Source organism: Helianthus annuus, chromosome 6 (genome assembly GCF_002127325.2).
Source record: "Helianthus annuus cultivar XRQ/B chromosome 6, HanXRQr2.0-SUNRISE, whole genome shotgun sequence".
Lineage (NCBI taxonomy): Eukaryota > Viridiplantae > Streptophyta > Magnoliopsida > Asterales > Asteraceae > Helianthus > Helianthus annuus.
The window spans coordinates 121,840,209-121,912,297 of NC_035438.2; the positions used below are offsets into that span (position 1 = coordinate 121,840,209).

The window sequence follows — 72,089 nt, forward strand, 5'->3', positions numbered from 1 at the left end:
TCGGTCCAGGTTAGCGCGTAGGAAGCAGCTTCACCAAGTGTCTGTACTTGCAAATTCCACCAAGATAGGGCTCCATCCAAGAATAGCCCAGAGATATAGGTGACTTGCTGATCTAGTGCGCATTTGCTCATGCGAAGAACAGATTCAGTTTTCTCAGCCCAACGAACAAAGGCGACAGCACCTCCTGTGCCATCAAAGTTGACCGGCTTGCAGTCTAGAAACTGCTTGTAGGTGCACCCTGCACGTACAGTTTAACATGTGAACGGCATTAGCACCTTTGCTATAGATATCCAATTAGGTCATGGTATGTCTAAATGACTTAGGGGCTGTTTGGCTAAGCTTATTTTAGTGACTTATTTACTTATTTACTTTTTGAAAAGTTAAAAGGTGTTTGGGTTAGCTTATTATGTGAGAGGAATAAGTAAATAAGTCATTCCATTATGACTTATTTGCTTTTCAAATAAGCAAATAAGTTATTCCAATAAGCTTAGCCAAACAGCCCCTTAGTATTACCATGAGGTGGGTTGTTGTTGTTGCCAGTGTTGCCAGAGTTGCTTCCACTAATCCCTCCTTGAGAGGCGGAGTATTGTGCGATGGCAGCACCAATGATCTGCTGGAGTTCTGCCTGATTGGTAGGCATTTGCGGTTCTTGTCGTCTCGACGGCATCTTCTAAAGATGTGTTTATGTCGGTCAGGCCATAATAAAACGCGTGTATATAATAATAGTAATAGTACATAACATCTCATGTTATCAGTATATCATTCACACAACATCCCATGTCATCAAAACATAAATAATCAATCAAGCTTCAGATATGATGAGAATACTGCGATTGCCATATATCGAGACCACATAGTAAGTGTATCAGTACATCACAGTGTCATACAACATCAATCAACTAGGGGCTACATCACCCCTGTCCAAAAACTATATCAAATCAGCGTCACTACATCCCATGTACAAAATCAACATAAGTCATAATCAAAAAGTAGTCTCAAAAAATGTTGTGCAATCAAAAGCAATCGCGGTCTTCTCACCAACGTCTGCCCAAACGGTACTGATGAGCTCTATACGGATGGCGGTGGAGGAGGGGGAAAATGAGTGTAAAACAAACGACGCAACTGGAGCCAGTCCTCCTCCATGGCTCTCTGAGTACGAATGAAAGAAGCAACCTGCTGCTCTAGTGCAAATAGGCGTGCAACATAATCTGGGGGTACAGGTCGAGAAGGCTGTAGAGGAGAGTGGGTCTGACCCTGGCACTGACACGGCGACGGCTGAGCTCTCTCCAGCTCCTGAATGCACTGTGTGTGTGCCTCGTGCTGAAAAACAAAAGACATCAAAACGTCCTCAATAGTGTGCCCCACATGGAAGGGATGGTAGGGGTCAGTCGGTGGCATAACGGGTGGTGTCGACCAAAGAAACGGCTCACTGGTGGGATCAAAAGGTGCCACACGAAATGGAGAAACAGGGGGGTAAAACAGGTGGAAACTGTGGCATGAAAGGAACAGACGTCGGCACATGCCCAAAGGGATGGGCCGAGGAACCCTCTCCAGGTCGCGCTGGAGGTGTAAACTGAGGAAATGGAAAAGAGAAATCAACGTGACGTGCATCAGGGATATGAGGGGGAATAGGTGGAACATCATCATCAGCAGGAATCCACCCGTGCTCTGCGTGCTCATCTGGTGGATCCATGTGTGTCGCGAACAGTGCATGCTCGGGCTCTAATGGAACGGGATCAGGTGGGGGAGCAACAAAAGGGTGAACGGGTGCATCAGCAATAAGTGGGTGATCAACATGATCAACAGCAATGACATGATCGCCCTCCAACAACGGAGCATCCACAGGGTGATCATCTATAGGTGGGTCAGCAAACACAGGCTCAATAGGCATGCCAACATGAACGGGGTCATGCTCAAGCACTGGGTGTAGAGCGGCTGCCTGCTCAGGGGCGATGGCAGGCTCGGGATCATCAAAAGCCATCTCAAAGTCAAACTCGGGGTCGATGGGATCCACTGGGTCAGCTGGGTCGACTGGATCCTCCATAGGCTGATCCATCGGTATAAACTCTATATCCTGATCCGGGTCGAATCCCGAGGGAAAGATTGTCACACCCCAACCGATGGCGGAATCATCGGGGCGCGGCACTGAGCGAAACAGATTGTTCAGAAGTTTCCACAACAACTATCATACAATTCAGTTATATAACACGTCCCATACCGTGTCCCAAATAATAACAAGTTATCATAGAAATCAACTAAACAATATGGGAACTGTTCCGACAACTCAAATTCTTAATTATTACAGACTGAATTAAATATTGTTTTAAGACTTCTAGACGGCTAACTGTAGATCTTACTGACTGCAGGTGCCAGTACAAGATCTACAGAGAATTATGGCCCTGGAGCAGGTATGTGGACACTGTCCTAAGGTCACAGGTTCCTAGAAGCTTATTATTGCCTCGCTTCCCTAGCACGCTAGTAGCTTAAACACCTGTCACATACGTTAAAATAAAAGTCAATACATATAATGTAAAGGTGAGTACACAAGTTTGATATAGCATATAAAGTTCGAAAAGTTTACGCATAACCAAGCACGTACACAAGGGCAAACGATGCATGTAAATTATCAACATGGGACCATCGATACCAATGACTTCGAGTTGACTGTCCGAGACAGTTCGCAATACATGATTACCACCGTAATCCATGCAAGTAATTGTCCTTAGCAACCCCCGTGTGAACGGGTGCTGAGTCCAAACTATAGTACTACGTTGCTAAAGCAGGCAGATAGCACTCCACGTGTAAACATAATAAACAGCAATCATTTAGACAAGTAATACATGCAAGTAGGTTAGCGTTCAAATAGTTTGTGTTGTTTGTGAATTTGATAGATTACGTATGTAACACCCAAAAGTGCGGAAAGCAAAAAGGGATCGAGTATACTCACAGTGATTGATTGTGGATTGAAGGGAGCACTGAGAATAGGTTAGCCTGAATAGTTCGATAACACAACGATGAGTAACGCGGAAAAAGTAAACAAAGGGAAACTGGATCGGATAGGCCAATCGATCGGACAGCAGTTCGATCGAGTGGGCTGTTCGATTGGTTTGAAAGTCCGTTCGAATATCCATTCGATCGGCTGGCTGGCTCGATCGGCTGGTTCCTTCAAGTGGATTGTTTCTTCCTTTGATGTGAAGGATGTGTTTGTGTATGATGGTTTGTACTACCTTTCAAGTTGGTCGATCGAACTGCTGTTCGACCGGTTACCCCAACCGATCGGTTAGCACTTTGCTGCTTTCAAGTATGTCACTCGATCGGTTGGTATGTTCGATCGGGTGATATTCCAATGCTTTGAAAAGTCTAAGTGTTTTTAAAGTATAGTATCTCATGATCCGAGCAGTAATGATTACAATCGAATGGCGTAGCCGATCGAACAGTACCTCGTCAATACTACACTTTGTGAGTTGGTGAGTCTAAGTGCTGGTCGATCGGTTAGCCTAGTCGATCGGCTGGCATAGTCGTTCGGTTGGGCTGTTCGATCGAACAGCCTAGCCGTTCGGCCAGCTTCTCGATTTGGTTAACTTATCACCTAACACTTGGTTATTCCCGTTGTTTGTTGGTGTTTTAGAGATATTTTGACTACGAGTTGAATCACAAAACTGAAGTCCCTATTTAGCCTACTGACTTGAGCAGGAATCACCCAGACTCGGTCAGAGACGGTTTGGAACCCAAGTTTAAGTTTAACCCGGAATCGGTATATCTCTTGGTAGAACTCGAATCTTGAACCATGTGTTTGTTTAGGTTGATTTGTAAATCGGTTCAAGCCTCGTTTTCACCTTATTGAGTGTAAAAGAGTTGAAAGATAGATGAAAACCCATCTTCCAATCCTTTTCCACCGTGAAATGTTAAGATCTATGGAAGATTTTAGGTTATTGATGTAGAAATCGGTCAGATCTAGCTTATTCATGGTTGAATGAAGTCAAGAACATGAAGTTCTTGATGAACACCAAGAACACCATGATGACATCACTCAAGAACACCTAGATCTTGGTGATTTCGTGGATGAAAATCGGATTTTGAAAGATAGAAAGATGGAGAATCGATTAATGAACAAAAACGTACAGAGATTGGAGTGAAATACTTACCGGTTTGAGAGAAATCTTGGATTTAGTGAGAAGAAGTGGCTGGTCGGTCAGAGCTTTTCCAAAAGTGGAAAGCTTGACAAGGACAGCCCTATTTATAGGCTTCCAAAAGAGGAAAGGTCAGCTGATCGAGCAGCATTCCTGATCGAGCAGCTGTCCGATCGAACAGTCCTGTTCGATCGGCTAGCCTGTTCGATCAGGTTGCCCTGTTCGATCGGCTAGCCTGTTCGATCAGGTTGCCCTGTTCGAACGGCTTGCCTGATTTTGGAGTGTTTCGCGACGATTTTCGATATTTCGAGTTCGATGAACGATAATTTGAGAATGATAGAATTCCTAATCAAATTACTTTTAGTCCTAACTACTATATCTAACATACAAGCATCCTTACAACTTGTTTCCAAAGTCGGTCTCGATTGAGTTTGATTCACCTTCGAGTCTTGATTGATTTGATTGATTCACCACACACTTTAACATAAAAGTAAACATGCACAAATAACACATAAGGCACACATACACACGTATAAAAAGTACTAAAATCCCCACACTTGAGTTTGATGATTGATTTGATTAGCTTGATTATTGATTGACTAGCTTTATTGCGTTGTTACTTCCTATCACACACAATCGGTCGTTGATTCACAGTTCGATTATCGGTCGATTTGGTTTAATTATACAACACTTACTCCAAATAATACGAAAAATCAAAATGAAACTAAAATGAAATTAATCTTTATTAATCTTTAATTCCAATAACAGTCAACACTTGATCTTGACTTTGACTTTGGAAAACACGGGGTGTTACAGTCTCCCCTCCTTTAGGGAATTTCGTCCCGAAATTAGGCCGAGAACCGTACATCGCCGTGTGATTTTACCTATTTGATGCTTCATATCTACCTGAATAACTGCGGTCGAAAACAAAGCTAGGAATAGGGGCAACAGAGGATGCCTGGTCAGGATCTGAACCATGTGAAAAGTGTTGTGCGCTCAGAGTGTGGGAAGGTGCGGAGGCCACAGACTCGAAGGAGTCTGGAGCAGGTGAGTGTGCAGGTGACTCCGCAGCTGGAGCATCTGCAAGCAGTAAAAGTCCTCCATCGGCTATGAGGGCCTCGCCCTCCTCATCGTCCTCTAGGAGATCATCGTCAAACAGATCAATATCGCCATCAGCCTCGGCGTCAAGAAGTAAATCGTAGGCAGGGTAAACAGCTAAGGGTATGGGAGTAGGAATCTCCACTAACGGTAGGTACTCAACAAGAGGGCCATCGGCGAGCTCATCAGCCCCGTCAGGTAGCGCGAAGGGCTGGAAGTCGTCCTCGTCAGTGCTAGAAACGTCCGACGTGTGCACCTCGTGCTATGAAGATGCTAGGTCATCAGATACTATAGGTCTGGGTCCTGTGGTGTCTGAGTCGCCTGTACCGGGCGAGTCCATGAGTCTGTAACATAAACACAAATATGCACAAGCAATCAGTCATACAATCACGCAAAACACTTTAGTCACCAAGTAAGAAATCACATAATTTTCCTAGTTCCACTAGCCTCCCAGTCTCCTAGACTGACACTCCTAGTCCCACTAGCCAAATTCCTCCCAGTCTCTAAGACTGCTCTGTCATCCACCTCGACCTCTTAGATCGAGCCTCGGCCTCCAAGACCGAGCCTCAGCCTCCAAGACTGAGCCTACTCTCCCTAGTCTCACTAGCCATCTACCTCGATCTCTTAGATCGAGCCTCGGTCTCCAAGACCGAGCCTCAGCCTCCAAGACTGAGCCTACTCTTCCTAGTCTCACTAGCTATCTACCTCGATCTCCTAGATCGAGCCTCGGCCTCCAAGACCGAGCCTCAGCCTCCAAGACTGAGCCTAAAAATAATATATAAAATGTGCTCAACATTTGTTTGTAAAAACGTTTTGGATCTGGACTTAAGTGGTATGCAGTAAAAATGTTTTCGTGAGAGCCCTAGTGATCATAGTCTAGACTCGAGAAGGAATCCTAGTTCGCTATGATCAGAGCTCTGATACCAAGCTGTCACACCCTGGCTTTGCGGAAGCGTGGTTAATTTTGGTGTGACTTCTTAATACCGTAGCTTAACCATAACAAAGCTATATGAATAAAAACCATGCAAGATCATCCATTCAATTTAGTTTTAAAATCCAAAAAAAACAACAACATTGTTTCAACGGGAACACACCCTAACGACATAAACATTGTTCAACAAACACAAACATCAACATAACACAAACACTGTTTAAGGACTGTGACTTGTCCAGGAAAGAGTCACATTCCCTAAACTCCAATGACCTCGTAGTAGTGCAGCGGGAAAACGTGCCATACCGTGCCAGATCCTTTAATTCTCTGATTTACATGTAAGTTGAAAAATCAACAATAATGTTGAGCGAGTTCATGTGTAAGTGAGTAAATAAACCTTTGTTTGTATAAAAATCCTGGTATGTAGCAAATAAGGAAAAAGAGATCACCAATGGTTTGCAAGGCCATTGATATGTGTGAAATGCAAGTAGGAAGGCTCAAACCTAGCAGATTTATGCGCCGGGTATAAAGTCATCCCGAGGTCCGTTATGCTGGGCCTGGGACTGGGCTCGCTACACCGAAATAGATCTATCGCTCCTGCCCCTCGGTCCTACCCTGAGGATTAATGACCTCAAGTTTCCGCCTACCTATTCACATGATCTAAGTAACAAACCTCCTTACGCTAACCATACCATGTATAAAGTATTCGTAATCATAGTAACATGTATTTCACCCCCGCAGTTTAGAAAACTGAAAACAGTTAAGAGAAAAGGGGGACATGAACTCACAGCGGTGCGTCTCTACCAAGTATGTCTCTAAGTCAAGCAGCTGTGCAACGACCTACATGTACTAACTCTGTTAGACGGACGGCCGTGCCTTAGCTTTATAGTTTAAGTTTTGGGAAATAGTTAGACAACTATTTCGTGTTTACATTCTGTGCATACTTGGTAACTATTTTCCTTCCCATGGTTGGGGGATTTAATACATGTGTGTTCGAAATATATTATTAAGTCTCACTTAATACATATTTATTTCCAATCCCAAAATATAAATATTTTTCTCAAAAATATTATATTTTTACTTTACAAAATTTTCCCAAAATAATACTTTGTCAAATATACGCGTGCATAAATATTCCCGTAAATTGCGTAAGTTACGTTTTAACGATCGAGTGGTAATAGTAATTACCGGTGTAACTTATATGATTATCGTGAAAGTGTTCGTATTATTTTGGATTCGTTAACATTCGATAATATTATTTTTACTCTAAAAATAATATTCATGTATCTTCACAAAATAATCATAAACACGCATCAAGTGATTTATCAAAAATATATATATTAAATATATATTTACTAAGTTTTATTTTGTGAAATCCCACCTCCGATATTTTGTAAATAAAGTCGTGGCGAAACTTATATATTGTGTAAACATGTCAAAAAGTGTGTCTAACACTTATAGTGAAAATAATTCTAAGTGTTAGGTTTTTGGAAAAATTTCGCCAGAGTTTTCTCTGTAACTGGAGGTGGCCACGCTTTCAAGCGTATCATTTTTTTTTACAAATCAATTCAACCAATTTATTATTCAATCAAAACAATATTCAACACAACAAACTAGTTAATAAATATGTAAATCGCAAAGATTTCATGAACTTGTGATTTACTCAAAAATACGAAGTAAATCTCATTACTTTTAGCGGATCTTAATATAAATTAGCCCGGTTTCGTAAAAACCTTGCTTTTAAAGAAATTCTATTTTCACAACTTCTCGTCATCTTTTACAAAAATTGTTATTTTGTCGAAACTTTGCGTTACACAAGTGTTTACACACTTGTGTGTTCTAAAAATCATACTTATTAGTGTAAGATCCATTTTTTTGAAAACATGATTTTCTTGACACTCGGTCCTTTGAAAATACCACTTGTAGATACGTAGATCTACTAGTTTTAAACACTATTTTACAAGTAAAAATGCTTTTACACAAGTTCATAATTCGTTTGTGGTAGAGTTTCACCCTTTAACCCTTGCTTTATTCAAACAACCTTATGTCATGATTCATGATCATGACCAACCCGGGTTAAATGATGATCCGAGCTACCACAACATAGATCGGGTCCGAATCACCACACAATTTAATTACTACAACATTTACACATCATATGAGCTTTTAACCATCTTTTAAGTGCTTTTAGTAGACTTTTAAAGCATCAACTTGTAAGATTTCGAGTTTTAACCGTTACACATCGTATTAACCACTTCAAAATAGTTCGAGTAAGTGATTTAAGCAACATACCACTAGATCGAGGCTAGGGAAGAATCTAAGCGCAAAATGAGAGGATAAAAGCAAGAAAATGAGGTCCTTCGAGCTCCGAGTGCACCAAGACTCCTTATACTTGATCCTTGACACTTGTATGTTGTTGGAATGTGATGAACAAAATCGAAAAATGGTTGTATGTATGTAGGGGATCTCGGCCGAAAGCTTTTGAGGGAGGGAGAGGTGTTCTTGTGTGGTGTTGTGATGTGAATGATCTTATGTGTTATCACAAGTTATTTATAGACAAAAGTTGGATTATAAACCAATGGTTCCCATGTCTTAAAGATTTTAAACAACTTGATTAAATTAATAATATAGAGGACATGGTATGCCCCCCTAGTTGGGGACGGTTTCTAAAAGGGGGGGGGGGGGGTAGTTTGGTTGGATTTCAACTATCCATTAGTTATTAGTTAGGTTAAATAGGTTAGTTAAGTGCTTAACCCGGTTAGTGGTGCGTTGTGTTTTATGGCGGGTGTTAGGGTATTCGGGGACCCTAACTGGCTCAGAAAAAGACAGATAATGTTTATGGCAATATTATCATGTTCCGGGTATAGTCCGGTTGTTCGGTTGGATAGTAATCCGTTAAAGCGCTTAACAAAGCTTTAGAGTGTCGTTAATACCATTTTTAGTGACACAACTTATTCCCGACACTTTGGAAAGTGTCTAGTAATATTTTTTCTCATGTTTTGGCACTTTATTAGTTAGCTAAAAGCTGAATTGTTGATTAAAGTGCTGAGTTTTGTGCTTAGTGTATGTCCTAGGCACATCCTGTCATTGTATCTTATTCCTAGAGACGCAGTTCTACAACCCTTGTATCCCTACACTCACTATGGGTGTAGTGAAATATTTCTGGCTCATACAGGCCTTAGAGGCAATATCTGCCTGATGCTGGCTTTATTAGCATGTTCAATAGGTTATCCGTTCATAGTGCTACTGTGCTTTTGTGCATAATGTTTGTCACTAGAGTTCAGTATGTAAATAATGTAGTGACGGTATGTAAAGTATGATGCAGGAATATACAAGTATCAGAAGTCAAGTAGCAGTTCATCAGGAATTTTCAAGCAAGCACAGTAATTAACAGTAATTAATTATTAATTAAACCGTACGGATACCTGATTTAGTGAGGGTTGTCACAGACGGATCGATCAGCAAGCTGTATACTCATTTTTGTAGGACTCGTTTTTCCTAGGCCGAGTCTCTTGAACATTGATGAGGGCATGAGGTTGATGCTAGCCCCAAGGTCGGCTAGTGCATTACGAACGGGGGAGTCACCGATTGAGCAAGGAATTGTGAAGCTTCCGGGATCGATTTTCTTTTGGGGGAGTTTGTTGAGGACGAGAGCAGAGCATTCTTCGCCTAAGTTAACTAATTGCAATGTTTCAATTTTCCTTTTATGAGTGAGGAAGTCCCTCATGAACGTAGAGTATTTAGGCATTTGGGTTAGGACATCAATGAAAGGAATATTGACATGCAACTGTTTTAGTAAACTTTCGAATTTTGCGAATTGCTCATCGATCTTTTATCGGATTAACCTACCGGGGTACGGAACTTGAGGGGCCTTGGTAGGTTCTGATGAAGGGGGGGGGAACCTTTCTCTTGTAAGGGTGGTGCTACGGTCTCCTCGGTGGGCGGCGGGCTTTCCGTAGGACCCACGGTGTGGTTCTGTAGTGTTATGAGATGGACTTGCGCCTTTGGGTTTGTTTCGGTATTGCTTGGTAACGCGCCTTGTGGTCTCTCGGAGAAATTTTGTGCTAGTTGACTGATTTGTTTTTCGATGTTTTGAATACTAGCTTGTTGATTTCTAAAATTTGGTTCTAATTGTAGAAATCTATCCGAGTTTTTCTTTTCAGTGTCGGAGATGAGGCGAGATATAGTATCTTCAAGCCTTTCTCGTCCACTTTGTTGTTGAGGGAAATTTTGTGACTCATTTCTTGGTTGTTGAAAGTAATTTGTTCGTTGGTTTACGTTTTGTTGGTTACTACCATTGCCGGGTTCTCTCCAACCAAGGTTAGGGTGATTTCGCCATCCTTGGTTGTAGGTGCCCGTTGGAGGACCCGACGGCCTAGGTCTATTATCAATGTAGTTTACCGATTCTTGTTGATCGTTTGTTTCTTTCATACAACTCCAATTTTCATGTGGCTCACCACACCCTTCACAAGCCATAACCGAGACCGTTTTTGTCATTTACAATTTTTTTTTATTTTTGAAGAAAGGGCCTCGATTTGGGCTTGTAAAGAAGTGCTTTCATCAACCTTATGGGCGCCCGGGGCAATGGATTTATTGCCTCGGAGAGTGTGCCACTGAAAATTGGTTTGAGCAATTTCCTCAATTTGATTATATATTTCATGTGGGCGACAATTACCTAAAAGTCCCCCGAAGCTAAAGTCCAGTGTTTGCCTTGTGTGTGGCAACAGCCCATTATAGAAAGTGGACACTTGTTGCCATATCGCAAGGCTGTGATGTGGACACTTTCGCAATAGCTCCTTGAACCTTTCCCAAGTTTCATATAAGGATTCCCCGTCCTCTTGTGAGTATGTATTAATTTCAGTCATTAATTTAGCCGTTTTAGCGGGAGGGAAATACTTATATAGAAATTTTTGGGCTAGTTCATCCCAGGTGTTTACCGATCCAGCCGGGAGGGCGTTAAGCCAAGCTTTTGCTCGGTCTTTTAGTGAAAAAGGAAACATTCGGAGGCGGATGGCGTCGTTTGATGCTCCATTGATCCGAAAGGTATCACATATTTCTAAGAAATTAGTAATATGTAGATGGGGATCCTCGTCCGCAAGCCCATGGAAGGTTGCGGAGTTCTGAAGCATCTGTATCAAATGCGGATGAAGTTCGAAGTTATTGGCTTCAACATTCGGTGCATTGATAGCGGCGCCGAGGTTACCTACGGTGGGTCGTAGATAATCCATGAGGGTACGTTGGTCCGCCATTGGAAGTGGGGTCCCCGAAACTTTCTCTTGGTTTTTGGCTTTTAGTCTTTTTCTGAGAAAGCGTTCGGGTTCTTGTAGAGGTTCTTTTATGTCCTTATTAGAACTGGAGCTCATACACTACGTAGGTGTTGGGATTGAACCCTATCAGAGGAACAGATAATTAAAGCCAAAACTGGATCAGAGTAGTGGATTCTGAATAAGCAGATGCTGATATACAAATCTCTCCCCTTGAAAGTGATTACAACTGCTGATGACCTCCTATCTGCTGATCTTGCTAAACTGCTGACCCATAACTGCTGCTCAACTAAAGATCTGATGGAAGACTAAAGTCCTGCTGATTCAATCTATTGCCTTGAGTCAAGCACTGCTGATCCGGACAAGTGCTGCTGGGTTCACAGCAGTAGAAGGTTGCAGCAGCTGTTCTAAAGTCTGTTTTATAATAGAATGTATTAGCAGTAGTTAACACAAGCAGTGTTTGTATATATCAGAGGTTAGAGTTTGTTAGGAGGTTAGATGTCACTTTCATGGTGACGTCAGCAAAGTTGCTCAGTAGTTTGCAAGTGCCTATAAATAGTTCAGTACTTGGTACTGTTCTATTAGCTCTTTGCATCATTCGTCTTCTTTGCACGAACAAACTACTGAGCGCTGGCTGAGGGGGAGTTTGCATTCTTACAACAATCATTGTAATCGTAATTGAAATAAATTCAATCTTTCGGTTCTCTGTGTAAAGATGTTTGATAAAAGTATTACTCTCGTTTGATTGTATGCAAAGTTTGTTTTCATTATAATTTCCGCTGCACACTCATCCATCTTCATCTTATTTTTCAAACATAAAATACAATCAAAATCAAATTCAGATCCAACAATTGGTATCAGAGCTTGGACAGTCAAATTTGATTTAACAATCATTTTGACGTAAATAGTTCAGCTCAAAACAGTTGATACTGATCGTTTGTTCGTCGTTGAAAAACAGAGTAAGGATTAATCACCATTAAAGTTGATTTCTCAGTACCTGTAAAACAACAAGAATGACGTCACAATCTCAGGACGATAAAAACAACATTGGTTCTCTTTTTAAACCACCTATGCTAAAAAGAAATTAGTACAACATCTGGCAGAGGAGGATGGGTCACATCCTCGCTCAACAAAGCACAGGTTGTTGGAAGTCTGTCATCTTTGGTCCTCATGTTCCTACAGTGCCAAGCGCTGAAGATGCTAAGAAACAAGTTCCAAAACCTGTTGAAAATTATACTGAAACGGATTATCAAAAATTTGAACTAGATGCTAAAGCATTTAGTATCATAGCATCAGCGCTGCCCAACGAAATATATGCTGGATTGTTACATTGTGACAATGCCAAAAAGTTGTGGGACGCGCTTAAGGAACAGTTTGGAGGTACCGAAGAAGTCATAGAAAACAATAGGGAAATCCTGAACCAACAGTATGAAACATTTTGTCATGTTAAAGGTGAATCACTGACGCAACAATTTGAGCGTTTCAGTTGTCTCATCAGTGAACTGAGGCTTGTTAAAACCACTTTTACAAACTCAACTCAAACAGCAGGTTCCTCAGGTCACTGCCAGACAAATGGGACACAATAGCTTTTGTTACCCGAAATTCACCTGAGTTCAAGGATCTGACCTTGACCCAACTCCATGGTCGACTCCTGACCTACGAAAGGGAGTTGAGCCAGAAAAGGAAGTTACAAGAGTCAGGGAAAACCGTTGATGATTATTCATTCGGTAACACTGCTCTTCTGGGTCAAGAAGAATCTGGTGGTAGTGGTAAGGATCAGGGTTATGATCACTTCATTGACATAACTGCTGGTGCAAATTTTAACAACCCTGATCCTCACTCTACAGGTTATGCATTTACTGCTAATGAAAACCATATGTCAGACAATTTGAGCTTTGAACTCAATGATCTACAACATTTCGACCCCACTGATCTAGAGGAAATGGACATCTTGCACCAACTGGCCTTGCTAAGTGTTAGAACTAGCAAGTTTTATAAAAGAACAGGGCGAAAATTCCCAGGGTTGCATGGGAATCTAAGGGTTGGATTGGATAAATCGAAAATCAAGTGTTATAAGTGTAACAGGTTAGGACATTTTGCAAGAGAGAGTAGGAGTCAAACAACTGGTCCCATAATCACTCACCCTAGTTCAAATCCTAGACCTCAAAATCAAAACACTATGCACTATGCCCCAGCAACACATGTGAACACTGCTCATTATGCTGTTGCTCCTGTGCCAGTGCATTATGTCCAAACAGCTGCTTCACAGATCCAATATGTTCAAACCCCTGCTCCCCAGGCACAAGTGCAACCTGCACCACAAACCACTGCTCCAGTAGCAAAACAACCAGATCAACAAAGTTTCTTTACTCAAGACTTTGTTGACTGGAGCAGTATGCCTGAAGACCTCAGTGATGAGAATTTTGCACTCTATGCTTCTAATGTTTCTTCTCATGATGAATTTTGTTTAATGGCATTAGAGTCAATACAGGAGGGGGTTGAATCTGAAGAGGGACAGCTGGCCTCTGAAACAGTGGATGAGGCGATTGAAGAAGTGGTCACTGCTGTGGCAAATGAAGTACTGTTGGAAGAAAGTTCAGGCACCCTGATTGAACCACTGACAGATCCATGGTCCGAAGAAGAAAAGACAGGTGAGATAGAAGAGAGAGCTGAAGATGAGGAAAATCCTAAATGTGATTGCGCAATGATGGCTGCTGCGAAGGTATCACCTCAAGTTCTTGAAAAACTGTGTTCTGACAATTGCATTATTGCTTTTGCTAACATCAAAGAGGTGAATGAAAACCTTCGTGATAAAATCTTATCTGATGAAGTCATATTTGAAAGGTCTCTAAAAGAACTTAAAAACAAATTGGCTGAAAAAGAGAAAGAGATTTGCAGCATGAAAGAAGAGCAAAGCATAACCAAAACCCAACTCCAAACCTGGATAGAAAAATACCAAGGTTGCAAAAAGGAGTTAGAGTCCACCCAGATCACATGTGAGAGATGGGTGGAATCATGCAAAGGGTATGAGGTTATGCTTAAGAAACAGATAAAAAGCAATGTGAAATTTGGGGTTGGTTATAGAAAACATGATGATGAAAACACTGCTTTTGAAAAATCTGTTTCAACCACTGATGTAACTACTGAGTTCATCCCCACAAACAAGAATGGCCAAGAAGTGAAAATCACTGACAAACTTGGTAACAAAATCACACTTGACAGACCAATGGGTCCCTCCGCTTTTGAGGAGACTGAAAATCATCAATTTAAACCAAAATGGTCTGATGAGTGTGATATTCTTGAAAATTTCAAGCCAATGGACTTTACATCAACTGATGGTGTTAAAGCTCCAAAAGCTAAAGTCATTCCTCTTAAGGACATCCCAGCAGTGGTTAAAACCTCTGCTGCAAAGGAGTGTGAAAAGAGGAAGAAGAAAGAAAAAATTGATAACTTATTCTGTGAATTCTGTGAGAAAAGGAACCATCTAACAAAAGATTGTTTCCACTTAAAAGCTTATGATATAAACAAAACAAGTGTCATAGTTTCAGCTGAAAGCTGCATTGTTTGTGGTAAAACAAACCACAAAACTCAAGCATGTGTGTATCTCAAAAACTTTGATATCAAAAAGAATGAGTACCTTGCTAAAACATCCTTGAGTCCATCAGCATCACCATCGGTCAAATTCACAAAGAAACAACCACTGTTTGTGCCAGTTCAAACAGCTGTCACAAAACAGCTGAACCAAACATCTGTCAAAAGAGATGTTCAGGTTACTGATGCACCTCCTGCCAATCAGTTCAGAAAAGGCAAGGAAAAACAGTCTTACAAAAGGATTCCACACGTTTATGAGGTCTACAAAAAGCCCTCTAAACCCAGAGTGAATAGGCATCCTTTTGGGTATCAGCAGGTGATTGGGCAAGACCCTCAACAGTGGTTAGCAAGAAACAGTACTAAAACTGTCCAAATCCCTAACTTAACCACTGCTCATCACACTGCATCCATACTAGACACTGCTGAATCCCCATCCAAAGCCCTGTTGGCTTTGGAGTCCTTAATGAACTAATCCTTTTACTTCATGTGCAGGGAGCTTCTACATGCTTTGATAGTTTGTGGTATGTAGATAGTGGAGGCTCCAGGCACATGACAGGATGTAAAGCCCTCCTCAAAGACTTTAAAATCCATGGAGGGGGTGATATATCCTTTGGAAATAATAGTAAAGGGAAAGTTCTGGGGTCTGGAACAGTGCAATCTGGAAATGTAAAATTTGAAAATGTCAATCTAATAGACAATCTGAAATTCAACCTTCTGAGTGTATCACAAATGAGTGACAAAGGGTTTGGGTCATTCTTCACAAAAGATTGTTGTAGGATTGTTGGACCAGAAATGTTCAAAAAGATTGAAGCAATAATCAAAAATGGTCAAACTAAACTTGTTGCTCAAAGAAGTGGCAATGTTTATGTTGTTGACATGTCAAAAGAGTGTCCCAGAGCTGATGCCTGTCTGTTCTCAGCTGCCTCTAACAAAGAGACAGAACTTTGGCACAGAAGACTGGGGCACACAAATCTTAAGACAATAACAAAAATTTCAAAAAGTGGTTTGGTGAGAGGCCTACCACAAAAATTGTTTTCATGTCCTGAACATTGCATTTCCTGTTTAAAAGGAAAACAGCATAAAAGTTCTTACAAGTCCATTGAAGAGTCCAAAACACCCAGTGTTTGCAAATGCTACACATGGATTTGTTTGCCCGTTCAAGTCATGAGCCTTAAAAAGAAAAGATATTGTTTGGTTATAATTGATGACTTTTCTAGGTTTACATGGACTTTCTTTTTGCACTCTAAAGATGAAACTGCAGGCATTTTGCAAGACTTTGTGACACAGGTTGAAAATCAATTTGACCTTCCAGTGAAAAGCTTTAGAAGTGACAATGACACAGAATTTAAAAATAAGGAGTTGGATGCCTTCTGTGTGAAGAAAGGGATTGTAAGGCAGTACAGCATCCCTAGAACACCAGAGCAAAATGGGTTGTTGAAAGAAAAAACAGAACTTTGATTGAGGCTGCCAGAACCATGCTTGCAGATTCAGGTTTGCCACTAACTTTCTGGGCAGAGGCAGTAAACACTGCTTGCTATGTCCAGAACAGAGTCTTGATAAACCCCAGGCACAAAAAGACTGCCTATGAAATTCTGTATAAAATCAAACCACTGATCTCATACTTCAAGGTGTTTGGCTGCCCATGCTTTATTTTGAACTTAAAAGATTCCATTTCAAAATTTCCAGCCAAAATTGATTGTGGTTATTTTCTGGGATACTCAACCACTGCCAAGGCCTACAAAGTGTTCAATGCACGGACCAAGGTAGTGGAGGAGACTTTGGATGTAAAGTTCAATGAAGTTTCATCAATGAAAATCCCAGCAAATCCTGCTGATCTGTTTGATCTTGAAAAATTCACTTTTGAAAATACTGCTGTCAAGACTAACAGTGCAGGTCCAACAGAGGATACAACACCAGACTATGGGTATGAAATCATCATCCCTCAAAGGTCTGCCACAAATGGAAAAGCATCAGTTGTTCAAAACAGCTGTCAAAGCTCAACCACTGCTACCTCAACAGTTGTTGATCAAAGTAGCCCATCTACCACTGCTTCCACATCCTCAAACACTGCTGACAAAAGTCCTCAAACAGTGGATAAAAGTCAGCAGTGGTCCACTCCATTACCACCCATTCCACCACCTTTTGAAGCCACTGCTGGGTCATCAAAGTCTCCAGCAGTGGTTAGCTCAGATGATACACATTTGCAGCATTCACCAACAAATGCCATCATACCATACCAAGGAGATTTAATCTTCTTGAGATCTCATCCACCTGATCAAATCATTGGCAACATCAATGAAGGGGTGCTCACAAGAAGCCAAACCCAAAACATTTGTCTTTTTGTCTGATTTCTATCACTCCATCAACCAGTCAAGTACCAAGAGGCACTAAAAGACAACAGCTGGGTAGAAGCCATGCAAGAGGAGCTCCAACAGTTTAAGAGACAACAAGTATGGGAGCTTGTACCACTGCCAAAAGAGGTTAGTCCCATTGGCACAAAGTGGGTCTTCAAGAACAAAACAGATGAAAGGGGCATTGTTGTCAAGAACAAAGCCAGGCTTGTGGTTCAAGGTTAAAGACAGGAAGAGGGGATTGATTATGATGAAACATTCTCCCCTGTTGCAAGATTGGAAGCTATCAGACTGTTCCTGGCCTTTGCTGTCAACCATAACATGAAGGTGTTTCCAATGGATATCAAAAGTGCTTTCCTCTATGGTACATTGCAAGAAGAGGTGTATGTATGTCAACCTCCAGGCTTTGAGGATCCATTTTATCCTGATCATGTCTACAGGCTAAACAAAGCCTTGTATGGCCTGAAACAAGCACCAAGAGCCTGGTATGAAACTCTTTCCAACTTTCTACTCTCAAATGGTTTCAAAAGAGGTACCATTGATAAAACATTGTTTCTTAAATGGAGAGGGAAAGATTTAATGATTGTCCAAATTTATGTGGATGACATTATTTTTGGAAGCACATGTACCAAAATGTGTGAAGAGTTTAGAGAACTCATGACAGCTGAGTTTGAAATGAGTGCAATGGGTGAGCTGCAATGCTTTCTTGGTCTCCAGGTACAGCAATTGCAAAATGGAACCTTCATTCATCAAAGCAAATATGCTAAAGAACTTTTAACCAAATTTGATATGAATGATTGTAAACCATGCAGCACACCCATGGCCACAAATAAGCTGGTCATGTCTGATGAAAAGGATGAGCTGATTGACCAAACACTTTACAGAAGCATGATTGGGTCCTTATTGTACCTAACTGCATCTAGACCAGACATCATGTTTGCAACATGTGTCTGTGCAAGAAGTCAATCAGCTCCCAGAAAATCAAATCTCATTGCTGTAAAAAGGATTCTCAGATACATAAAAGGTGCTCCCACACTTGGTATCTGGTATCCAGCTAATGAGAATATCAAGCTTTCAGGTTTTTCAGACAGTGACTTTGCTGGATGTCACACCACAAGGAAGTCCACTTCAGGAGGGTGCCAGTTTCTAGGTGATTGCTTAGTCTCTTGGCAAAGCAAAAAGCAAGCAGCAGTTTCAACATCCACTGTTGAGGCTGAATACATTGCTGCTGCGAGCTGTACAGCCCAACTCCTGTGGCTTCAAAATCAGTTGCTGGATTTTGGTATCACTGCCTTAAAGATACCACTCATGTTGGACAGCCAGGCAGCAGAAAATATCATAAAAAATCCAGTTTCCCACTCTACCACAAAGCACATCGACATCAGACATCACTTTGTGAGGGATTGCTATGAAAAAGGTTTGATTTCTCTGCATCATGTCCCAACTAAAGACCAGCTGGCAGATGTGCTCACAAAAGCACTTGATACAGCCACTTTTGAAAGCTTGGTCTCTAGGATTGGGATGCTAAACATGGAATAACAAGCAACATCTTGTTTTTCTATGAATAAAAGCAACAAAATGTTTTCAGAAAATCAAAAATCCATCCTTAAAAATGAAAATTTCATTAAAATCCTTAAAAGGCAACCTCTGTTCTCTCAATTCTTGATAACCTCTGTTGTTCAAAAGCAGTGTCTTATCCACTGATATGCTATCCACTGATAGTGAAAATCATCCACTACCCCCTTTCCACTGCTTTCATCAGTTGCTTTCACCAAAAGTACTGTCCTTCATTTTCACCAGTGGTTGTCACGTGGGCAGTACATAGCAGTCAGACCTTTTGTAACGGCTGCCACATCAGCATTCATTCTCTTTCCTATAAAATTCCCCACTCACCACCAAAACAGGGTTTTACTGTCGAATTGAATTCTTAAAAATTCTCTTCTCAAAGCAGTTTTTCTTCTCATCTCTCACAAAACTCCTTCGATCGTTCGTTTCAAAAATGACAAAATCGAAGTCATCTGCAAAACCCACATCAAAATCATCGAAAACAGCCTCTCAAAAGGCAACCTCCACTGAAATTCCATTCAAAAAATCTCACAATCTCCTGGGTCTTCTCACAAAACCAGGAACCACAGATGTTTTCGATTCCATTATTACCATCATGGCAAAGTCAAAGTACAAAACTTTGCTCACCGCCGATGCACCAATCTATTTGGCGACCCAAAGGGAGTTTTGGAAAAATGCAACCCTTGAAAAACAAGGAGACATTGCAACTACCATTCACTCTTCTATAAAGGGTAAAACTGTCCAAATCACGCCACAATCCATCTCCGAAGTCTTTCAACTCGATGACCAGGCAGGTAAAACTTCCTTCACTAAAAACGAGTTGCACATTGACTTCATTGAAAGAGGGTATGAAGCCACCATGATGAAGAAACTGACCTTATAAAAAGGTTATTTTCCTCCTGCACCCAGATTCCTATTTCATACCCTCCTACTATGTGTTTCAAACAAAACCACTTCTTTTAATGAGATCCCTATAAAGATTCAAAATCTGGGATATGCAATTCTTCAAGAAGAAAATTATAACTATTCTCGGGAAATCTTTAAAGATTTAGTTAATAATGTTGAAACCAAATCATTCTTACTGTTTCAAAGGTTTTTAAGTTACTATTTTGAAAAGAAATTCAGTAAGGATGATTTAGCTTTACTAAACCAAGGTGAAATAACTGTAATAAACTGCCTAACATCTGAAACTTTTTCACGAATGTTAGCACCTTGCAAAACACAAGCAGGGGTACCTGAGCAGAATTTAGCAGCTACCACTGCTCCTCAGGTATCTGCTGCTGAGCCTACTGCTCTAGGTGATCAAAGCAGCAGACCAACTGTTTTGAAACCCACACCTACAAAACCCAAAAAGTTTTACAAAAAGAAAAATCAAAAACCCCCCAACCCAATCAAAACGGCAACTCTGGAGGATGAGATACCAGAGTTAATGCCTGTGACAACACAAATGTCACAAGAAATCACTGCTGCTTCTTCCTCACAGCAGTTGGTACAAATATCTCAACTCATAACCATAACTCCTCCTGCTTCTTCACAAAAAGACCAGGTTGTACACAAAGGGCCACCACATTATGATGCTCTGGATACACTCGTTTCCATTATCCACAGCTCAATGCCCAGAGCAAATCCACTTTCTACACCCACCATCACATCCTCAATTCCACCAAAAACACAATTACTGTTGGATGCAATTGATTTGAACCAGGCATTACTCAGTCCTTCTCAATCACCTGTCAATGAGAATATACCTCAACAAATGACTGAGCCTGCTGTATCATTCTTTGCTAACCCACCAACACAACCTGAGGAGGTTACACCCATTGAGTTACAAGTAACTCTTTGTGGTAATCCAAGTGAAGCAGCCACTACAACTGTTGAACCCACTGGGTTACAGTTGGACAGTGGTTACATCAATAAGACTTCCTTGGAGGCAATTCCTTTTATAGCACCTCTGCCAACCACCAGTGGATTTATTTATCCTACTGGCAACATCAAAAGGTTGTCAAGTGTTGAAGGAAGAAGACCCCAGTACCAAGAAAAAGGGGCATCAGTGGTTAATGTTTGGAGTAAACTCCCTACTTCAACCACTGATATAACCACTGTTAGTGGGAAATCAGATGATCCCATTAAATTGGGTGATGATTTAAAGTACCAGAAATTGACGGCTCGTGTTGAAAAACTTGATAACTCTGTTGCTGAGCTCAAAGATATGCTCCAACAGTTGTTACAAGTACAAAAGGTACAATCCACTGCTGTTCCACCTCAAGCACCTGCTCTCCAACAGGCACCTGCTACAAATGAGCTCTGGAATCTTTTTCAACCTTTTCTCCATCATCAAGCACAAGTCTCAGATCAGCAACTTGAAAAACATGTTCAAGAGCTGAGAAATGCTATAGAGTCTAGGTTCAAAGACACTCAGGCTGATCTAAAGGCTCTCAAAACTCAGATCCTGCACAACTCTGGCACTGCTCCTCCACCAGTATTCTTCATTAATCAACTCCCCGAAGATAATGCCAAAACGGGGGAGAAAATTCAGGAGTGGAGGAGGAAAGGAATAACAGATGGTCTCTACCTTGCACCAGAAAATTCAAATATGACCAAAAAGATTCCTTTGCCAGATGGGAGTAAGAAAATTGATGTGACCACAAATGCACTTGCAGAAGCACTTGCATGTGTGAAAAGGGATAGAGAGGCCAAAAAGAAAGCCAGGGTGGATTATCTGGATCAGGGTACTTCAGGGTCAAGAGATGATGAAAATCTTATTGATGAAAAGAAGAAGCCTACTAGAAAAGTAAGGCTACCCAAATCCATTCCGGTCAGACGTTCAAAGTCTGCTCAAAAACCACCACCTAAAACAGCTGTTGTAACTCCTGGTGTATCAGCTGCTTTTGGTACTTCAGTAGTTTCATCATCTGCTCCCACTTCAACACACACCATCTCAACACACACTACATCCACTGCTTTACCACCATCACCACCAGAATCAAAATCACCTCCTGTCAAAAGGCAGAAGACAGCAGTTGTTATAACTTCTGCTGTAAAGACAACAGTGGTTGGAACACCAGTTGTTTCAACAACTGTTAGTCTATCACAAACCACTGCCACTACAACCACCTTTCCATCCAAAACATCATCAGCCCCTCCTCAAATAAAAAGGAGAAGGCTAATTCCTAAAGATGGTGTCACTGCACCATCCCAAACATCTTCAAAACCTTTAGCTCTTGTCAAAATACCAAAACCAGTTCCACTCTCTTCTGTTCCAATGCACAAGCCCTTACCTCCTGCAGGTGTTCAATTTCCTCTTGAACTAGAAGCTGTTAGAGAAGAAATAAAATCTTTCTATACTGAGGATGACCCTGCCAAAAGGAGTTTGCCTTCAATCAAAGGATATCCCTGGCCCAAAAATATTGAAGAATATTTGAAGATAAAGGCCAAGCAAGCAGAGGATATTTCGAATAGAAACACACAAGGGAAATCTGACAAAGAAGTATCAAGATACTACCAATATCTGCTCACACAAGTCAGTTCCCTAGAACGTTTTGCAAAGAATGTCAGTCAACAAATTTCAGAAAGAGCAGCTGAAACTTTGAAGAAAGACTACATTGAAAGCATTATGTTTCACAAAAGATACAAAGGAGAGAGACACATGTACAAAGAGTGGACTGTTCCTGAACTTGAAGTTGAAGCTGCAAGAATTCAAGACATGATAAAAAGGAAAGTCACTCACACTCCTCCTGATTGGGCAAAGTTCAGAAAGAATGTACCTGATAAGCAAATGGAGCTAAAGAGAATGAAAGAAGAACTGGTTGTTGCTGATTTTGGTACAAAAAGACAAATTGCTAGATGGAAAGAAGATGTGGTCAGGTCAACCTACAAAAGGTTGGAGGAATTAAGAAAGAAAGATCCAAAAATTCCTCAAAAACCTGACTACCCTGAAGCAGCGGTTTCAAAAGGACCATCAAAGCTGCAAATCAGGAGAGCCACCAGCTGGTAATGCCATCTACAAAAGAAGGAAACAAAGCCAGTTAGGAGCTGAAACTGTTCAAGAAATTCTTACTGGAAATGCTGTTGTAAAAGAAGGCTTGTTAAGAACGTTAAAAGAAGAACTTGAACAGGAAAACTCTGCTACCACTGCTCAGCCAGTGATGAACAGGCCAGCCTCACCAAATACTTCTACAAATAAGAATCTCCCAAGAAACCCATCAGGCTCAAAAATACAAAAGTGGGCAACTGACAAACAGACCTGCGTATTGACTTTGCTCAGGTCTGGTGGAGAAGTGGAGAAAATATCAAGGGAACAAGCTCTTGGCCTGAGTCTTGAAGATTTGCAGGATCTCCTTGATCTTCCACTTAGCAGGGATGATGAAGATACAGATGCCCTTGACTTTGAATTACAATTTAAAGGTCAGATAAGGGAGCTGTTAATGAGGCAATAAAATATCCACAAATAATGAAGGGTTTTGGCATTATCTGTTCCAGGGGGATATTGTTGGGATTGAACCCTATCAGAGGAACAGATAATTAAAGCCAAAACTGGATCAGAGCAGTGGATTCTGAATAAGCAGATGCTGATATACAAATCTCTCCCCTTGAAAGTGATTACAACTGCTGATGACCTCCTATCTGCTGATCTTGCTAAACTGCTGACCCATAACTACTGCTCAACTAAAGATCTGATGGAAGACTAAAGTCCTGCTGATTCAATCTACTGCCTTGAGTCAAGCACTGCTGATCCGGACAAGTGCTGCTGGGTTCACAGCAGTAGAAGGTTGCAGCAGCTGTTCTAAAGTCTGTTTTGTAATAGAATTTATTAGCAGTAGTTAACACAAGCAGTGTCTGTATAGATCAGAGGTTAGAGTTTGTTAGATGTCACTTTCATGGTGACGTCATCAAAGATGCTCAGTAGTTTGCAAGTGCCTATAAATAGTTCAGTACTTGGTACTGTTCTATTAGCTCTTTGCATCATTCGTCTTCTTTGCACGAACAAACTACTGAGCTCTGGCTGAGGGGGAGTTTGCATTCTTACATCAATCATTGTAATCGTAATTGAAATAAATTCAATCTTTCGGTTCTCTGTGTAAAGATGTTTGATAAAAGTATTACTCTCGTTTGATTGTATGCAAAGTTTGTTTTCATTATAATTTCCGCTGCACACTCATCCATCTTCATCTTATTTTTCAAACATAAAATACAATCAAAATCAAACTCAGATCCAACAGTAGGGTTGGCGTCTGGTTCCAAGTCCTGCAATAAAAACAGAAAAGAATGCTGGTCAGAAGGTTCACCACGGCCCCGTGCTCAATGAACACGGCCCGTGGTCGGAGTTACAGTGATTGTTTTCCAGATCCCAGTTACTGGAAAGTTGGACACGGCCCCGTGTTGCACCGACACGGCCCCATGGTCAGCCTTCTGTAACTTGGAAAACTAAAAACTGCCAGTGACAATGCTGGGCACGGTCCGTGTCCGACCAGGCACGGCCCGTGCTGAGCTCTGCAGAAGCTGAAAAACTAAGAAAATCCTAAAAAATTAAAAAGAAAATAAGAAAAAATGATTAGGCCATTGATTCCTAACTTTCTTAAAATCCTTGTGTCCCCGGCAACGGCGCCAAAAAACTTGATGCGTGTTAGTGTATATATGTTTTAGATGTATTTTTAAGCCCTTTTTACACTTTTTAGCCAAGTTTTAAATTTATAAAACACGATATTTACTAACACTAAACACACATATGGGCAAGTGCACCCATCGTGGACGTAGTATAGTGTTGGTAAGATACCGAGGTCGTCCAAGGACACAAGAGCTTTTAGTACCGGTTTATCCTCAACGTCTAACCAAATAAAAATGTTAGAAAAAGATTTTTAAACTAAGAAAATAAAACTAACTAAATGCTGAAAAATAAAATAAAAATATATAAAAACAGATAGACAAGATGAATCACTTGGATCCGACTCGTGTATTAGTATAACCTTTGATTATTTTCGCACTTTTGCACTTGTTTAAGAGATTATCTTAGTTATTGTAGTAGGCCCCTCTTTTGAAGACGACGTTACCCTCAACCCAGTAGTTTGATTCAGCAAGGATACAATCCTAAAGGGTCGGATTATTGAAAGATAATGAATTAAGTTATTAATGCAAATTATGGTAGGCCCCTCTTTTGGAGGTGACGTTACCCTCGACTAAGTAGTCTGAGTCAGCAGGGATACAGTCCTAAATAGTCGGGTTATAGTATTAATAGTAGTTAACTTATGAGGGGATCAAAGAGTTTGGACCCCCGCCATCCAATACCTTTTGGGTATTGAAGGAGGTCCTACTAAATTTGACCCAGGTCCCTTGCAGGACCTCTAAACGCTGAACAAGGGCAAGACCCTTACCAAACCGTTCCCTTAACCCCCGACCAGGTAGCCAACATACCTCCATATAGACCGTGGAGATATGAATGGTGAAAATCTTTTATTTTATATAGACAGTAAAATAATGCCAAGACACCACGGACAAACGATAAGGAAAAGTCACCTTCAACATACGCAACTAGTTATTAAAGTCATTAATACAAAACCAAATAAAAAGTGCAAAAGATTAAAAATAAAAAGTATTATACTAAACACTTGTCTTCACCAAGTGATGTAAGAGACTTAGGCAAACATGGCCTTGATTGTCAAGAACTCTTACGATCAATCTTGGATCCCGAGACGACTCACGCACTCTATGATGGACAATGGATGATGGTGGTGGATGATGGTGTTGTGATGGTGGTGGGTGGTGGATGAAGTGTGAGAGAGGTGGTGTACCAAGGGATCAGTTGCAATGAAGCCAAGCACTCCTATTTATAGGCTGAACAGAGGCCTGGGCACGGCCCCGTGCCCGTCTGACACTATCTCTCCTCATTAATTGTAATTCGCAATTACAATTAATGCGCCTGCAGTACTTTGGGCACGCCCCCGTGTTCACTGGGCACGCCCCCGTGGTGAGCAATGGAAGCTTCTATAGGTTTGTCTTTTCTGCTGCTTCTTGGGCACGGCCCCATGCTCGCTGAGCACGGGGCGTGTTCAGTCTTCTGCCTTCTCTATTTTGCTTGGGAGGAAGCTGTCGAGGGGTCGGGCAATCCACTTTTGTTCCTTTTCTTGTATTTATGTTAGATTTAGCTGCCTTTTTGCTTCTTTTGTTAATTTGAGCTCATTTAATCCTGAAAATACAAAAGGAAGACAAAAACACACTTTTTTCAACATTAGTACTTAAAAAGGGTTAGTTTTATGCCTCATTTGATGTAATTTATATGTTGCATTTTGCACACATCATAGCCATTCTCATGCAGGCTTATAACTGAAAATAAATTACAAACCTTGCACAGTTTCAGGCTAGAACTCGAGGTGTTTGACTCAACAGCCGAAGCTGTCGTTGTCTGCTTTGAAGACACCGCCCAACGCTTGACAAAGACCACTGCTCATAGTATACTCACAGCAGAGTCTGGCCTGTCACGCGTCTACAGCCTTTATTCCACTGACATACAGGATAAGTTCACTCCGGTGATGGTAAGGAACGCTGATGGAAGCATTTCAACATTGTCGAATTGTTTGCACTCTCTTGTGGGCAGCACTCAGACCCTCCAGCTTGATTCGTGTACGTATTATGATCATGGCCATTTTGAATCCTTCAACTGCAAGAATGTCTTGCTAGATGGGGATGGTTGTAAGCCCTTTGGTTCTTCCACACCTCCATCGATCCCCGCTAAAGACAAGGGGGTGCTACCCATACCAACACCAGTTAAGCGCGTTGAAGCGAACGTAAGGTGTATATCGGCTTACACTTTATTCGTGTCCTGTTTAATAAACCATTTTAATTAAAGATGTGTTATTTACCTTTCTACTTGATCTGAAATGTTATTTACATACCTGGTATATGTTTACTCTATTTTAAAATTAGGAGGCTACAACAGTCAGAAACTTGAGTTCGTAAATATAAAAGTGCATTGTTCTACATTAAAAAAATAGGAATAAAAAAATTTGGTAATGCATCGCTTCGAATGTGTAAAGACATATAAGGGGAGAAGTTGGCTTTTGAAAAAAATAAACTTGGTGTCGTTATAAATGGAAAAGCAACAAAAAAACTTTCAACTATAATTGATTGATTTCCATAAACAATGTAATTGTGCATATTTATTTTTGGATAACCGTCTACATAAATGTTTCGTGCTTTTCCTTCCCAGGCCTGCTTATGCAGATTCGAATTCAGAAGAAACAGTTGATAGTGACCCACATGAAAGGTATACCATCTGCACTTAGTGTTACTAATGAAAACCCGTACTACTTTTCGATGCATATATACGTAAACGTAGTATACCATTTTTAATAGTTTTCTTTTCGTTATTTCACTGCAGTCAGTTGGCTGGTGATGGGATTGGGGATGACGGTGGCATGCGTTAGCTAAAGTTTGGTCTATGTGTTATCCAATAAGATAGGAAGGCGTGCGAGAGTTTATGCGTTTTTCCTTTTTCTGTTTCATGTTTTTTTTTTCTTGGAAGACATCTTTTTTCACTTCTTTTTGGCCGGTAAGTTTTGCCAAGGAAACAACTTATGGTCCATGGTTTAATAAAGTTTAAGCACGCCCCTTTGTAGGCATATTGTCTTACATGTTATGCACCGGCCATGTCAGACGTCTTACCACGAACAAACAATAGCTATTATGCATGTCGTGCATCGCACGGGCTTTCTCCCTAGTAACTAGTAAAATAAACTCGACATTAAATGTATAAACTCTTAAATGTATTTGCTTTTAAATAGCATCTGTTCTTACAGTAATAGTTATAATACACATTAAGAATATTACACCATCAATTTAGCAGTCCAATGGGTTATAATTACCAAAGTTGTTCATCAAAACAATGTATAGTTACCGATTTCATTAAAAAAGAAAAAAAAAGAGTATACAAGTCAAACAAGTATGTTTTCTTTTATATTTTATTTTTTATAAATGTTTTAATCTGCCTTCAGTTTGTTAACGTCGCTTGTGGACTATTCGGGGAACACCATGGATCATCCGTGATGAACTGCATCCGTGAAACCTGGTTCGAAGTCTGGTATTTATAGCCGAAGAGTGAAGGAGAGAGGCCAATGGGTCATCTGATGGACTTGTCGTGACAAGTATCAGCTTATCTTCTGGTTTGTCAGGTGTGCAGACTACAGCAGTGTCAGGCGCACGGTGGAGGTGTCGCCACGTGTCCTGTTGTGTCAGGCGCACGAAGGAGAAGCCGTCACATGACCTGTTAGCGTTGTCAGTCTGTTCATCAGCTTTATACAAGTGGTAGCATGTGTTGGATGAGTTCCACAGTACAAAGCAACACATCCCCATTAACTACCCAGCTTAATGCATTGTCAGAGTTTGCAACTTCTCAATTTGTAACACCCCGTGTATTCCAAAGTCAAAGTCAAAGTCAAGTGTTGACTGTTATTGGAATTAAAGATTAATAAAGATTAATTTCACTTTAGTTTCATTTTGATTTTCGTATTATTTGGAGTAAGTGTTGTATAATCAAACTAATCGACCGATAATCGAACTGCGAATCAACGACCAACTGTGGATGGTAGGAAGTAACAACGCAATAAAGCTAGTCAATCAGTAATCAAGCTAATCAAATCAATCATCGAACTCAAGTGTGGGGATTTTTGTACTTTTTATACGTGTGTGTGTGCCTTATGTGTTACTTGTGCATGTTTACTTTTATGTTAAAGTGTGTGGTGAATCAATCAAATCAATCAAGACTCAAAAGTAAATCAAACCCAATGGAAATCGAACCCGAAATGGTTGTAAGGATGCTTGTATGTAGATATAGTAGTTGGAACTAAAAGTAATTTGATTAGGAATTCTATCATCCTCAAATCATCGTTCATCGAACTCGAAATATCGAAAATCATCGCAAAACACTCAAAAACCAGGCAAGCCGATCGAACAGGACAACCTGATCGAACAGGCTAGCCGATCGAACAGGCTGTTCGATCGGACAGCTGCTCGATCAGGGATGCTGTTCGATCAGCAGACCCTTTCCTCTTTTGGAAGCCTATAAATAGGGCTGTCCTTGTCAAGCTTTCCACTTTTGGAAAAGCTCTGACCGACCAGCCTCTTCTTCTCACTAAATCTCAGATTTCTCTCAAACCGGTAAGTATTTCGTTCTAATCCTTGTACGTTTTTGTTCATTAATCGATTCCCCATCTTTCTATCTTTCAAAAATCTGAATTTCATTCATGAAATCACCAAGATCTAGGTGTTCTTGAGTGATGTCATCATGGTGTTCTTGGTGTTCATCAAGAACTTCATGTTCTTGACTTCATTCAACCATGAACAAGCTGGATCTAACCGATTTCCACAACAACAACTTAAAATCTTCCAAAGATCTTAACATTTCACGGTGGAAAAGGATTGGAAGATGGATTTTCATCTATCTTTCAACTCTTTTACACTCAAAAAGGTGAAAACGAGACTTGAACCGATTTACAAATCAATCTAGACAAACACATGGTTCAAGATTCGGGTCCCACCAAGAGATAAACCGACTCCGGGTTAAATGTTAAACTTGGGTTCCAAACCGTCTCTGACCGAGTTTGGGTGATTCCTATTCGAGTCAGTAGACTAAGTAGGGATTTCAGTTTTGTGGTTCAACTCGTAGTCAAAATATCTCCAAATCACACCAAATAACGGGAATAACCAAGTGTTAGGTGATAAGTTAACCGAGTCGAGAAGCTGGCCGAACGGCTAGGCTGTTCGATCGAACAGCCCAACCGAACGACTATGCCAGCCGATCGGTTAGGCTAACCGATCGACTAGCACTTAGACCCACCAACTCACAAAAGTGTAGTATTGACGAGGTACTGTTCGATCGACTACGCCACTCGATTGTAATCATTACTGCTCGGATCATGAGATACTATACCTTAAAACACTTAGACTTTTGAAACAATGGAATGTCACCCGATCGAGCATGCTAACCGATCGAGTGACATCTTGTCAAGTCTGCAATGCTAACCGATCGGTTGGGCTAACCGATCGAACAGCTGTTCGATCGACCAACCTGAAAGGTAGTACAAACCATCATACACAAACACATCCTTCACATCAAAGGAAGAAACAATCCACTTGAAGGAACCAGCCGATCGAGCCAGCCAGCCGATCGAATGGATGTTCGAACGGACTTTCAAACCAATCGAACAGCCCGCTCGATCGAACTGCTGTCCGATCGAATGGCCTACTCGATCCAAGTACATTGTTTACTTTTCCGCGTTACTCATCGTTGTGTTATCAAACTATTCAGGCTAACCTATTCTCAGTGCTCCCTTCAATCCACAATCAACCACTGTGAGTATACTCGATCCCTTTTTGCTTTCAGCACTTTTGGGTGTTACATACGTAATCTATCAAATTCACAAACAACACAAACTATTTGAACGCTAACCTACTTGCATGTATTACTTGTCTAAATGATTGCTGTTTATTATGTTTACACGTGGAGTGCTATCTACCTGCTTTAGCAACGTAGTACTATAGTTTGGACTCAGCACCCGTTCACACGGGGGTTGCTAAGGACAATTACTTGCATGGATTACGGTGGTAATCATGTATTGCGAACTGTCTCGGACAGTCAACCCGCAGTCGTTGGTATCGATGGTCCCATGTCGATAATTTACATGCATCGTTTTCCCTTGTGTACGTGCTTGGTTATGCGTAAACTATTCGAACTCTATATGCTATATCAAACTTGTGTACTCACCTTTACATTATATGTATTGACTGTTATTTTAACGTATGTGACAGGTGTTTAAGCTACTAGCGTGCTAGGGAAGCGAGGCAATAATAAGCTTCTAGGAGTCTGTGACCTTAGGACAGTGTCCACGTACCTGCTCCAGGGCCATAATTATCTGTAGATCTTGTACTGGCACCTGTAGTCAGTAAGATTTACGGATAGTCGTCTAGAGGTCTTAAAACAATATTTACTTTCGGTCTGTAATAATTAAGAACATGAGTTGTCGGAACAGTTCCCATATTGTTTGGTTGATTTCTATGATAACTTGTTATTGTTTGGGACACGGTATGGGACGTGTTATATAACTGAATTATATGATAGTTGTTGTGGAAACTTCTGAACAATCTGTTTCGCTCAGTGCCGCGCCCCGATGATTCCACCATCGGTTGGGGTGTGACACAATTGGTCACAGAAGTCAAATTGATGGTTCCACTTGCATCGTAATAAGATGCTGCCCTTGCGCGTGCGCCCTGTAGGCTTGCGCAAAACCGTAGCATGTGTTGGATGAGTTCCATCGTCTCCACACGCGCTCCCTGTACGCTTTCGCAGGACTGAATCATGTTTTTAGCCTTAAGTGCCTAAGTATATTGGGTGATGGTTACTTGCGCCTAAGCCTGGCGACCATACCCCTTCAGTAATTTAAGTGTTTCCTTTTGGACTTAAGATGTTCTGTTGGCATTTGATGTGACCTCCTGTTCTGTATTGGGGCGGGGGTGTTACAGGTAGCCTAACTAGAAGTTACAATTTTCAGCCCAAGTTATTTTTTTTATCCTAAGTCAACTTTTCGCTTATTAACCAAAATCTGAACCAACCCATTGCTGAAAATTGATGAATCGAAACCAATCGGTTTTTAAAGCCCCTTAACTGAACATTTTGGTTTTTGATCAAGGCTCAAAACCGAACCTAACTAACCCATGCAATCTCTGAAGTCATGAACCATATCTAGTAAATTAAACTCGATATCAAATGTATAAACTCTTAAATGTATTTGCTTTTAAATAGCATCTTTTCTTATAGTAATAGTTATAATACAAATTAAGAATATTACACCAGCAATTTAACAGTCCAATGGGTTATAATTACCAAACTTGTTCATCAAAACAATGTATAGTTACCGATTTCATTAAAAAAGAAAAAAAAAGTATACAAGTCAAACAAGTATGTTTTCTTTTATATTTTATTTTTTATAAATGTTTTAATTTGTCTTCAGTTTGTTAACGTCGCTTGTGGACTATTCGGGGAACACCATGGATCATCCGTGATGAATTGCATCCGTGAAACCTGGTTCGAAGTCTGGTATTTATAGCCGAAGAGTGAAGGAGAGAGGCCAATGGGTCATCTGATGGACTTGTCGTGACAAGTATCAGCTTATCTTCTGGTTTGTCAGGTGTGCAGACTACAGCAGTGTCAAGCGCACGGTGGAGGTGTCGCCACGTGTCCTGTTGTGTCAGGCGCACGAAGGAGAAGCCGTCACATGACATGTTAGCGTTGTCAGTCTGTTCATCAGCTTTATGCAAGTGGTAGCATGTGTTGGATGAGTTCCACAGTACAAAACAACACATCCCCATTAACTACTCAGCTTAATGCATTGTCAGAGTTTGCAACTTCTCAATTGGTCACAGAAGTCAAAGTGATGGTTCCACTTGCATCGTAATAAGATGCTGCCCTTGCGCGTGCGCCCTGTAGGCTTGCGCGAAACCGTAGCATGTGTTGGATGAGTTCCATCGTCTGATGATGTCCGCATGCGCTCCCTGTATGCTTTCGCAGGACTGAATCATGTTTTTAGCCTTAAGTGCCTAAGTATACTGGGTGATGGTTCTTTGCGCCTAAGCCTGGCGACCATACCCCTTCAGTAATTTAAGTGTTTCCTTTTGGACTTAAGATGTTCTGTTGGCATTTGATGTGACCTCCTGTTCTGTATTGGGGCGGGGGTGTTACAGGTAGCCTAACTAGAAGTTACAATTTTCAGCCCAAGTTATTTTTTTTATCCTAAGTCAACTTTTCGCTTATTAACCAAAATCTGAACCAACCCATTGCTGAAAATTGATGAATCGAAACCAATCGGTTTTTAAAGCCCCTTAACTGAACATTTTGGTTTTTGATCAAGGCTCAAAACCGAACCTAACTAACCCATGCACACTCTGAAGTCATGAACCATATCTAGTAAATTAAACTCGATATCAAATGTATAAATGTATTTGCTTTTAAATAGCATCTTTTCTTACAGTAATAGTTATAATACAAATTAAGAATATTACACCAGCAATTTAAGAGTCCAATGGGTTATAATTACCAACTTGTTCATCAAAACAATGTATAGTTACCGATTTCATTAAAAAAGAAAAAAAAAAGTATACAAGTCAAACAAGTATGTTTTCTTTTATATTTTATTTTTTATAAATGTTTTAATTTGTCTTCAGTTTGTTAACGTCGCTTGTGGACTATTCGGGGAACACCATGGATCATCCGTGATGAACTGCATCCAAGAATCGTCTTTATCGTCTTCTTCCACACACGAAGATGAAGCCACTGGAACATCCGGCGACATTGTCTCATAGTCATTTGTTACTGTCGGAGAATATTGTGATACCGACATGCTTGGATGTCCGGTTTCTTGGAGCTCAACACATACACCATTTTTCTTGAAGACGCGACACAATGCATAAGCGTCCTGTATGTATTTACAACGAATTTTATCACCTTATATAAACGTATAAAAATATGCTTGCATACATAGATAGACTGATTCTCTATTAAACGAATGTGTATATATAATAATTAAGTGCTAAATTGCTTTAAGAAATTATACAAAAGAGACATTGTATGGATCAATCTCTTTCATTTTATATCCAATATCTATATAACAATTCTAATTAGAGAGTGTTTGGGGTTGAGTTTTGAAGGAGATTTTTAGATTATTGAGTTTTAAAATCGTAAATAATCATTTTTGAGCGTTTGGGTAAAAAAAAATAAAAAAAATTGATTATTTTCGTTTAGAAAGTTACAAAACACAGTTTTCCAAAAGCAGCTCCCCTCTACTGCAACAAAACGCAGTTTTTCAAAAATTGATTATTTGCGTTTAGAAAAAGGATTTTCACTTGTTTGTCTTTTTAAATATATATATTTGCCACACTCAAATAGTTGATTACATGATTATTGTGATATCAAGCAACATAATCAAATCCATAAACTATCTTTCAACATCACGTTTTATTACAGTTAATTATCTGATTATTCAAAACGCATAATCTATTTTCAAAACTCAACCCCAAACACCCTCTTAGACTCATATATATATATATATATATATATATATATATATATATATATATATATATATATATATATATATATATATATATATATATATATATATATATATATATATATATATATATATATATATATATATATATATATAATACTTTAGTTGGGTAGGGCTAGATAGAAAACCCTATAGATATAAAAAAACCCGAGAAAACCCAAGCTCCCGACATTTTTTTTTTTGAAAAAAATAACACATGTAATATACATGTTTTTAAGACTTTTGGGCCAAAAAAATCAAAAAAGCGCCGAAGGGATATTTAAAAAAAAAAAAAAACAAGTTTCAGCAATTTTCAGCGAAACTATGTCTCTTTTGCTTAACACGTGTTAGGAGCTGAAATTTGTTTATTTTTTTTTAAAAAATCCCTTCGGCGCTTTTTTGTTTTTTTTTTTGGCCCAAAACACTCTAAAACATGTATATTACATGTGTAATTTTTTTCAAAAAAAAAAATGTCGGGAGGTTGGGTAAAAATGGCTTCCCATTTGGGTTTCCAGAGTTTTTTAAGAATTTTAGGGTTTTTTATATAGAATTATCCTACTTTAGTTAAACTCATATATAAAGGAAATCGATGAATAAATACTTTTGGTATGTGATGGGGATGGGAGAAGATACTTTTGTCCGATTACAGTAAAAGACAAAAAGTAAATCAACACCTTTGCTTTGCAACCGAGGAATTGTATGATTCATCATCACCACAAGTAACGAATAACACTAAATTTTTAATTATATTTTTTTTACAATAACACACAAAACAAGTTTGAAATACGAGTTATTTTTTTAATTTTAGTTTATATATAATATATGTGTTATGTATATAATTTTTTTTTTTATTTTATATCGTTTACCTAAACATTAGTAGGTTATATACAAATATATATACCCAAACTAATTTGTTCATGTTATTTTAAATTTTGTGTAGGTTAGTTATATATATAAGCATGTAATAAAACTATTTTTTTTTTCTGATATCTACCTACATGCATGTAGATTATACAAATACCTACATGAATATATATTATACAAATACGTGAATAATTAAACTAGTTTGTATGTTACTTTTTTGAAATCCAAGTTAAGAGAGAGCTATATAATAACTATTACTTTTGTATTATTTTCTTTTAATTTTAAACAAATGAAAATTGAAAAAAATTAAAAGCATTTTTTTACACCAAGTTTAGGGATCCGTTTTCATTTCTTTAAGCAGTATTTTTTACACCAAACTTTAAGGATACATTTTTCATTTATTTGAACAACATATTTTTAGTATTTTAAACTGATCTCTCTCATATATATATATATATATATATATATATATATATATATATATATATATATATATATATATATATATATTGTGATAGTGTGTTGTACATTTTGTCTTAACGTACGAGCGTACACAATGCCAAATTCGCACGTTATAAGCCCAGAAAGGAAATCTCGCATGTTGAAAAAAACCAAAGGTCGCATGTTTAAAACAAAAAGTCGCATGTTAAAAAAAAATAAAAATTTTGCATGTTGTAAAAGAAGTCGCATGTTGTTCCAAAAAAACCAAAATCGCATGTTGATATTGTATCTTGTACGCACGTACGTTAAGACAATTTGTACAATATCTGGCATATATATTATTGAAATAAGTTCAATACAGTATAAACATGTATACTTAATGTGACCAAATGTTAGTGAAAAAGACTATGTGGTTCTATAGCCTTATCTAAATTGTAATTTAATCATTAGTTACATGTATTTATACGGTTCTCACATTAAAATTAGTTATGTATTAAATAATCAATTTTAAATTAAGAATTCTTAGAACCACAAACACATGTAATTGTATGTATCGTTCTTGCACCTAAAATTGGAACAATTGAGTAGAGATGATACCTGGACACTAAATGTGTCTTGGCAATCTTTATCATCGAGGCGATACTCATGCATGACCCAATCTGTTCTAATACCTTGCGGAGCACGACCACGATAATAAACCAACGTCTTCTTCATTCCAATGGCGCCATGGTTCGGACCTTGTCCTGTTACTTTCCGATCTTTACCCGTTGATTTCCAGTATCCAGCCCTCGTCGCTCGGTTTGTTCTGAACCCGTTCGGATATTTTCGGTCCCGTGGTCCGAAAAAATACCATTCTGGATCTTGACTCGGTAAAAAAGACTTCTCTGTTCATATCAATCAATGTATACAGATTTATCACCAATAACAATATATAATATTATATAAATTCATAACATTGGAATTATCCATATCTAGAAACAACATACCCCTAGGGTTGTTTTGTCGAAATGTCCTGAATAAATACACAAAACGTTTCGACCATCAACTTTCTTCCTGAAGATATGGTCAGTCAATTACTATTCGGTTACACGGGTAACTGAATAGTAATGTTTTAAACACCATAAGCAATTATATATATACTATATTTTGTTCTTTTTGCGGGTTTTGACACATGTTTAACTCGACTAATTGTGAATCACATTAGCAATATACGAGGCTCAAAACACACAATGATATTGAAGGCGAGTGAGTCGGATGAGTAGAGATACAAAAAGAAAGAAAGAAACCTGCCAACTCCCATGGCTCACATTTATACAAATCAACTTCAGGAATGATGTCAAGTTCAATCTCTTGCCCATGAACCTTCCTTTTAAGATAATAATTCACGAGTTCTTCGTCCGTCGGGTGAAACCGGAAACCTGGAGGCAGTCCAACCGGCGCCATTTTTAACAACTACCGAAAGATATGATCACACACACACATATATATAATATATAGAGAGTTTTTTTACATGTATGTATGTGTCAGTTTGCAGATTCAAAGCTGCATGGCTTTGAATCATATCTTTAGTTCACTTTAATGTTCTTTAAAAGATTCGTGTACAAATGTGTGTAGCAAGCTATTACAAGATCGATTTTTGTTAAATAAACGGTGATGGGAACTTTCTTTGTGTAGGACATCATGTTTGCTTTTGTTTTTTATATGTTTTACATGCAGAAACTTGTGGTTTAGGTTACGATAAAAAATGAAAAAGAATTGACAAAAAGCACATGTATTAATTGTATAAAATTTAATAGTGAAAAAAGAAATGGCCGAAAAGCACATACATACATACATACATGTGTATGTGTATATGTAAATACATGAGTTCTTGTGTAAATAACTTTCTTTAGAAGATACGTATAAATACGTGGTTTTATAGTGAATGATTAATGATACTTGGGTCGTTTTAATCCGTGTTTACATCAATGCGTGGATAATGTGTAATTAGGGCTGCAAATGAACCAAACGTTTGGCGAACAGTTTGTGAAATGTTCGGCGGGAAGTTCGTTTGTGTTCGTTCATTTATTAAACAAACAAACACAAATAAGAAATTTCGTTCGTTTAGTTAAATGAACAAACATGAACAGAGGGCGCGTTCGTTCATTTAAGTTCGTGAACTTTCGGTAACATGTTTGTTTGTGTTCGATAATTCATTAGTGATTTTAGCTTTAATATTTTATTTAAATACTTCAAAATTCCGACAAATAAAATATTTAATAAGTGACAACGTATTATATATATTGTTCATGAACGTTTGTTTGTGTTCGTTTGTCACCATTTATGTTCATGAACATTAGTTTGTGCTCATTTGTGTTCATCATCGTTCGATTTCATTTGTTGCCTAAAATTAACAAACAAACACAAACGAACACGAACAAGTTCATTTCCTTAACAAACAAACACGAACATAAAATCTCATTCGGTAAGCGTTCATGAACAGTTCGTGAACACATATATTTCTTAACAAACGAACACGAACAAGGACTTGTTCGTGTTCGTTTGGTTCGTTTGCAGCCCTATGTGTAATAGAGAAAGGTTAACGTACAATAACTCTTAACGTACGACCGGTACGACATATAATTATGCACGTTCATTTGAAAATCAGGCACGTTATAAACTCAAAAATCCTAATCACGCATGTTGAAAACATTAATAACCCACGTTATACCCATAATCACGCATGCCCCTAATACCCAGTTCAAAGCCGCATCCCCTGTTCTACGGTCTAATACCACTACTAGAAAAATGGTTTTTTTGCTACAAAACTTTTTGACAAATTTCCCACAACTTAATTTTGGCAACAAGTTTCTCATAAATTATAGACAAATATTAAAAACCATAAAATTGTGTTCGAAATGGCTTGAATTTTGTTAATTGGAAGTTAAACACCCGAATTGAAGCACCATTTTCGTGGGTTGGAGGTAGTATTTTGAGGTAAGTTTTACATCAATCGACTCGTATCCTCGTTCTGATCAAAAGCCCTAAAACATCGGTTTGTAATTCGGAAAAAAACTTAACTCCGTTAAGCTATTTTAACGGCGGACTATTTTACAAAAAAGTTGGACGAGGTCGGATTATTATTGGCTAATAACTGACTTGAGATTATTATCGACCAACTTTAGAAAGATGAGATTATTATTTTTCAATTTGCCTATAAAATAAACTAAAAACATCATTTTATGTTATGATATCGTGAGAAAATGATAATAATATCGTGAAAAAATACCTTTTTTTGTTGTTATTATTATTATTTTTTTGTTACAAGTATAACTAATATATAATAATAATAAATAATAATAATAATAATAATAATAATAATAATAATAGTAAACAATAAGAAATAATATTAAAAATGAGGTGATGTTAAAAAGCACATGTCTCGTTAACGGCTAAAAAGTAAAAAAGTAAGTTGATTGTGTCGTCATTCTATCATATTTTCATTCTAAATTATATTAAAAAATACTATATTTTTTTCTCATTTTCAATTAAATAATATTTTTTATACCTTTACCATTACGTTTTCTCTCTCTTCCACTCATAGCCACTTTCAAAATATATTAAAAACTGTAGGGGGTGAACAGTGTCCCCCCAAATATACAGATGACCAATAACATTTTCTCTCTCCTCCGCTCAAAACTACTTTTTATAATATTTATATTTTAAAAACACCACACACAGAATTTAATTCCATGGATGTGAGAGCATTCACATCCAAGAAATCAAATTCTGTGTGTGATGTTTTTAAAATATAAAGAGTATAAAAAGTAGTTGTGAGTGAAGGAGAGAGAAAATGTTACTGTTCATCTGTATATTTGGGGGGACACTGTTCACCCCCTACAGTTTTTAATATATTTTGAAAGTGGCTATGAGTGGAAGAGAGAGAAAACGTAATGATAAAGGTATAAAAAATATTATTTAATTGAAACGGAGAGAGAAAGTATAGTGTTTTTTAGTGTAATTTAGGGTGAAAATATGGTGGGATGGATATGAATGCTCTGAATGCTCTAAAATGTCTAATTTTATGGTGTATGAATTCACAATCCCTTTAAAAAAGTCGAGAAGTACAATCATTCTTTATCTTCGTCAACCTAAGACCTACTGGGGTAATCTCAACCCAATTGGTAAGCTCACACCATTCTTTATCTTCGTTAATTTTTGTTTATTTGCAGAGCGTTCAGTTAGACTTTTGAAATGTGCTTTTCTTTGTTCAAAGTTAATAAAAAAACACGAAATTTGTTTTTGCTTCTTTCATATATTCGGCAGGAGTTAGGATTTGCTATGATGAAGGAAAACATGTTGCAGAGACGTTGATGTTTGATTATCACAGGCATCACGGAATATGTAACATGTTACAGTCACATAGGCATAATAATGGTTGATAATTAAGTTAAATGTGTCTCTAATTCTTTTTATTTTTTGAGATTAGAATCGCTCGTATTTTTAACATGCATCGACCTTGAATGAATATTGATGGTGGTAGGGGTGCAAACGAGCTAAGCCGAGCCTGAGCTCGACCAGTGTCGACCTCGAGCTCGAGCTTGGCTCGAAGGTAATTTTTCAAGCTCGAGCTCGACTCGGGTTCGACTCGTTTAGTATTTATTAATTAATTTATATTAATTGTAATTATCATTATACATATAATTAAGTTATTTTTTTATATTTATATAAATGGTAATTATTATTATATAAATATATGTTTAATATATTAATAAAAAATATATAAACAAAAAGCTCATTTAGGCTCGCGAGCCGGCTCGAGCTTGATAAACGAAGCTCGGGCTCAGGCTCGTTTACTAAACGAGTTTGTTTTTTAGGCTCGGGCTCGAGTTCGAGCTCGTTTAAGCTCGGCTCGTTTGAGCTTTTCTTCGAGTCGAGCTCGAGTATCTCGCGAGTAGCTCGGCTCGTTTGCACCCTATGGGCATGTCGTGAGTAATTCGATTGATAATCAGGTATATAGACAACTATCTACTACTCACAAAACATAACACATATGCACAGAGAAAGATATACATATACAAATATTATGTATAGACCCACATTCATGACCCCTCCAGGGGAGGAGCTTAGAGGAGGCCAGACCGGGCCTTGGTCCGTGCGGTTTTTTCGCCAAGTAGTGTTAAATTTTAGGTTTTCGAGAATTTTTTTAAATGTGTATTGGTTCGGTCCAGGCTAATTTTATCTCAAAAAAATCGGCCCATGCTGAGTTTTAGGTCAAGATCCGCCACTGGACCCCTCCATAATCATATACAAACACATGCATTTATATACATCAATAAACGTACGGTACTACAATTACACTTTTCAAAGTTGTACAACAAGATCAGTTCAATTCAAGATACCTACTTTTCCTACTATGTATCTCAGTTAATATATAATAACAATTGATTTTACCCAATTTTTTTCACAATGTTTTATATATACAATTACTAGTCTAAGTACCTTACAATTACTAGTCTAAGTACCTGTGTGTTACACGGGTGGTCTAAAAGTAAATTATATTATCTATCAGTGTTTACATATTGTAAACAAACTGTACGCATTAAAACTTATGGTGGGATCCTTTTAAATAATAACTTATACAATAACAATAAAATAGTAATTTGTTACACTCGAAAAACAAAATTCGAAGACAAATTATTAATTTACCCATCTTTTTCCAAACTTCATAGTCTTTGTTTTCCTTTTTTTTTGTTCACTTTTGTTTGGCAGCAACTCTAAGCTTCCTCTTTGTATTTCTCTCTGGGTTAACCCCTTGTTTTCTTTTATCTCTTTTTGCCTTGAGATTTTTTCGGATCGAATTAAAATTTTGGTTAAAATATGATACCCTTATTTCGCCTTTGATGCTATCATGCAACGTTTGATTGTTTCGCCTCATCTGAAACAAAGATGCAAACATACATAAGGATAAGAAATTTTAGGAGTAATGTTTGACGCTTTAATCCAGTTGTATTATAACTCAATTTTAAGACTAAGGTATAAGTATTTGAAAACAAATTTATCAAAATTTTCTTACTATAGAAGGCTGTTATTATATCAAACTTTTCACACTTAGAAGTCTGTATCATCCCAAATCTAGTTTTCAAATTACTCGTATTCAAGAAAATAAAATCAACAATTTTAGTTTTCAACTTGAAATTCGTAGTTACCAAGAAACAATTAGCTCTAAATTCTACAACATATGCAAATGAATGTGTAATTTGTAAATTACTATAGTTTTATTAGATGGGGCACACCTTGAGTAAAGCCATATTTCGGTATTGGTCCTTTCTTTTTAGAAAAATAAACATCCATAACACATTAAAGAATTTGATAATTTTATATGAAATAACTATCATAACGTTATACTTAATTTATATAAAATAACTATTATAACTTTATACCCAAGAAACAACTCCCAATTGCTGGTAATCAACATCATATTACTTTTAACATCAAAACTAAGAATGTAAAGCTTACAAATCCTAATCCTTAAGACTTCTAAAGAAGGGAGTCTACTGAATTTTTCCCAAGTCGATATAATATTGACTGAACTACCAATTCTCCAGATAATCAAGAAATAAAGATTAAATTCTTCCCAACATCATTAATAACTTAACATTACTTTTTTAAAAGTGAAAACAAAAATGAACAATAATGTTATTTTTCAAGAGAAAAATGAGTGTTGTAACAATATATACCTGAGTGCCCATAAACGAAGGTGTGAAGCTGCATTTGACACTGCTCCAAGTAAAAACTCTATTGTATGAGTAGATCAATGAACGAATACTTCACTGAACTATCGCTTGGACAAACGTTTTTTCAACCGGTTTTGACCTGTCGCTTGGACCCGTTACCCAACCCGTGCATATTGCCACATGTACTAATACCTATCTTGGCACATTAGCAAGCCTAAAATACAGAAAAAAATTCGAAAGGAAGTTCGTCCCGCCGTGCTCGACCACAAAAGGGTGTTTGATCCACCATCGTAATGGTCTATGTAGACAATGATTCAACTTTAAATTAGTTATGCTAATTATTACTATAAAAATAACAGCGCGCACCTTTTTAAAGGTACAAAAGGATTACATACCTCATGATGTCCCATTCTATCATGGTATTTATTTATTGGTGGAAATATTTTAGCAACTATCCTTGGCCCTCTGACTCGTGTAACTACTACGCCACCTTCCTACAGAGCTATGCCTAATTAATTTATGGATGAGAAATGATCTGGTGTGTGCAGTCCATCAGCTGATGATGTCCCACCATGTGCATAGTGGGAGTACCTTGAACCATTTGCATATAATGACTCAGATCTTCTATATTGGTTAACATGATCTTCCCTCATAGATGCATCGTGTGAGGAAGAAGCATGATGCCTGCTGAATGGATCACCAGAACTCCCTCAAATGTAGACTTGATTCATCTCATGTCTCAAGCTGCCAATCATCTCTGTTTTGATTTTTATTAAAATAAACATTAATAGCCTAGTGGCATCTTGGTGGTGGGATAAAGCTTTGGGACCAATAGGTCCTGGGTTCGATTCCCACAAGGGGGTTTTCCCATGTTTATTGGGTTTCCTCCTGAATTGGTGTGGCGTTATACCTAGTGGAGATGGATATGATCGGGTGGTTCCTCTGGTGACACGATGATACTCCAGTGGTCCGTCAGTGATCCAAATTTGCCGTTCGAAAGAAAAAAAAAAAGAAAAAAAAAAAATAGCTAATATGACCTTTTATTTATCAATCATTAAAGGTACAAACAAATAGTCACCTGAAGTGGAAATCCTTCTTTAAGAGAAGCAACATAAGAAGGAACATAATCCCACTGTCCACCATTAGCGTGTTAAGCACGGGTGGAATGGTAAAAATGAAAAGTACTGACATACAATAAATGAGATTAAACCTGCAACATTAAACTGTATGTTCAAAGTCAAAACACTTCAAATTTAACGATAAAATGAAATTTCTTTTTTAATAAGATAAAAACAATATTATACCTTTCTGTTCCAAGGGATCTTTGTCTGAAAGAGACTTACCACCTTGTTGATTCGAAGATGACTCAATGAGTGTATGCTACCCAGTTGATCATACTCGACATAGTATTCTCCACCATTCGGTTCGACACCTCCTCCGAACCGGATATGGTAATCCCAAAACCGTGAAACTTTGAGCTGAAACATTAGCCAATTACCAGATTGTTGATGAGGCACCTACAATAATAAATAACCAAAGTGTACATTGTGAATAATAAGATAAATATCTCTCAAAGAACTGATGCACCTACAATGATAAGAACTGATGTGAATCCTATCGAAATCACCTACAATGATAAGAACTGATGTGAATCCTATCAAAAACCCATCATGTCTTTTTTCTCAAATACTAATCAAGAATTGTTGATGATGTGGCCAATATATTCAAAAGTAAACCACTTGAAAAAGAAAAATCATAAAAAAGTGACCAGCCACATTAACACAACAAATACTTTTAGGTGAAGATGACTTATAGAGTAAAATTGGGTGAGGATGGCTTATAGAATAGAAATAATTGGTGGAAGATATACTTTCCCTCAAACGACCTATTAGTGTCAGAAAAGGAAATGTCCAATGATAATAAGCATTTTGTCCAAGCATGCTCTGACCCAAACCAACATGGTCAGTTTGTAAAATTGGTATTCTCAATCACAAGAGTAAACACACAAATGCTAGCGATGAAATCTGGTATTATCAATCACAAAAAACATTCAGACATGGAGACGAATTACTTCGAGTTCGCCCCGTCAAGGCTTTTAAGCAGGTGCATTTATGAAATTATCAACCAGAGAAGGTAGCCATATTTTAACTGGATGGATTCTTACCAAATATCATATTGATTGTAAAGAAATTGTAAAAGACATGCAACTAATAATCCTCAAATGACATCTAAAAGTGCCACATTCTATAGTTTTAAAGAACATTGAAAGAATAGTTGGTTTAGTATTGCAGCACATTTAAAATATTCAACATCCACCAAAACATGCTTCAAATTATTTGTAAACTACCTAAACATTAAACGGTTTAAATAGGCTTCTAGTCAACTCTTCTATATAAAAGAATCGAAACATTAAATAATTAAAGTGAATTTTATTTTATTGAACAATTAATGATTTGGTAGTTTTGTACAGTAAGCAAGCATTTTAGATGCCATACCCATGAGCAAGAAACAACAAACAGAACCATACTCATATGTTTCGTGTGCAAAAACTCCATCCTACGGACAAACAATGCAAAAAAAAGGAAAAAAACGAACACATGCAAAACGATAAAATCCCTATTCGAATCGAGATAAAAAGAACACAATATAATGCAGATTTCAAGAGCCCTATTGGGAGAGGATCAAACCCCTGATTAAAATAACAATAAATGCATCATAACTCAATAATATATAGTCCTAGCAATGCGCATTGTGTATAAATAGTAGCATCAAATTATCAACAGAGTTTTAATGGAGTAAAAACTGACCAACCGGATGATTATATATACAAATTATCCACAAAGCAAGCCATGTTGCCGCATCTGATAGTGATATATATTATTGTAATTTAAACAAACCAAACTGGCGATTTAGATCTTTTGCTTATCAGCGTATACGTGAGATTCTGATGTAAATCGGCTTGACATTTGACTGACCTCTGCATATGTTTATAATTCAACAATCTCAATCTCAATTGATAACCACACTTCCTCATAAGTAATTTTAGGACCAGGTATCACATCACATGGGAATAAACAATGCTTTTTAAACTTTTTTATGAATTAAGATGACATGCTTGTTTTTATCAAAAGTAGATGATATAACTTATAACTGGGATAATACACAATTATAATGATAAACGAAGGTAACATTGACCCATTTCTTACCTGCCAATCTTGCCACCATTAATGTCATACCTCATAACATGTAGGGCAGTGGGTTTTCTTAGAGTTTCCAATACATGTGTGATTACCACACAACTTTACATCAAAGCATGATCCTGTGATTATGCACATAAAATAGTTAATGACTTCAACATTCATCGGTTAGGTGTTCCAAGTATTTCGAAAATGTTGTTGTACCATAGATTGTTAAACTTGCATATGGTGGTGTACAAATCACCACTATTATAAGAAACATACTTCAAAAAACATGCTTATAAGAAACATAGACTTCAAAAAAACATGTAAGATACGAACATATCAAATTGGATCGTAAGTGCATTTTAGTGGTACTGAAAAGTGACAACACATGTATAAAAATTGGTAATATGAAAGATAAAAGTGATTAAAAAGGCCATAATACCCCATGAAAGAATGAGCACGTACCACACTTTTCGCAATGGAAGAAACTCGTATTACCAGCTCTGTCATTTACACTCTGTCATCAGCCTATATTAAAGAACAATCATATATACAAATTCATAAACAATATCACTTTTTTCCTTACTAACCTACAAATTCCACAATCATTACAGTGAAACCGTTCCTTTGAAATTTAAGTGACAAAGTGCAAAATTACAAAAAAAAAACACAACAGAACTTAGCATATTGTTCAAAGATATTTATATGAACCAACTTTTATTGCTACGCGAACAAATTAACTACATGTAGTTTTACATCATTATCGTAGAACTTGTAGATTCCATAGAAACGCTACTCAAACTCAATAATTCCAATAAACTTCACATAATTCAACACTAAACCTGCTGTTAAGTACTGCAAATCACACAAATTACCTAAAAATTGCTAAAAAGCACAAACATTACTTCACATCCACCAAAAACAAACAATTATCCCCAAAAACATAACAATCTTGGTATTAAAAAGTGTGACTGTGCGCAAGGGCAATCCTTTTTTCACTTAGCACCTCGAGTAAACCCAAGAAGCGCCAAAATGCACATTTTTGGGCGTTTTCAGGCCTCAAGTACGTGCGAAGAACCTTGACTTTTTTGGCTTGTAACCGATACAAAAAATTTACTACTTTCAACTCCTCCGTATTTTGACCCGTTACCAATAATTACGAATAGAAAGCTTGAGGTATTGAACGTGAGGTTAACTTTTTTAAATATACACAATAAACCATGTAAAAAGTAGAGGTCATAGAAATAGCATTGAACGCGAGCTACTATCTATCTTGAAGGATAAAATGCACCTTACTTAGCAAAAAAATTCAATATATATATAAACCATTGACTACCTCACAATCAAATGACTCAACTTTCAAGAATAAAAGAAAACGTTAGATCATAATTAAGCAATCACAATGAACAAAAAGAGCACTTGTATTACCGAGGCTTTGTCTCTGCAACCAACTCTGATATCGTCACATCACGGCAAGATGAAAGATGAATATGATATTTCTAGAGGAACGTAGAAAAAATAGCATCCCAACCATGTCATAACAGCAACCACAACAACCTGAAATTTGGAATAACATATGTAACTGTTAAGTTACTCAAACAATAGATCCATTTAAAGTATCTCACATCAACAACATATTAAAAAAAATCAAACATCGAGAAATGAGAAAGAATTTGATGATCAAAGATCTTCAGGAAGTGTGAGAACACATAGCTAAAATAATATAATCTTACAACTGACTTATCTTCTTGTTTTCTTTTAATTTCAGCAAGCTTCTCTACCTCCACCATTTAACGTTACAGAAGTGTATAACAAATAGCATAAAAATTGTTAATAGATCATTGAACTTTCAGCAAGTTCTTATTTTTTAGCACTGAATAAAGACTACATCCAAATTGTCAGTCTCAAATGAAAAGTCTTTAATTATGTGATGCCATAGATGGTGAAGCTTTAAAAGAATATATGTTTCTCGCCAAAACCCATATGTCCGGAATCAAATCATAAGCATGAAACAAATGAGCTAAATGAAGAATACAAATCCTGAGTTGCACAAATTGATAATTAGTGAAAGAAAATATAGATAACTAACCAATTTGTCTTGTTCATATAATCGAGCTGCAAAACAGCTCTTTTTATTTGCTTAGTTGCCACATCAGTTCCCCTCAAATTTCCATGGTAAACTGTCTCATATATATTGTAGCTAAGCTCCTTTAACTCTTCAAGATCTTCATCTCTTATAATCTACAACAACAGTGTTTTTAACAGTGAGAAATCAACATTTTTAATATGTACACAATTTGTTGAATTATCTATAGTAACTAAGATATCCACTTAGAAACTTATTTACCATTAGTATTGACTATTGAGATATCCCAAAAACTATCAGACTTAATTTCAGCCCTATATATTATAGATTTCCATGCTTAAATTCATAAACACCTTCATCCAAACTAATTGCATAATTATTAATAAGAAACGTAATAATAAAAAATAACAACGAAGTTTAATTTTTTGTCTCTCATCAGAAATCTTCAATGAGCTAACCTTGCATACACCAACAACATCATTCACAAACAACAGGACTACATTTTGGTGCACGGGTGTTCAGGGTCCAGTTACTGCACCGCTACCTGTTTCAGGTTTAAAGAGTGCTTCACCACATATTGAAAAACCCAGCCACTAACACCCTATTTTGGTGTAAATGAAATCAAAAATCATATTAACTAAATCAATAAAGACAGTATAATAGCAAAATCACATGACTGAATGAAACCCTAAAGTCATGAAACCTTCAAAAGCAACAAACAACATCATTTCAATATAAATGAATCCTCCTACTGTTTAATCCAAGTACCTAATTACAGAATCATTCTGCTCATAAAACTCGTATTAATCAATATAAATGATCTCGTTGACAACTTAAAATCGTTGACAACTTAAAAAACAACACAACATTCTGAAAACGGAGATAATATTATGAAATAAAACATATGTTGGACGTAAACAAACCTTAAAATTGGATGATGAAGGATAAACCAGAAGGAACGATTGATCGAGAAGGAAAAGAATAAACGAAAGCGTAGGTTGGTGATTGTATTCGATTAGTTCGCTTGCTTTAAAACACAATCTGTCAATGGAATCTGAGCTAATTAGTTGCAAAGATTGGAAACTTGCGAACGGGTTAAAAGTCACCCAAAGTGTATTCAAATGATCATAACCTCACAAACCAGTTTAAGAAAAAACATTTTTAGTTTAGTAGTGCATTTATAGTTAATTACCTATAAAATTAAAATATGAATTGACACAAATATAGTTGTACCTTTGCATTGTTTTTTATTATTATCTTTATAATAACAATAATTATATTCGTGATTAAGAGTATCATGGACAATCACCTACATTTACATTTAATTTTCAAATGATTATTTGCAAACCATTCATTAAATCACAAAAGAACAAAGTAGTGATTCTACTAACCATTTTATGTCAACCAAGCGCATAGGGTGACTGCTGTCCATATCCATTCCTTTAAAAGTGAAATATCAAAGAAGACATAATTACTCTTTTCTCATTTGTGTGTGTGAGACTGGTAGTGAATACTCATATGCATTTCACAAGCACAAATTCAAACAAAGATCAATCAAAAACAGTAAAATATCTCATCAATTGTAGAATAAGACAAAAAAAATTAACAAAATTACCTCAGTAAGTGTAACGCTCCGCATTTCCGTAACTTTCCTAACTTAGAAATAGAGCCTTGAAAAGTTATTTTTAGAAGTTGGTTCCTTTCAAAAAAAAATTTCAATCCGTTAGGGTTATTTATTTATTGTTTAACTAATTAAATTAATTAATTTTATTATTTACAAGTTTATTTTTATAATAATCTAACTAGTCTCGTTAAATTTTTAAAGTTAGAAAACTCACCTGGTTAGTTTGTATTATAAAGTTAAATCATTTCTTTTAAAACAATGTAACTTAGTTTAAATTATAAGTTAGTCTCCTTTTAAATTATGTCATAACATAAATGAATTTAAGTCCGGGGACTGTTTTGTAATATGCTGAAAGTTTATAAAAGTTAAAACCCTAATTTTTTTTTTATATATTGTTATGGGTGAAATTCTGAGCCCATATCCTGAAAAATATCTTGATATATATCTTGTTTATATTGTATCTGTTTACATCCGGGATGCTAGTTCAGGATATCGGTAACATCCTGAATGGTATCCTCGGGATTACTAATGGATTATGTGCAGGCACGTGGGTTAGAAGCTAGCAACGTTAACGAGACCTATTCCACGGAAGACTCGGTCCAAGTCGTTCAAGGGAAGACGTTGGAGCCGTATTACTCGGTTTATAACGTTCATAATGGAATATTCGGAGTAGCCCATATTTGTAGGGATTATTGTTTGTAATTCGTTACTATAAATAGGTGGGTATATCAGATCAACTAGGACATCACAATCACACTCTCTACACTCTAACACTTGCTCTCTCGCAACTCTCACACAAATTCATTGTAACACTTAGCGATCTGATCTATATCCTGCACTGTATCCAGAAGTTTAAAGCAATAAGAAGAACAAGGCAGCTGCGATTGTCAGCTCCCAAGGTTTTGTGCCGGCGATCTAGATTGATCAAGGGCTTTCCTCGTACATCTCGTGTCATTTACTTTACCTTTTTGCTCATTGTTTGATCGTAGATACAGCTCAATATCCTGAGCCGTATCCTGAACACTGTTTTTCCAAAGAACATAACCAGCATATTTTCAACACATTTTTAGCACACTACCTCACTTAACTAATTTGATCACTTAATTGCTTCGGTAATTTTTGACCAAAACAATTTGGCGCCCACCGTGGGGCATTTGGTGCTCTCTTTACTAAAAATCTTTGTGAAATCGTTAATCGGTTTTCTGTTTTCGAAACTTTTTGCCACATTGTTTACAATGGCCTCAAGATCAAACATGAGCTCTTCTACTGTGTCTGCTACAACTTCTGCAACAGTTGGTTCGGTGCTTCCACCACCTCCTCCAAGGATGCCAGCCTCTACACAATCTCAAGATGTTATCCCTACTCGGAGTGTCCAAGGATCTGCTCCTGTCTTAGCTTCTAACGATGAAATTCTAACCTTATTTGGAAGTGTGCAGGAACAAATGAGGCAGCAACAGGAAACAAACCAAATGCTTTTAAGGGAAATACAACTCCTGAAGTCTGGCTCGAGCAGATCTGCTGAGGATAATGTCACTCCATTACATCCCAGAGCGTTGAACTTTAGTTCAGCTGTGTATACTGAGGATAACAGGGGGAATATTGTGCCCAGCCTTCCTCAGAATCATACTCCTGAAATACCCTCCTCGGTCAGGATATCAACTGTGAGGAGCTCAGGATATGCTTTAGGATATGGGCAAAATCCTCTAACGGGTAACGTATCAAATACTAATAATGCTATTGCCACTAACAGTGTTGGATCTCTGCAGGATACAACTGTAACGTCAGAATTATCCAGGGAGCTTCAGAAATTAAAGGATATGATATCCAGTGTACCTGGGGTGGTGCAGCCAATTCCTGAAGTATCCCAGGATAGCCACAGGATATCTCGGTTCGTGCATCCTATATGTGATGCTGAAATCCCAAAAAGATTCCAGACTCCAAACATGAAGCTTTACGACGGAACCACGGATCCTGAAGAGCATATTGCCCAGTATAGGGAAAGGATGGAGATCAACCCTATCCCTCCGGAGCTCAAGGAAGCGTGCTTGTGCAAGGGTTTTGGTTCAACCTTGACAGGATCGGCTTTGAAATGGCTCTTGAATGTTCCTCCACATTCGATTACATCTTTTGCTCACTTAGTGAATTTATTTAATAGTCAATTTTCTTGTAGTAGAAGCTTTGAAAAATTAACAAGTGATCTCTACAGGATAACACAAGGGCCTCAGGAATCCCTTAGGGATTATGTGAACAAGTTCAGCGGGGAATCACTAGACATTCCCCATCTTGATGTTGCAACAGCTGTGCAAGCTTTCAAGATGGGGCTGCAAAAGGATTCTCAATTCTATCAAGACCTTGTAATGAACCCATGCAGGAACCTGGATGAAGCCCGGAACAGGGCTCTAAGATATATTTGGTTGGAGGATGACAGAAAAATGCAAGAAAGGATGAATGCATCCTCAACATACGAATCGACTAACAGGAAATCGGAATCCTCATATAGGCCATATCGCTCTAAGCCATATGGCAGAAATGATAACAAGAGAGTGAATGCTGTTGAAGACGAGGATCCTGAAGAATATCCTGAATTATCTGAATATTGTTTTTTTGTTAATATACGGGAACTAATGTATGCTATGCAGGGTTTGGGAGATAAAGCCAGGTGGCCTCGAAAGAATCAACAAAAAGCAGATTGGAAAGACAAGTCTAAATGGTGTGCTTTCCACGAAGATTTTGGACATATGACTGAGGATTGCATCGCTCTGAGGAAAGAAATAAGCTATCTTCTAAGCAAGGGATATTTGAAAGATCTCTTAGGGAGAAAGAAGAATAAGGCTCAGGATACCGAGAAGGAACCTGAGCGAGCGGCATCACCTCCCGCCGATGCCAAGATAATCAACTTCATTTTGGGAGGATCCGACATTTGTGGAACTTCGTATTCGGCAGCAAAGAGACATGCAAAGGAAGCTAAGGCCGAGAGGGGAGACAAACCTGTCAGGATGACTACCCTCACAACTGACAAAGTGATCACTTTTGATGCAGATGATAGGGATACTGTCCAGGATCCTCACCATGATGCTCTGGTAATAACATTATATGTGGCTAACCATTTTGTACGCAGGATACTGGTTGATAATGGCAGCTCCGTCAACATAATACAACTGGAGACTCTGAAGAGAATGAATGTGTCTCCGATGGATATCACCTCGAAGTCCACTGTGCTCGTTGGTTTCAGTGGAGAAGCTAGGAACACAGTGGGAGAGATAAAGCTGCCCGTATATGTCGAAGGAGTCAACAAGATGCAACGTTTCTGTGTGATGGATTCTCTATCCTGCTATAACATCATCCTAGGAAGACCATGGATCCACGATATGAAGGCCGTACCATCAACATATCATCAATGCATCAAGATCCCTACCCCTTGGGGGGTTGTCAAGATCGACAGTGACCAGCAGGAGGCAAAAGAATGCTACTCGTCCTCGATGAAATCCTCAGCCAAACCTAGTGCAGCATAGCAATTAAAGACGCGGGCCCAGGATATCGTGGAGGATCCGGAGCAGGATGTGAAGAAAATTATCCTAGACCAGGATAATCCCGATATTTCGGTGCTCGTGGGAACCAATATCCCTCAGGATATTGAAGAACAATTAATTAACTTTTTGAAATGCAGGATGTCAACGTTTGCATGGAAGCATGAGGATATGACAGGTATATCTAAAGACATTATTACTCACAAGCTTGGAATTGACAGGTCATTCAAGCCTACACAACAAAAGAGAAGGAAATTCGCCCCTAAGCGGAATGCAATTATCCAAGAGGAAGTTGAAAGATTATTGAAGTCCAGGATGATTAGAGAAGTCAAATTCCCTAGGTGGCTAGCAAATGTGGTAATGGTTCAAAAGAAGAATGGGAAGTGGAGAGTCTGTGTAGACTACACAGACCTGAACAAAGCTTGTCCAAAAGACCCATTCCCTCTGCCTCATATAGATTCGATGGTGGATGCCACTGCGGGTCATGAAATGTTGACCTTCATGGATGCATCCTCAGGATTCCAGCAGATTCAAATGGAACCTTCGGACCAGGAGGATACTGCTTTCATGACACCAACAGGTATTTATTGTTATACTGCTATGCCTTTCGGTTTAAAAAATGCAGGTGCAACGTACCAGAGATTGGTGAATATGATGTTTAAAGACAAACTGGGGGACACCATGGAGGTGTACATTGACGATATGGTGGTTAAATCCAAGAAAGCTGAGGATCATCTTCAGGATATTAAAGGAGCATTCGATATCCTGGACCAGTATAATATGAAACTTAATCCTGCAAAGTGCCATTTCGGAGTGGGGGCAGGAAAGTTTTTAGGATACATGGTGACAAAAAGAGGGATAGAGGCAAGCCCGGAGCAGATAAAAGCTATCTTGGATATAAAGTCTCCCTCAAATATGAAGGATGTTCAACGGTTAACAGGACGAGTGGCAGCCTTAAATAGATTTATATCAAGATCCTCAGAAAAGTGTAAAGAATTCTATGATATCCTGAAAAAGAATAAAAAGTTTGAATGGGGTGAGAAGCATGAAGCAGCCCTGCAGGATTTGAAGCAGTATCTCTCAACCGCACCTCTATTGATGAAGGCTGAGGATGGTGAACCATTATCTTTGTATCTGGCAGTATCAGGGAATGCAGTAAGTGCAGTACTCGTAAAGGATCACGAAGGTCGGCAGTATCCTGTTTATTATGTTAGCAAAAGTTTGTTAAATGCTGAAACTAGATATTCTCACCTAGAAAAACTAATACTGGCTCTAGTAATGGCATCAACAAAGCTTAGACATTATTTTGAAACACATAGGATTCATGTTAAAACTAATTATCCTGTTAAAAATGTGCTTAGGAAACCAGAGATGTCGGGTAGAATGGCTAAGTGGTCAGTAAAATTAAGTGCCTATGATTTAATATATGAACCTAGAAATGCAATAAAGTCTCAGGCTCTAGCAGACTTTGTGGCTGATTTCAGTAGTGATATTCAAAATGAAGTAGACCTAGAAGTACAACAACTAGGAGAAAACTTAGGATCCTGGATACTATATACTGATGGTGCATCTAATGTAAGGGGTGTAGGCTTAGGTATACTACTAAAATCGCCACAGGGGGACATAATACCCCAGGCTGTTAGATGTGAGTTCCCTGCTACTAATAATGAGGCAGAATACGAAGCCTTAATCGCAGGATTAGAATTGGCTAAGAATATGAATATCAAGAATTTGCAAGTATATGTTGATTCCTTGTTAATTACTAATCATTTTAATGGATCCTATGCAGTCAAGGGTGAGAAACTAATGGAATACCTCGGTATTCTTAAAAAATTAGCAGGATATTTCGATGTTTTTACACTTGAACAGGTACCAAGAGAGGATAACGCTGAAGCAGACGCATTGGCAAATTTGGGATCATCAATCAGGATACCGGAAGGAATCCCAATACCGATATTACATATCCTGTATCCTGCAACGGATCCTCAGCATAAGGAAGTAGTGAGTATTCAAGATCCTGAAGTGGTGTATCCTGGAGAGGATCCTAAATCCTGGACAACTCCAATTATGAGATATCTCAAGGAAGGATATATCCCCGAAGATGAAAATCCTAAGGCATTTAGGATGAAGGTATCACGATTCACTATTATAAATAATATTTTATACAAGAAATCTCTCGCAGGACCATACTTGAGATGCTTGGAGGATCCTGAAGCCAAAGAAGTACTTCAGGATATACATGAAGGGGATTGTGGTAACCATACCGGGGGCAGGTCATTATTTTCGAAAGTGCTAAGGACAGGTTATTATTGGCCAACAATGAGAAAAGATGCTGCAGAATATGCTCGAAGATGTGATGCATGTCAGAGGCATAGTAACATATTGCATCAACCAGCTGAACCACTATATCCTGTAGCATCCCCTTGGCCGTTCATGAAATGGGGGATGGATATAGTAGGGAAGTTACCAAAAGCTCCGGGAGGAAAAGTCTTTATGCTGGCAATGACGGATTATTTCTCTAAGTGGGTTGAAGCTGAAGCATTTGTGCAAGTTAGAGACCAAGAAGTAGTATCCTTCATAAAGAGGAATATCCTGACCAGGTTTGGAGTACCAGCTGAAATCATTTGTGATAATGGGTCCCAGTTTATAAGCAGAAGGACTACTGACTTTTGCAAGAATTGGGGAATCAAAATGATAACGTCTACTCCGGTGCATCCTCAAGCGAATGGACAAGCTGAATCTTCAAACAAGATAATAGTGAATAACTTAAAGAAGAGACTTGGAGCCAAAAAAGGAAGATGGGCAGAGGAATTACCCTTTGTGTTATGGGCTGACAGGACAACGGTAAAAAATGCAACCGGCCAAACCCCATTCTCCTTAGTATTCGGAGCAGAAGCAGTAATTCCAACGGAAATGGCGATACCTACTGTAAGATCTATCCTACAGAATCCTGAGCAGAATCCTGAAACCTTATGTCAAGATTTGGATACCATAGACGAAAAAAGAGACGCAGCAAGGCTAAGGATGGCAGCATATCAACAAAGAATATCCAGAGCATATAACAAGAACATAAGGACTAGGAGATTTCAAGTTGGTGATTGGGTGCTAAGAAAGGCTTTTCAGAATACTACTAATCCTGCTGATGGCAAGTTAGCTCCAAAATGGGAAGGACCATACGAAGTTGAATCAGAAGCAGGGAAAGGAGCATACAGACTCAAGGATATTGAAGGGGATATGCTACCAAGGTCTTGGAATGCTATACACTTAAAGCTCTATTTCAAGTAAGAATAGAATTTAATTCCTATCCCAGAATGGTATGTATTCTATCTCTTTTAAATATATTTGTTTATTATCTTGAACCCAATACTGACTTAGGCATCGGAGGGGTGTTAGCCAAGCTGACACCCACCTTAGTTTACAATTGTTTTGCAGCATATGCTCCAGGATATAGCTCCAGGATGTGTACTCGGGATAACTCGGAAGATTAGAGGATTGGCCCCCCTCTCTCACGTTTAAGGGATACTGATCCCTTCACAGGTTTAAAGGTATTCACCTTTCTCCCGAATTGGGTTTAAACACCCCGCCTGGAGCGCAAGTTATTCAGGGATAGTTCAAGGTGGCGGGACCAGTCCATGTAAAAGTGGCTAACAATTTCGTTGCTGTTGGCTATATCCTGAATTCTAAAGGTATATGAGGATTGATCACCCTCTCTCACGAAAGGGTATTTTCATACTCTCTAAGGTTTAAAGGTTTTCACCTTTCTAAGTCTTGGAGTTTATACACTCCCGCCTGTAGCGCATGAAATTCGGGGTTTGTCCCAAGTATACTAAGGGTTCATTTCAAGATATCAAGGGTTTTGCCCTGGGGTATTTGGAATTCATTCGAGTCAAAATATGAATACATTTGTGTTTCTATGTTAAGCACAGGGGACATACGTTATACTATTCAAAGAATGGATTCAAGTTTATAAGTATGCACTGGGGACAAGCTTATAATGGAGAATTGAAATTGATTCACTAAGAATCTCTGGTATGATCTCTCCTTTTTAGACAACTAATAGGTTGTGTTTTAATATCCTTATCAGAATATCTTTCAGGATATCTACCGAGATACGTTTGTAATATATTCTCAAAAATGTTCAAATAAAACAATTTTCACAAATAAAATTTATATATCAACGACAACAATAATAAAGCCAAAAAAGGGTTATATTATTAACATAGCAAAAGATTATGCTCTTGGCTTCGTCTCAAACCGAGACCCATCCACCAAAAGCATAGTTGGTTTTCTAACATATTTACTTAACAAATGAAGGCTTCGTCTTGGAACCTAAGATACCTCCACCTTCACTTGTGAAAAACGTTCAAAATAAACCATACTAACTGATGACCAAGGGCTTCGTCCTGAAACTCAGGATCCCTCCACCTTTGGCCATCATATTGTCTACGTGCAGGAAATTGAAATTGTTCAACAAACAGGAAAAGTAAATTGTTCAAGACATCAACCATTAAACCTAAAAAAGTGGGCTCCGGCCTAAGCATCAATATCCATCATCGCCCACTCAGCTGCTCTCACACAGCGGCATCCTCTCCTGCTTTCCACGGCTTCTCAGCACCAGCATCCTCACCAGCATCCGCTCCAGCATCCTTCTTATCTCCACCCTGATCCACCACCTCTGCTGACTTAGAGGACTCACCGGCTTCTACAGAAATTGGCACAGCTTTTCCTCCAAGCTCCTTTAGCTTGGCCACCCAAGAGTCAACCGACCAAGCTGGGCACACGAGGCCTGTCTCCTTGGCCTCATAGGCCATCTTGATGCGTGCTTGTAACAGGGAGACAATAGCAGAAGCCTTGATTCCCTCCCGGAAATTGATCATGGCCTGATCATGATCCATTTGAACGGTGGCAAGTTTGACCTCAGCTTCTTGGGTGACCTTCTTCAGCAGGCTTTCGTAGTGCCGGCTCTTCGCTTCAGCAATGGCACCTTGGTCAGCAACGGTGCTTTCAAGCTGTTTGATCCTGGCTTCATGGAGTGCAACAGTACCACATGCATCATTGTACAAGTGGAGCAAATGCTGGAGGCCCTGCGCATCAATAACAGGTACAAGTTAGAATATATGTATCTATTAGTGACTAAGATATCCTATCAGGATATCCTGTTAGGATATCCAGGCAGAATATATGTGCAAGATATATATGCAGGATATGCGTCAGGATATTACCTTGTTGAGGAAGGATGTCATTGGCTCTAAGGAATCAGTGAAGCTGAGATCGTCATAGGAGAACCCTTCTGAGCTTGGAGCACTGACTTCAAGGCCCTTCCTCTTTTTCGTTGTGGAAGCACGAGTCCTTGGGTTGGCCTTGGGAGCTGGGAGTGGCTTGGAGCTAGTGGCAGCAGGAGCCTCCTTCTTGACTATGGTTGGAGTTGGATAGCTGTCAAGTTCGTCAAGGTCTAGATAGACTGGAACTTTGCTGGAATCTGCACACAGGGAGTAAAATTCTAAACCTCTCCTAAAAATATCAAATAAAAACATGTATGTACAGGATATCTTGCAGGATCCTTACCAGACATGTTTGCACTTGAAAGAGGGCTTGGAGTTGGTGGTGATGGGTTGAAACTTCTCTCTGCCTCTGGAAGGAGTCTGATGGCGTCTATTCTTTTTTGAGAATCTGCGAGGGGAGGTGCTAGCTTCCTAAAATCAGCTGTACAAGAAAACGACAAAGTCAGTTCAGGTTATAAAGCAGGATAACAGGCAGGATCATCTTTAAACCCTAAATCCTACCCTTCTTCAACCAATTCACCGGATAATCCGCTCCACCAGGGATTGAATCTCTTTTTACAAAAAAGAATTTGGAGTTCCATTCCTCTTCATTCCTGGTGGCTCGGAGGATTAATGGGTCACTGGAGGTAGAATAAAACAAGAATCGACAAGAGCCGTGGCACCTAAGTCGGTATGCTAGGGGGAGGTCATGAACAGAAAGATCAGGGATATGGTTGTTCTTGATTTGATCAAGAACAGACAAGACTCGCCAAAGCATTGGCATTGTCTGACTGAAGCAGATTTTTGTGACATTAAAGAACTCAGTGATGAAATCCGAGAAAGGAAATTGCAACCCTAAGGTAAAAGGAAAGGCATTAAAACACAACCACTCGTCGGAAACCATGTCTGATCGGATTTCCCGATCAAACGGCCGGAACACCGTCCCTTTTGGGAAGATGCCGGAGGTTTTAAGGGCTGACAAGTGTGCACCATAAAAGGTGCATATTTCTTTCTCCGGATCCTGGAGAATATTCTGGTGGATGAACGTGGGAACAGAGTCGCCGGAGCTAGATCTTGTCTGCCTTGCCATATTATCACCGGAATATTGGGGAGAATGAAAAATGGAGTTGAGAGAGAAATGTTTACCTTTTTTCTCCGGTAAAGGTTAAATGAAGATGAGGATGAGAAGATATAGGGTATGATGAGTAAATATAGGCCGGGTGGTTGAAAGCTGTCACATCAATGGTCTTATCTCTTAATTGCCTCGGCCATTGTGAAAAATGTAACCGCTAGGATATCAAACGGTAACATTTTTGGGGACAATTGTTATGGGTGAAATTCTGAGCCCATATCCTGAAAAATATCTTGATATATATCTTGTTTATATTGTATCTGTTTACATCCGGGATTCTAGTTCAGGATATCGGTAACATCCTGAATGGTATCCTCGGGATTACTAATGGATTATGTGCAGGCACGTGGGTTAGAAGCTAGCAACGTTAACGAGACCTATTCCACGGAAGACTCGGTCCAAGTCGTTCAAGGGAAGACGTTGGAGCCGTATTACTCGGTTTATAACGTTCATAATGGAATATTCGGAGTAGCCCATATTTGTAGGGATTATTGTTTGTAATTCGTTACTATAAATAGGTGAGTATATCAGATCAACTAGGACATCACAATCACACTCTCTACACTCTAACACATGCTCTCTCGCAACTCTCACACAAATTCATTGTAACACTTAGCGATCTGATCTATATCCTGCACTGTATCCTGAAGTTTAAAGCAATAAGAAGAACAAGGCAGCTGCGATTGTCAGCTCCTGAGGTTTTGTGCCGGCGATCTAGATTGATCAAGGGCTTTCCTCGTACATCTCGTGTCATTTACTTTACCTTTTTGCTCATTGTTTGATCGTAGATACAGCTCAATATCCTGAGCCGTATCCTGAACACTGTTTTTCCAAAGAACATAACCAGCATATTTTCAACACATTTGTTAGCACACTACCTCACTTAACTAATTTGATCACTTAATTGCTTCGGTAATTTTTGACCAAAAAATATATCAGCCGTTACTTATGTTTCCCCCTCATTTGTTGTCTTCAATTTCTAAACTCACACATAAAATCCTCATCTCCTCCATTATTTCAAAAAGATAAAAACCTAGCCCCCTCAAGACCCTCTCTGCTCACTACCTTCTCCGATGACCGGAGCCGGAGGTCCGGCCAAACTCTGGTAACCCCTTCTCCTTCTCCGACGCGACACCCGCGACACCCGCTCTCCACCCCTCGCTCATCTCCCTCCCCTCTGCTCCGGCGGCAGTCCAGCCAACGACACACCACAACCCTCCTCCCTCCACTGACGAACGGCCGACCACCACCACCACGGTCTGGTGGCGGTGTGGTGACGAGAGAGAGAGAGAGACGAAGAGAGAGAGAGAGAGAGACGGCGGCCGACGGCGATGCACCGACGACCCGGGGAGAACAGCGACGGCGGCGGTGCTCCGGTCAGTTCGTCCTCAGTTCAGTTCCAGGTTCTGTTTTGCTTTTATTCGATTCAGATTTCGGTTCAGTGGGTGACTTGGGTTTGTGGGTCTCGGGTCAGGTCCAGTCGCAGGTTTGAGTCCGCGTTCAGTTTCGAGTCTCAGGATTCGGGTCTGTTTGGAACTCGGGCAGCCGCGGTTAGGTTGGTTCATTCCGGTTCGGGCCTGTCTAAGTTTGGTTCGGGTTCACGTCAAAACTTATCAGATTCGGATCCGGTTCAGCTTCGGCTCATGTTCAGTTGGGCCAGTTTCTGTTTCGGGTCAAACTTGGCTAACCTTCGGTCAAGCAGGGTCAACTAGTCAAACATGAGGTTGGGTAAGATCTTAACGACGCTATATATATATTTTTTTATTATTATCATTTATTTATTTGTTGATATTTAGGTAAACTTACCATTTTAATCGTAGAACATTAAAGTATCCGAACTTGTAAACTTACTGTGTTTATAAAACTTGTATAAACTCATACTTTTTCGTTGATTGTTGAGTTTTGACAATGTTATCGACAACTAGTATTGTCGGGATCGTCCAAAAACAGAGGAAACTCTGCCCGATTTTCGTTAAAAATATATATGTACTTTTTAGGCTAATCGCTAATGAAAACGTATCGAAGTTCAAATGATTTTTATAACAATAAATATAAACGTATATATATTTTTGTCAACACTTCTATAATACTATTGATGGATTTAGTTTAGGGTTATTACATAATCTATGTAAAATATATATATATATATATACACACATCAACTAGTTATGCTCTAGTTCCAATTCAAATCCTTCGTCATAATCCCGTTTTCTCTTACACCTTCGTTTACCCATATAGGGTGACCTCGGTGTTCCATCCTTCTAAACTCGTACACTCGTTGACACTTGGATAATCGGAAGACTTAGAAATTATGTGAGTATACTCGTATTTCCCCTTTTTACTTTTACCACTTTTGGGGTATAACATGTTTACTTATCAAAAACTTACACATGAACATTTTGCTTAAACACATGAACATTCCTATAACATGCTTGTATACGTGATGGCTTGATACTTTAAACTTGGGTGAAACTTATGTGTTGAATTTATCATTAACTTCGTACGAGCCAAACCGTGACATATGTAGCGCTATAGGATTAACGACCCGCCCTTTATCATCGGTAATGTCATGAGCATATTGCGTTTCCTTGGTTTGATATGTTAGACACATGCCATGTTTAAATGTTTATCTTGAATCACATGCTTGCTATGAGGAATTGTTTAAAACTTATCTTTTGCTATGTATGTATCAAACTTGTATACTCGCCTTTGCTTTTGCATTGAATTATTTTAAACATGTTACAGGTTGATGAGGATGATGCTAAGAAAAGAAGTAGCGTTGATGCCTAGATACACATATAGACGTTAGGGTTTAATATGTTGTATCAATTTTGTTATGTTGTCATGTTATTTTTGTTTAACTTGTTGTATTTGAATTTCTTGTAATGTTGACAATTTATCTTATGAAATGAAATCGGATTATTTAAATACTTGTCACAATTATTAGCGTTATGATGTCTCGAGCAATCTTCACACTTCGTCTCATCCCGATGTTTCCGCCATTGGTTGGGGTGTGACAGTAAGATACCCGATTCCTCCTATCATCATCAGACTGGTGTGCCTCAAAAGAGCATCCAAGTTCACACCGCATCACACTCTCTGTATTTCGATACCCTGACACACAAAATCAAAATTAACATTAATATTAATATATTTAACAATGAAATTAACTTCTGTAATCAAATTCACAATCACCATTGGTTGGGGTGTGACAGATTGGTATCAGAGCCATAACTATAGGGAATTAGGAAAAGTAGGAATGCTTTAACCTAGTCTATAGTTTTAGAGCTTTATTCTCGTGTATTGCTTGAAACTACTTGCATGCTACTTTACTCGCTTCTCATTTATTCGCCTTGACTTTTAAACATATAAGTCGCTTGTGTGTTAATACTTGAATTGCTATTCTTATGTGTCAATACTTGTTTACTATGTGTCGATACTTTGATTTATTGATCTATTCTTTGTGTGTTATTCTCAACATGCCTTTTATGTGCTTATACTTGTTCGTTATTTCCTTTAACATACGCCTTTTTCCAAGGCATTTTACTCGATTTTTTCTTAAACTCGAAAACACTCATATTATACGAACGAGACGAGTTTACCAAAATAGGCGTGAAACCCACAATTTGGTAAACGACTCTCACCCCGCTTGATTCTATTTTTCGCACGAAATTTACCATTAAGTTAGGAGTGAAATCCACATCTTAACGGAAATTTCAAATTTAAATTCTAGTGGACGCTCGTCAATGTGTCGAAATTAAATTTTGACTCGATGAGTGCCAACCACACTTAGGGTACGAAATCGTCAAGTTAGGGGTGAAACCCGCACCTTGTCGACTAGTTCCGCTCCTTGATTTTAAAAAAAAATCCCGCTAGGTCTCGAATTTTCGATGGATTAGGAACATGTAGTAACTGGAAGGGTGAATACCATTAACCGAGATATCGGCGAGAGTATTCCACCTATTAGGCCAAAGCATGTTTCTCAAATTCAAAAGACTCTTCGACCTCTTTGGTTAGTCAACGTTCCGTTTTGGAACCATCCGAGTTTCCTTTTATCAAACTCACGCTTTATTATTTTCGATCTTTTGTCAATTTTGAACCATTTTGAGATTTCACTTTTGCGCATGCATCATGCTATTACTTTTCATACGATTATACATTATTTGCATGCATATTTTCACGAAATTTTATTTACACTTTTGTAACGAGTGGAGACATATCATCGAGATAGGAGTGATTTCCTTACCTTGACGATTAACTCCGCTTTATTTCTCACCTTACAACGACCTCACCAATGAGTTAGGGGTGATTCCCTTACCTAGGTGATCGTTACCAATGCTTTCTTCTAATAGGCTATATTATGTAACACAATCATGCTTATACCTAAATCATTTATCATGTATTTCAAAATGCTTCATTTATTTAAACGTACCTCTTATTCTATAATTTATTTTCACATCACTCGCACACACAAAATTCTTAGCTTTTACCATAAACACTTATTCCCCGACACTCAAAATTTCACGAAATGCTACTCATCAACTTAACCGGTCCAACAAAACCATTGCTCACAAAACTTTGTATTCAACGTAACTATTGAAACACTTATAAAATATTACAAATATTATTCAACATCTACTAAAACTTCTTTCAAAAGCAATAAAACATTTTATTAAAAGACGCTTTTTCAGCAAACACTAAGTCCATATACCAAATTCCTTTTTCTAAAGGATCGACTTTTCACGAAAATCCGTAAACTTCGAAACTTTCTAATACAAAGTTACTTAAAACGGCGCAAACTTGTTAATCTCTAGAACTTTTCAAAACCTCACTCGATACGTCAATTAACTTCAACACACGTGGGCAAGGAAACTTCATAAGGACCGACAAATTTTCAGGTTATGTAATCTCTTTTAAAACCGTAGTAGCATTTCCATTCTTTTTTTTTTACAAAGCACGTTTCACGTAACCAATAGCTGTTTTATATTCCCTTACATTCACAAACAAGATTCTGCATTTCATGAAAACTCAATCTATTTAACTTCACGTTTTACGCAAACAACTACATATGCATACCATTTTACACGTTTTAGTCAATATCTCACAACAATCTCACGCGTGTCACTCGTTCACTTTTTCTTTCATACTCAAAACTTTTGATCTTTTACGCACATAAACTCGTGTATTTCGATTTATACTATAAGCAAAATCATTATTTTCTACATCCATGCTTATAATTATGTTATACTCACGATTCAAAATTCGTACGTTTTACGTTAACAAATACACTCACAATTATACACTTACGTTGTCCTTACATTCATGTCTATACTACATTCGTGTTCATATTCATATTCATACGCTTATTGTTTCCATTTGCACTTACACAACCTTGTTACACTTATATTCATACACATATATTTTACTCATACTTAACCTTCATGTTTTACACCTATATTCATATTCATATCTATGCTCATACATCTCATGTTCACACTGATACTTGTATTTATACTCATACGCCTTGTGTTTACGCTTATACTCATGTTGTACTCGCATTTATACTCATTCTTTTTCATACGTTTATGATTATAATTATCCACATACTACTTACACGGTTTATGTTTATGCTCATACTTACGTGCCTATTCATACTTAAACTTATACTTATGTTTGTGCTTCCATTCATACACATGATTCATACATTCGTACCTATACGCGAGCGTAATCCGAGGGATTTGCTTGCGTGGGTCCCTTACATACTTAAGCATGGACTTGCTCATACTTTATTCTTCTACGCACACATTCTTATTTTTTTAGTATACCTACCCAAATTCATACACAACTAGTACGAGCTATGCGGATCATGCGACGATCAATGTAATCACGGGTGCACACGGGATTATAGTGATAGGCGTATGAGAACCATAGAGTGTACTACTGTGTATGGTAAGACACGGAACGTAACATGACCCCGAGTAACAAAATGGACGTAATGTGGTTAAAACATGGTGGATATGCCGCTGGTACTACCTATATATAAGTGTTTTCACCATGTTACCAAACTTTCGTAAAACGTGCCATGAGAAATTCGGTGTCTTGCAGACCTACTTAGACCTAATACGCGAACTTTAACAACTCACAAACGCACTATATTTGATTATCCACGACGAGACTTCATTCTTAACTCATTACTTTCGTCTATTCGATACTTATGCTATTCTTATACTCATAATCGTTTATTAGATCAATCGTTCACCCTTATACCTTAATTATCCTCTGTTGTATCAACTCCAAGGCCTCAATTTTAAACAATCCTCTTCGGTTTGCCAGGAACCCTTTCGAGTCTTCCTCTTAAATAAATTTCGGGACGAAATTTCCTAAAGGAGGGGAGACTGTAACGCTCCGCATTTCCGTAACTTTCCTAACTTAGAAATAGAGCCTTGAAAAGTTATTTTTAGAAGTTGGTTCCTTTCAAAAAAAAATTTCAATCCGTTGTATCATCGAAACATCTTTACCCTTAATCTAAATTCATTATAATTAGGGTTATTTATTTATTGTTTAACTAATTAAATTAATTAATTTTATTATTTACAAGTTTATTTTTATAATAATCTAACTAGTCTCGTTAAATTTTTAAAGTTAGAAAACTCACCTGGTTAGTTTGTATTATAAAGTTAAATCATTTCTTTTAAAACAATGTAACTTAGTTTAAATTATAAGTTAGTCTCCTTTTAAATTATGTCATAACATAAATGAATTTAAGTCCGGGGACTGTTTTGTAATATGCTGAAAGTTTATAAAAGTTAAAACCCTAATTTTTTTTATATATCAGCCGTTACTTATGTTTCCCCCTCATTTGTTGTCTTCAATTTCTAAACTCACACATAAAATCCTCATCTCCTCCATTATTTCAAAAAGATAAAAACCCTAGCCCCCTCAAGACCCTCTCTGCTCACTACCTTCTCCGATGACCGGAGCCGGAGGTCCGGCCAAACTCTGGTAACCCCCTTCTCCTTCTTCGACGCGACACCCGCGACACCCGCTCTCCACCCCTTGCTCATCTCCCTCCCCTCTGCTCCGGCGGTAGTCCAGCCAACGACACACCACAACCCTCCTCCCTCCACTGACGAACGGCCGACCACCACCACCACGGTCTGGTGGCGGTGTGGTGACGAGAGAGAGAGAGAGAGAGAGAGACGAAGAGAGAGAGAGAGAGACGGCGGCCGGCGGCGATGCACGGCGACGACCCGGGGAGAACAGCGACGGCGGCGGTGCTCCGGTCAGTTCGTCCTCAGTCCGTTCCCGGTTCTGTTTTGCTTTTATTCGATTCAGATTTCGGTTCAGTGGGTGACTTGGGTTCGTGGGTCTCGGGTCAGGTCCAGTCGCAGGTTTGAGTCCGCGTTCAGTTTCGAGTCTCGGGATTCGGGTCTGTTTGGAACTCGGGCAGCCGCGGTTAGGTTGGTTCATTCCGGTTCGGGCCCGTCTAAGTTTGGTTCGGGTTCACGTCAAAACTTATCAGATTCGGATCCGGTTCAGCTTCGGCTCATGTTCAGTTGGGCCAGTTTCTGTTTCGGGTCAAACTTGGCTAACCTTCGGTCAAGCAGGGTCAACTAGTCAAACACGAGGTTGGGTAAGATCTTAACGACGCTATATATATATTTTTTTATTATTATTATCATTTATTTATTTGTTGATATTTAGGTAAACTTACCATTTTAATCGTAGAACATTAAAGTATCCGAACTTGTAAACTTACTGTGTTTATAAAACTTGTATAAACTCATACTTTTTCGTTGATTGTTGAGTTTTGACAATGTTATCGACAACTAGTATTGTCGGGATTGTCCAAAAACAGAGGAAACTCTGCCCGATTTTCGTTAAAAATATATATGTACTTTTTAGGCTAATCGCTAATGAAAACGTATCGAAGTTCAAATGATTTTTATAACAATAAATATAAACGTATATATATTTTTGTCAACACTTCTATAATACTATTGATGGATTTAGTTTAGGGTTATTACATAATCTATGTAAAATATATATATATATATATATATATATATATATATATATATATATATATATATACATATCAACTAGTTATGCTCTAGTTCCAATTCAAATCCTTCGTCATAATCCCGTTTTCTCTTACACCTTCGTTTACCCATATAGGGTGACCTCGGTGTTCCATCCTTCTAAACTCGTACACTCGTTGACACTTGGATAATCGGAAGACTTAGAAATTATGTGAGTATACTCGTATTTCCCCTTTTTACTTTTACCACTTTTGGGGTATAACATGTTTACTTATCAAAAACTTACACATGAACATTTTGCTTAAACACATGAACATTCCTATAACATGCTTGTATACGTGATGGCTTGATACTTTAAACTTGGGTGAAACTTATGTGTTGAATTTATCATTAACTTCGTACGAGCCAAACCGTGACATATGTAGCGCTATAGGATTAACGACCCGCCCTTTATCATCGGTAATGTCATGAGCATATTGCGTTTCCTTGGTTTGATATGTTAGACACATGCCATGTTTAAATGTTTATCTTGAATCACATGCTTGCTATGAGGAATTGTTTAAAACTTATCTTTTGCTATGTATGTATCAAACTTGTATACTCGCCTTTGCTTTTGCATTGAATTATTTTAAACATGTTACAGGTTGATGAGGATGATGCTAAGAAAAGAAGTAGCGTTGATGCCTAGATACACATATAGACGTTAGGGTTTAATATGTTGTATCAATTTTGTTATGTTGTCATGTTATTTTTGTTAAACTTGTTGTATTTGAATTTCTTGTAATGTTGACAATTTATCTTATGAAATGAAATCGGATTATTTAAATACTTGTCACAATTATTAGTGTTATGATGTCTCGAGCAATCTTCACACTTCGTCTCATCCCGATGTTTCCACCATTGGTTGGGGTGTGACAGTAAGATACCCGATTCCTCCTATCATCATCAGACTGGTGTGCCTCAAAAGAGCATCCAAGTTCACACCGCATCACACTCTCTGTATTTCGATACCCTGACACACAAAATCAAAATTAACATTAATATTAATATATTTAACAATGAAATTAACTTCTGTAATCAAATTCACAATCACTATTTGAATAAGAAAAGGTGCAATTAGAGCACTTACAATTAGTATAACAATTAGGGTTTCGCATCTAGATTACCAAATACAGACAACATCAAAAAAGAGAAAACATGCCTGTGTTACCAATTGTGAAATCAACACATAAAGAAGAACCGTACGTAGAATTAACAATTCTTGAAGACAACCCTTAAAAACTCAGATAAAAAATTTGAATAAGATGCAAAAGTTTTATGAAGGAAAAACATAAAGAAGTGAAATTCACCACTGGATAAGATGCCATGGCCGATGCTCTAATCGAATTACATCATAAAAATCAAAGAAAACATACCTAGATGAGAGTTCGAATGCTTGAGATTTAGGGATTTCTGAAGTGCGTATGGCCAGGTACAATCGCTACAGATGAAGCCGTAGATGAGATTTAGGGTTTGTAAAATTGAATGTGTGATGTTTTGAGAAGCCGTGTGAATGTAAAGAGAAATCAATTTGCCTGGAGATTCAAATGATTGAGAGAATTGATTAGGTTTCCAAATTGAAGAAAGCGTAGGTAGGAAGAAGGAAATATAATTGGCACTCAAATAACAATTCTCTGGCCAAAGAGCATTGCCACATTAAGGTCAAAAAGTCGACATTATTTTGCTTTAGTATAAGAGATAGATTTCAATAATACATTAATATTGTTTAGAACGATTTGGGAAGTTTAATGCCTTAAAATAAATCTTTTGGGCGACCTTTGATGGTATTAACCTATTTCTTTTTCTAATTTTTATTTTACGTGTGTGACCCACTAAAGTTAAAACATTAAGTGAGTACTCATTTCTAAGGTGCTGTTTGTTTTTTAAGAGGTAAAATGTCTGCAGTCTGCGGACCACATCTGCAGAAATCTGTTGAAGAAGAGGTGGACCAAATGTCTGCAGTATGCAAGAAGAAGATTGTTTGTTTTTTTAACATATGTAGACTTCTAAAATAAACTGGTGGAGGTGTACAGACGGTTGTGGGTGGTGGACGGTGATGGTGGTGGACGGTGGTGGTGGTGGGTGGTGGATGGTGGTGGTGATGGACGGTGGTGGGTGGTGGTTGGTGGTGGTGGGTGGTGGACGATGGTGGTGGCAGTGGTGATGGTGGGTGGACAGTGGTGGTGGTGGTGGTGGACGGTGGTGGTTGTAGACGGTGGTGGTGGGTGGTGGATGGTGGTGGTGGCCGGTGGTGGTGGGTGGTGGACAATGGTGGTGGTGGACGGTGGTGGTGGTAGACGGTGGTGGACGGTGGTGGACGGTGGTGGTGGGTGGTGGACGGTGGTGGTGGGTGGTAGCCGGTGGTGGGGGTGGTGGCCGGTGGTGGGGTTTAACCCTCTGCAGACCTTAGAAGATTTTAGAAGTGGTTGGACCAAGTCTGCACCAAGAAGACCTCGTGCAGACTTTTTTTAATGAAATGTCTTTGGAAAAACAAATAGTCTGTGCGTGACAATGTCTGCGCGTGGTCTGCGCCTCGCAGACAGAAAAGCCTACGCAGACGTTTTATCAAAAAACAAACAACACCTAAGTAAACGAGTGTAATTTGTCACTATATACATGAATTATTTTTCTAGAGCATCTTCCCAATAAATTTGATATGTTTTTTGCATTTCTCTAGGACACGAAGCTAAAACCATATATAAAATCTGAGCTGATACTAGAAACCAATCACAGTGGTGGTTACCAAGAGCCTTAAAGACATGGTTTTGTACTAAGACCATGTGTAGTGGTACACATGAATAATGCCCTTATTCATGGGTATTGTGCGACACGTGTCATCCCAGTCAGCAAAGGAGCATTATGGGCGTTTTTCACAAATAGGCGTAGTGGGATAATGCTCAATAATGCCCCATCAATGATTACCCAATTATTATTTTCTTGTTTTTTTTTAATTTAAAATTAGTTGTATTTAAATGGAAAAAATCTTTGGCCAAACAATTTGAAAAGAGGGAGAATTGAGCGTGTTTTAAAGAACACCGGAGGGGGGATTTGGGTTCAATCACGCCGGAAAACGCCATGGGGGGTGGGGGATGGCCGTGTTTTGGCTTTTTTGGGGGGAGATTTCTGGGCAATCACGCCCAGTACGTTCGGTCTAAAAAAATGTAAATTATCAAATACGTGGTTGAACATGCATTTTATTTAAACTTATAGCAAGTAATCTGAATATTTGACCCATTTATACATGGATTTTACCATGTACCATGTCGCGGACACTGCAAGAAAACTAGCCCCAATTTTGGAAGAAGTGGTTGTTTCATTGGAGTAAGATCCAGGTGTTCTCGTTGCAAAACCCGTAAGTACTTGTTTATTTCGCCCTTTGTAGAGGTGGCAAGACGGACAATGTTGATTGGGCCGGTCTGTAACATATAAGCTATGGCTTTAGAATTGAACAAAGATGAGGTTTAAAGAAATCTTTTTTTTTCTTCGGTCTTATGTAGTTGGTTATGCAATCTTGTTGAAAAATTAAGTTAAATGACAGTTTTTATTAGAGTTAATGCATAACAAGTTGGTATTAAAAAAATTACGTGAAACTCGTCATGCAATGTGCGTCAAAACGCATAAGTACCCGCGACAACACACGGACATTCTTACTATATTAAACAATAAGAAATAATATTAAAAATAAGATGACATTAAAAAGAAGCACATGTCTCATTAATGGCCAAAAAGTAAAAAAGTTAGTTGCTTGTATCGTTAATTGGTAAAAAAAAGTAAAATGGTGTAAAATGTCTAATTTTAGGGTGTATGAATTACGTGTTCTTGCATTTGGGTGATGTTCAAACATGTGAAATTGGGCGCACTTTACGTTATAATCAATGGTAGATCAAAACACATTATAATAGTTTTCAAAACTAGTCTTAACATTGAGTTAGACCTGAAAAGATGGATGTACTGTTATAGTGGGTTAAACGCACCATTTAATTAACAATGGATTAAAAAAAAAACAAACCGAACCTAGATAGTTATAAGCAGAATTATGATGTTTCAGCTATATCTTATTTGATACCTTAAGTAACTAAAGAACACATTTTCTTAAGCAACACACAACAGCTAAAGTTATACGTTTTTGTTAAAATATACACTTATTTCTAATTCACATCACAAACATTATTATTGGACTGTTACATGTGTCAATATTGTTGGGCTGTTATACTTGTATTGGGCTGTTCAGTTTGTTAGTAGGTTGTTATGTTTATTGGGCTGTTGGGCTCAGTTGTTACAAGTCTGTTGGACTCAAGGGTTAAAGTGTAACTTCAGGGGCTTTATGTGCATAATTGTAAAGATCATGGGGCTGGATGTATCTCAGTGTTGTTACCAGCTATATAATAGAGGAGAGAGAGTGAAGACGGTTTACTTCTAGATATTTGTTAGGGTTTCACTATCACTTCTCTATATATCCGTTCTTGTGGTGTTCATCTGGATTGTTCACCTGGGTTCATCTGGAGTTGAAGATCTTCATCATCAGGGTTATAGATCTCAGTGTTGAGATTGTGGTTGTATCAGAGATCTTGTTGATCTCAGTTTCTGTTTTTACTTTGTTTGTATTTATGTTATGTTCAACAGATTTTACTAATCTGTTGAACTTGTATTGTATTTCATATAGATCTCATAAGTTTGAGATCTAGGGTTTTGGTTGGGATATTTTCTGGGTTGGATAATCAATAAAAGTTTTGTCACAAGTTTTGTCACTATTTCTGGTGTTTGTTATATTTCTGCTGTGATTGATTTAGATCCATACCATTTTACATGGTATCAGAGCATTTCAGGCTCTATATCGCAGATCTAAGTCTTCCGCTGTTAGATCTATTGTTGGTTTGTACTGATTGTTGTCTGATTTTGTAGATCTGTGGTTCTTCTGGTCTTGGGAGTGTGACGGTGTGGATCTTGATATTGTTCTTGGGATTCGTGTGAAGGCTGTGTTGGTCTCTGAAACCCTAGAAGGATTCAGAGCAAACTGACCAGTTTATATTGTTAGCTATTGTATGAACTGTAACCCTAGAAGGTTACAGTATTCATATTGTTTGAAAAAATTGCACCCACTGTGAGATCTTTCTTCTTCTGTTTAGTTAGTTTTTTGCTTTATTGGTTGATTTAG

The 72,089-nt window shown here is 38.3% G+C and overlaps 1 protein-coding gene, 1 long non-coding RNA gene and 1 other non-coding gene across 3 annotated transcripts; 1 reads left to right on the forward strand and 2 right to left on the reverse strand.

Moving 5' to 3' along the window:
- The first annotated feature begins 10,923 nt into the window (after nucleotides 1-10,923).
- Nucleotides 10,924-11,030, forward strand: LOC118480015. Its single transcript, XR_004861656.1, has one exon. It is a non-coding gene; the product is annotated as a small nucleolar RNA R71 (small nucleolar RNA).
- A 21,854-nt stretch (nucleotides 11,031-32,884) lies between these two features.
- On the reverse strand, nucleotides 32,885-36,794 carry LOC110865875 (NAC domain-containing protein 86). Its single transcript, XM_022115206.2, has 3 exons — nucleotides 36,612-36,794; nucleotides 35,923-36,209; nucleotides 32,885-33,387 (listed from the first exon to the last, which is right to left on the reverse strand). The coding sequence occupies exons 1-3, from the start codon at nucleotides 36,766-36,768 to the stop codon at nucleotides 33,133-33,135; spliced, it is 699 nt and encodes a 232-aa protein (XP_021970898.1). The 5' UTR covers nucleotides 36,769-36,794; the 3' UTR covers nucleotides 32,885-33,132.
- A 4,130-nt stretch (nucleotides 36,795-40,924) lies between these two features.
- Nucleotides 40,925-48,841, reverse strand: LOC118479846. The gene is made up of 9 exons (XR_004861020.1): nucleotides 48,701-48,841; nucleotides 48,233-48,350; nucleotides 47,313-47,464; nucleotides 46,652-46,780; nucleotides 45,689-45,751; nucleotides 43,346-45,360; nucleotides 43,120-43,264; nucleotides 42,045-42,798; nucleotides 40,925-41,242 (listed from the first exon to the last, which is right to left on the reverse strand). It is a non-coding gene; the product is annotated as an uncharacterized LOC118479846 (long non-coding RNA).
- Nucleotides 48,842-72,089: the final 23,248 nt, after the last annotated feature.

Coding starts and splice junctions, on each gene's coding strand:
- LOC110865875 (XM_022115206.2), bottom strand. CDS start 36,768: ATGGCGCCGGTTGGACTGCCTCCAGGTTTCCGGTTTCACCCGACGGAC. Junction 36,210..36,611: donor TGAGCCATGGGAGTTGGCAG/GTTTCTTTCTTT, acceptor TGATATGAACAG/AGAAGTCTTTTTTACCGAGT. Junction 33,388..35,922: donor AAGACACATTTAGTGTCCAG/GTATCATCTCTA, acceptor AAATACATACAG/GACGCTTATGCATTGTGTCG.